Genomic DNA, 71053 nt, shown 5'->3' with positions numbered 1-71053 from the left:
GACCTCTCCTGCCGCCCGCTGCTCCCCTCAGCAGTGTAGTTCGGTCCTTCTGCCTGCTCTGCTCCCCGCTCTGGCTCTGGTGAATTCTCTCACCCTCCCGCGCTTCTGACTGTACCCAGTGCATGTATAAACAAAACAAACAAACAAATAATAAATAAATGAAACATGCCTCTATAAAAAAAAAATTAAATCTTGCCTTTTGTGGCAATAAGACTGGGCCTGGAGAGGATGATGTTAATAATCAAAGTGAGATAAGTCAAAGGGAGAAAGACGAATACCATGTGATTTTACTCATGTGTGGGAGATTAAGAAACAAAGCCACATACAAATGAAACAAAATAAACTCTTAGATTCTGGAAACACAATGGCAGTGACCAGAGGGAAAGCAGCCTGGTGGGTGGAACAAGTCAGGGTGGAGCAGATGGCGGTGGGTGAAAATTCTACTTCAGGTGTGATCACAGTGTCTATGCACAGGTGTTGCGATCTAAAGCCGCACACCTGAAATTAGTACAATAAAAAATAAAGCATGTGGACCACCTGCAAGGGGAGGGTGGCTTTGGTTTTTACCCCGTGTGTAGAAGCTCCTGCTTCTCTCTCCTGACCTGCAGTGACCTTGAGTGTCAGCTTCCCGGCAGCCCGCAGCCCACGAGACTCAATCTGCCTGACTGGATTTTTCTTCACTTTTAAAAAAGATCAACGTTCTCTCTTGAAGCCACTAATAGCCAAGCAAAATAATTTGTCTCCAGCTTTGGCGTTCACACAGTAATTAAAGCAGCTGAGCTATCTGTCTGGATCTGTGTTTGGTCAAGTTTCAGATGATGCTTCATTCTTAATCTTTCATCACACATCAGTTCTTCTGGCCTTTTAATCACTCGTCGCTGTGTTCTAAACGGGTTCCAGGGCAATAAATCAATTAGGAGATGCTCATAAAGTTATAAAGTGCTTAAAAAGATAAAAAGTATGTATCAGAACCCCATGTGACAGCAAGAGGCAGTGCTGGAGAGAGTGACTCTGGAGATGGGGGTGGCCTTGCTCGAGCAGGGCTGGGGAGGAAGAAATTAACATGCTTCATGGCAACTTTACCGAGGGAGTTGGCTCATTTCTCCTTTGATAGGAGTTCTTTCTTAGAAACAACAAAAATTCTATTTCTTGGAGATATTTTATTTTACAGTAGGAAAGACTGTTTTGATCTGAGAAACTTCTGATGGCTGAAGAGAACAAAGAAATGATCACTAAAAGAAAACTGTGCAGTTTCCATCAAAGGAGAGATTCAGGAAAATAAACTAAGAACAATAGTGCTCCTGGATTAAGACCCAAGATCACCAAGAGGACTTCATTTAAGTTCAATTGTGATGATTTTGAGCAGTTGGTAACAGGTGTCTGTAACAATCGTTATAAAAGAACATGGAACCAACCGGTGCCCGGGGCCAGTGGCAAAGCAGCATATTTTATTAGCAATGTGTACCCTGGGCATAGGCGGAGCAGGTGGGCACAGATGCCCTCGGACCTTAGACAACCTGAAGACAAGATTAATAGGTGATGGTCTGACAAGACCCTCTCCTGCTCTGAGAACAAGCTCCTGATAGGCTGTCCTTTGCATGGAGAACCCATGGAACTTTCAGCCTCATCAACTGCAGCGAGTTCTCTCCACAGAGTCCACGCTAAGCTTTGTGAGGTGAGACAAAATGTACCCCATTTATATTATACCTTAAGTTTACAAACATTTACAACTACATGTTCTTATTTTATAGTCATTTCATTTTTCAATAAGTATGTGTTGCATCAACTGGATGCCAGGTGGAATAGGAGCTTGATGTAATCTACACAGGGCAGAAGAGAAACCCCATCATAAGAAGCATCACTTTAGCTATTAAATGGATGCCCTGTAATGTCCTATGAAAGGAAGAAAAGAGTAATGGAATGTATTTTTAATTTTTTGTGTTGAATCATGCTACTACGAACCAAACTAAGATGAGCACAGCGTCAGTAGCATGAAGGTGGGTCTGAGGGGAACAAATTGCAGCACAGGAGACAGCTGTTATTTGCCAGTTCACTGATTTTGCTCAAAGTCTTCACTGTAGAACAGGGGTTGGCAAACTATAGCCCCCGGGCCAAACGCAAACTGTCGCCTGATTTTGTAAATAAAGCATCATTGGAACACAGTCAGATTCACTTGTTTGCGTATTGTCAACAGCTGCTTTTGTGTTCAAATGTCAGAGTTGAGTCACTGTGGCAGAATAGCTTGCAATTCTCGAAAATACCTTCTATCTGACCTTTTACAGCAAGTGTGTGACCCTGATTTAGAAGGAAGAGGACCAGTCTGACAGCCTGAACACATGGAAGAGCAAGGACCAGATCGTGTTTAAAAGGACCCACATGACACCAAGTGAATTCTGACCCATTATCTACAGCAACCAGCCCCAAACATGAGCCCACTTCCCACAGTGACCTGCTCCGGAGGTCACCCTGCTTCCTGCAAGTCAGACTCCCCAGCTACCGGCCAAGGAAACCAACAATGACCCCTGCAGCCATCAGCCCAAATAGCCAAGACTTGATGAACGACTGACATTTTCCCAGTCTTTGTCCCTAACTCCAATTTCCCACTCTAAGGTGCTGAAAACCCAGTATGAAGCCCAAGCAATAGCTTAGGATTTCCTGCTTCTAGGGAGCCCAGGAGCTCCCCCCAGACCCCATGAAGGCACACCTGAAGCCCCTCCTCTTCCCTGATGAAGATTTCTGCCTCCCCCTCTGCCTGTGGATCCTGCCAAAATGCAAGGGACTTTTCTCCAGCGAGTCCTGAATAAATGGTCTTTGCTTTTCTCTTTGACTGAACTCCATTTATTTCCACAGAATTGGGAATCAAAGCATTTGGGTCCCAACCCTAGATCTGCCCTTCACCCTAGATGTGTCACTGAATAACTTACCTCTCCTGTTAAAAAAATAAAACGAAACCATTAAAGGGGCAGGATCTCTGCCTGTAAGTAGCTCACAAGCCACACACACTTGGAGGCGAAGTTATTGCCATACTGGAGCAAGAGTAAAGAGCAACATGTGGAAAGCACACCGGCGGGTCACGTGACAACCGTCATCCATCCAGGGCACAGCGGGAGTGCCAGTGTCTGGGGTGCCACCACCCATGGGAGCTGCCTGAGCCCATCTGACTTCTTGCTGGATGCCGATTCCACCTGCATAAGCGCCAGTGCTGGCCAGTCCAGTGTCTGAGGGCAGGTATTTCTTCTCTTCCCCCTTTTTTTTGTTTTGTTTATGATTTATATTGTTTTTACTGATGTTCTGCGATCAATGCACCCATTGTAAATGTTCCATCTGATGAGCTTTGACAATTGTACACCCCCCAGGAAACCACCACCCACAGCAAGACAAGGGCCTGGCTGGTGGGCCACTTCTCATGGTGAAAAGCCAGCATGGGAGAAGAGCAAATCTATGATGCTACATCTGTGCTTCTTCCTTCTACACCTACCTCTACCGGTGCCGGCCTGTTTCCCCTCTCAGGCGCTCAGATTTCCAGGAGTGTGTCCTCTCTTCAGTACACACCAGCTCCCTGCCCGCTGGGCAGCGTCCCTTCATCTCAGTGCAGGCCAGCAAGACATTCCAGCCCAAGTCTCAGCGCATTGCAAATAGCCCATCTACCACCTGTTGTCATAAGTTTCTTTTATTTCTCATAATCTCCCCATTTGTATGGAGATTCCGAGACCGTAATTCCCACCCTCCTTTGCAATTGTTCTTTCCTATACGTCCCCAGACACACTCTGCACCTGCATTCTTCTCTCTGAGGCAGACTTATTATCATGCAAAGTGATTATTTTCATGAATGTTTCTCCCTTCCCATACGTATGGTTCCCGAGGGCTGCCTTGGTCACGTTCCCAGCCCACATGGCGTGAATGAGAGAAGCGCACCGCTGCGTGGTTCCAGGGCTGAAGAACTAAGTCAAGATGGCAGCCAGGAGAGGTCTGCTGTGCTGTGTGGGTAGCTCCGTGGTGGGGATGGAACTCAGGCCATGATGGTGATAGTGCTGAGACTTAACCCCTAGGCTACCAGGGGGGGGGGGGCTCTGATTCTATGTTGTTTGATGGATATGCCTAGACTGCTGGATGGTTTGCTAGCTCTGTTTTTAAATTCTTGAATATCCTTTCTACTGTTCTCCATAGTGGCTGTGCCATCCACAGAGTGGCAGAGCTCCAGTTTCTCCACCTAACAGCCTTGCCAACATATTTTTTAAAAGATTTATTTTTCATTTATACAATAGCTGGGGTACAGGCCAAAAGCGCAGGAGGGTGAGAGGATTCACCAGAGACAGAGCGGGGAACAGAACAGGCAGACTGATGAAATACAAATACACTGCTGAGGGGTGCAGCGGGCATGACAGGAGAGGGTCTGCTGCGCCATGTGGGAATCTCCCTGGCTGGCCGGGATTCGAACCCGTACTGCAGGGCTGTGGACAGCTTCATAGCGCTGCGCTCAATGCACTGCGCCACCAGGGAGGCCCCCCAACATTTCTTATCTTTGGATAATGGGCATTCTGACCCTGTGATGTAACATCTCACTGTAGTTTTGAGTTGCTTTTCCTTGATGATTACTGACATCAATCATCTCTTCATATACCTATTGGCCATCTGTGTCTTCTTTGGCGAAATGTCTATTCATATTGTGGATTTTTTTAATCCAGTTAATTCAGGGGTTTTTTTGGTTTGTCTATGTTTTGTTTTATTTTGTCACTATTGAGGTATCTGTTTTCCTTATATATTTTGGATATTAACCCCTTATATATATGGGTTGCACATACATAAACTGTCTCTTCGCTCTTAATTGTCAACTTTGCTGGGCAAGGTGACTTTTATTATTACTGTATAATTTTCATGGTGGTGACAATGGTTTACAACACTGTCTATAATTTAGGGGTATAGGTGCACATCTCCTCAGATGTGTGTTACAGGACCACGCCCACCACCTAAACACCCATAATCCTCCACCATCACCTACTGGGTACACTTCCCCACTGGCAACCCCCCTTCTCTAGTAGCTTCAGTTCTATATTCAGGTGTCTAGGGCTCATTTTGATTTAGTTTTCCAGCTCCTTTTGTTTCTCTATATTCCCCATATAAGTGAAATCATCTGGCATTTGTCTTTCTCCTTCTGATTTATGTCACTTAGCATAACCTCACTTCCATTCATGTGTCACAGATGTCAGGATTCCATCTTAGTTTATAGCCCAGCAGTGTTCCTTTGTGTCTATATGCTACATCTTCCTATCCACTCATCTGCCCTTGGGCACTCAGGTTGCTTAATTGACAATTATAAATAGTGCCACAATGAACATCGGAGTGCATAAATCCTTTCTAGTTCATATTTTTGCAGCTTTCAGGTAGATACTTAGAAGTGGGGTTGCTATATCACGATATAGATGCATTTTTTGAGCTTTGAGAAACCCCCATTGTGTTTCCTGCAGGCCTGGGCCAGCCCACAGTCCCACCAACAGTGCCCCAGGGCTCCCTTCCCGCCACACCCTCATCCACACCTGTCACTTGGGTGCTCTTGATATTGTTAGGGGAAAAAGAATGTATGACCATGCTCACAGGAGTGATGTGCTTTTTTTTTTTTTTTTAAGATTTATTTATTTATTTATACAAGCACTGGGTACAGTCAGAAGCACGGGAGGGTGAGAGAATCCACCAGAGCCAGAGCGGGGAGCAGAGCAGGCAGAAGGACCAAAGTACACAGCTGAGGGGAGCAGCGGGTGGCAGGAGAGGTCTGCGCGCCATGTGGGATCCTCCTCCAGTGGCCGGGGAGCAGCCGGGGATCGAACCGGCGCTGCAGAGGCTGCGGGCAGCTTCGCAACCCAGCGCTCAACCACTGCGCCACCGGGGAGGCCCAGGAGTGATGTGCTTTTGATTTGCATTTCCCTGATGATAAGTGGTGATGAGCATTTTTTATGTACCTGCTGGCCATTTGGATGTTTTCTTTAGAAACGTGTCTATTTGGCTCTTCTGCCCATTTTTCGGTTGGGTTATTTGTTTCCTTGTGGAGCTGGATGAGTTCTTTCTGATGTTGGGTATAAGCCCACAAGGGTTTTTTACTTTCATTCAATCCTACTTGTCCAGCTTTCATTTTGTTTCTTGTGCTTTGGAGTCACATCCAAAAAAACATCATTGGCCAAACTGGTGTCAATGCCAAGATGCCCTTGCCTTCCTCTACCATTCATCAAAGGTCAAATGCCACTCAAAGCCTGGCTAAGATTTGACCTCCTTGAAAGCTCCCACTGGGAACTGCCTGCCTTCCCCTGCCCCGTAGCATACATCTGGAAGCAGAGACCTGACCCTCCTCCACTTGCTTCTTGGTGTTGCTCAGCACTGGCCCTAGCAGACACCTTCTTTTTGGAATGGAACAAAGTGGATGTTACACTCGAGCTTGGGAGTAGATGGGGAGATATTGCCAAGATATTGTCCACTTAGGAAGCAGCTGTATGTGCAAAAATACGGCAAAATGCAAAACAGGAAACCCCTAAAACTTAAATTCCAAATCCAGTTGCCTTCATAGGCATGGAATTCTAGCCACCCCTCCAGGAAATGGGCCCCCTCTGACACAATGGAGGAAAAACTTTCCCCTTCTCCAGCGCCCCAGGTTCTGAGTCCCTCCTGAGTGAAAAGGAAATTAATGGGCTCTAGACAGGACCCCCGTCCCAATCATTTCTACAGGATTGATGAGCTAAGACTGAAATGCTTTGAGGAGTAAGCAAAATGAAAAAAGGAAGAAATCTGTTGCCAAGTTATAAAAACCTAAAACTCAGGGTGCACTACCCACAAACAAGTATTTGTGCTCTGGGGTCCAAGTGTGAGGCAGGTGATTTTCTGCCCCCAATCCCACAGTAAACGGCCATGAGGAGGAGAAATACACCCACACTCTCCCTGGGTGTGTGCTTGCTGCAAAGCCATGGCCCATGCTCGTCCATCAAAGGTCTAAACTTTATATCCTTCCATTTCAGAGCCACCAATAATCCCCAGCCAGAAAGGTCAGCATGTGGGTGGGAGGCACTGAGCCAATCTGCGCCTGCCCCCAGTTGCTGTCACACTGCTCTGGCTGCAAGGAGGTCCCGTCTTGCTTCTTCACACAGCAAGAAGGTTGCGTGACACAGTAGCCCAGGGTGGTCGGACAAGGGTGTGGTGACAGTGGGAGGGAATCATGGCCTTTAGAGATGCCCCTGTCCACATATCACCTCCAGGAGCACTTTCCTGACCATGCTGTCCAAAGCATTCCACCTCTCCCGCTACTTTCTAGCTCTGTGCCTCAGTTTCCCTTTACACAAGAAAGACATTATATCATTGTATCTACCTGTTGGGATGGTGGTAAGGAGTAATTCATACAGGTAATTGTTTACAATTGGGGCTTCCCTGGTGGCGCAAGGGGTTAGTCTCAGCACTATCAAGCTATCAGCAGCCGCTGCAGGACAAGTTCGATGCCCGACCAGGGAGCTGACCCACATGGCCTGGCACACCTCTCCTGTCTCCCCGCTGCTCCCCTCAGCAGTGTGTTTCAGTCGGTCTGCCTGCTCTGTTCCCCACTCTGTCTCTGGTGAATCCTCTCACCCCCCGCACCTGTGACCCATGTATCCCCACAGGAATGTGATGTGTTGCGGGCTGGCTCCGTGCCAAGCACTAGGCCACCTCCTGCTCATTCATTCCACAAATACACATTAAGTTCCAGCTCGGGACCAGACACTGTGGCCCCCGCCCATCCACAAAGGGAGCTGTCTTTACTCCTATGCTACAGCCCATTTGCATAACCTCGGTACACCCCAGGGAAAGCAAGATTCAGAGCCCATCTCAGAAAGGAGAGGTTGTAACAGGGTGGTCCCCAGGAAAGGGGGAGGTTCCAGGTTCCCTGCCCCACCCAAGGAAGGGTGGAGCTGAGCAGGAAGAGGAGAAGCTGCAGAGGAGACTGAGGAAGGAAGCAGGATGGAGCCAGGAGACCTGGAGGAGGCGCATGGAGCCTAGAGACACGTAAAGAAACTGCGCTTGTCTTTTGGTCGTGGACTGGGTGACACAGATGTGGGTGAGACCTGTGGGGAGGTGACAATGGCAGCTTTTATCTTGATGTTGATTTTGCTCTTTTCCTTCCGGGCTTGTCCGGTTGTTTGTGACCCTTTTCTGTGGGTCCCCACTGGAAGATGCTTTAGACTTGTAGCAGGCTTTGGGGCCTTGTTCTGGGCCGATCCCATTTGGATGGACTTTTACCCACGAGGGGACGGGTAACTTTGGGTGCTTCATTTAGAAACTGGACTCTTTGCCTTACCTGTATTGTTTCCTAGTTTTATTAAAGTTCCTTCCCATTAAAGTCTCATATGTTTTGTGTTGATGCGGCGGATGGCAGAACCCATGTAGAATAGGCAGGTTTGCGGGGTTTGGGCTGCCCCTCTCCCTGTCCTATAACAAGGTGAGGCGAGGGGGCTGAGGTAGCCCGTCCCTGTGCCCACCACCCATCCCACAAGCACCTGGTGTGCCACCAAGTCCCTTCTCCTCGTGACACCTGATTTCCTCATTGATGTCACCACAGAATTAAATTGTCCCCAGGACAAGGACATCTGGGTTCAGTGTTTTCAGCCTGTAAGTGCAGCTTTGCAAGTTTGTTTGTTCCAGCAGGTGGGAGGCGCTGGGGAGGCTGCTGATAAACATCGTCACACTCAGGACGTGCTGTCCACGACTTACCACTCATTTCCCAATCAGTCATCACATTTTGTTCAAGCTGAATGCCGACCTATTGTGTTTAGCAGCCACATTCCGCAGCAGAAAGCAACTGCTGTGTTTACGGGAAACCAGCTCCAGGGCCGATGGCGACAGCAAGCAGAAGGAGCTCAGACTTGAAGAAATTTCCCTCCTTGTCCTCTAGAAGTTTTCCTTTTGTTTAAAAATTGTCTCCCCCCTCCTCTACGCCTCTACCCTCCTCCCTCCATAGTGCAAAGACAACTGGATTACTTAAAGCAATTCTGTATCTAAGTCAATATCTAAGCTATTATCTTGCCCTGCTCTTCCTAATCCAGACCCACCCCCAGTTACACACACACACACACACACACACACACACACACACACACACAATTATTAGCCAGCAGAACGCTGTGACCTTGGGCCAGCCACGTCCCTCTAAGCCTCCATTTCATCAACTATAAAATGAGGAGGTTGGATGCAATTATCCCAATCTGTTCTAAAATTGCATGATCCTAATTTTCCCATGATTCTCAAATGATGGTGGTAGAGTCGACACCTTAGAAATAATCCACTGCCGTGTCCCGGATGTCAACCATTTTAGCTCTGCTTTCGTCATTTTTGCCTGCATCTTCCTGTCCCATTATTCACTCAACTATGTTGCTTCAGGTTGACGTTTTTACTTGCACACATGCATTTCTTCTGAAAAGGGACCCCTATCACTGCCATCAATAGGAAACCCAGATCTTTCGCCATACATAGGATCAAGTCTAGCCACTAGGAACCCTGCCTGCTGCTTGGTCCTCCCGGTTGGAAGGGCAGCAGAGCCAGTGCTGAAAGGCCTGAAGCTGTGCTTGCGGGGAAGGAGCGGCTCTCCAGGCTGACCCGCGTGCAGGGCCAGGTCTCCCGAGGGGCGTGGGTACCCTTCAGTACAGAGCCCACTCTGCCCCGCATCACAGCCAGAACCTTCCTTGGGGGGAAGATCTTCACTGCTCTTCTTTATGCAGTCTTGCCATCCCTGAGTCTATCCAAAGCTGCCAACTGTCCTTTCTGCATCTTCAGCATCACCTCGCCCGTGGGGATTGCCGGGATCTGGGATGAGAAGGAGGACCCAGAAAGGCACACATGAGCTCAGCTTGCTCAGAACAATTGGAGAAGACAGGTCTGCTCTGGCGCCGCCCCAAGTGCGCAGCTCGGGCCCGGAGCAGCAAGATGTTGTTGCCGGTATACACAGGCCCACCCTGGGGTGTGGGGTGGGGGGTGTGGAGGTGGCTCTCCCTCCCCTCCTTGTGCTCACTGTGTGGAGAGGTTGCGTCTGCACAGAGACTGGGGACCTGGGTGCCAGGACAGCCCCAAAGTGGGAGACCACTGCCTTCTTTATATTTCATAAGACACGGGTGTGGGGGGGGGTGTGGGGGGGGATTAAAATTATTTTTGCTTTGGGTGCAGCCTGCCTTCCAATTCCACCATTTTGCAGCGGCAGGAACTTGGGTACGAGGCGAGCTCCTCTGAGCTTCCCTCTTGTCCTTCCCGGTGCTGTGCGGCCTCACCTTCTTCCCTGGCGGCTGGAAAGCTGCAAGGAGGGACCGCAGGTGCCGGGCCAGCCAGCCAGGCAGGTAAACACTCTCCCCACTCATTCTCTGCCCCTTTAGCCTCTTTCCTCTGCTCTGACACCCTTCCCGAAGATCCAACATCCACCCTTTTATGATGTGTTTGTATGATTGTTTGTTTTGCCTTCCAAATCCTGAGTCTCATCTGCAAAATGAAAAGAGAGCGCTGTGCATGTTCATAATTTAGAATTTTCCCCCCTATGACTTGATTATGGAAAGTGATGTATGAGAGATGAGAGGAACAGGGAGAAGGCGCAGGACCAGGGCGAAGACTAGGCCAGCGCACGCAATCATCAGCCCTTTTTGAGTAATCATTAGCAGCTCTTAAGTCCCCAAAAGGTTTTTGGGAGGAGAGAGTAATGGCATAAATCTAGAAAATGTGGTGCGTTCTGTGGCTAAATTTGAATTAGAGAATTCTTGATTCATTTTGCAGATGAAGTCCTGGAGGGGTGAAGGCAGAGGAAAGCAGAGAAACGCTGCCCCCTGCTGCCAGGACGGCCTACGGCCGCGTAGACTTGAAAAACAAGTTTTCCACCCACGTGAAAACACTCGGGCCCTGAACGCTTGCACAGGATTCTCTTATGAGCAGATATTCGCGTTTCCTGGCATGCACTTTTCCCTCTGCAGCCTCCTTCAAATATGGTAAAATTGCTCTGTCCTCTGTGGACCTCTGTGGACAGAGGTCTGCGTTTTACTTTTCTTCACTGGGCATTTGATTATTGATCCCTTGATTTGACCAGGAAAGACATTGGCACGACATTACTATCAACACAATATAAAAATTACAAATTGAAAAAAAATCTCACCCCTTCTTTCTGCCTACCTGACTGGTGACCCCGACACTTCTATTTGATTTCAATGTAAAAACAAACAAAAGTGAAGGCATAATCTTTTTTCCTTCTTTCTCCTGCCACAGTTAGTGCCTGGGCTCCGTTCTTTATAGTGCTTTTGTCAATTAACACCATATCTTGGAGATCTTTCCATTTTAGGTTACAGTTCCTTCTTTACTAAGCATGTTAAATATGAAAAGAACATATCACCAGTTGGAGAACTGTATAAATTTAATAAAAGTGTTGCAACTGTGAATGACTTAAAATTGTTTAATATAAAAATAACCTCCTTCAGCCCACATTAGCCACACACACACACTGCCCAGGACCCGTTGCAGTGACCCCATGTCTTGTTTGTCCTTCTTTCCCTGCCGTTCAGGGTGATTGAGCCTCTCGCCTGGGGGCAACGGCGTCCCCACGGCAGAGCAAGCTTGGTCTTCACTGAACTTTACAAGCTGGTGCTCAGAATTAAAAGGACTTAATGCCACCTGGGTTTTCTATTTTTAAAAACTCAGGGTGAAGGGAAAAGTCTGGCTTTAGCTGAAATATCTTGTAAAGGGCAAAATGGAAAACACAAACTCCACTGCCTTTTTGTGGTTCAAACACCACAGCCATCAGCCATTACACTGGCACCCCCCGCCAGCTCTTGATGGAAGCCAGGTTTGGATTATTGTATTTGAAAGAGGTTTTGTGTGTGTGTGTGTGTGTGTGTGTATGTGTGTTTTAAAAGAAAAGGGGTCTTCCAGGGCAGATAGCAAGTCAGTGAAACTGTCAAGGTCAAAGAAAAACCCAATTATCCATAGCAAACACTCACCATGCAATTAATTTAGAACAGTCAAGAAAACATTTGCTCCTGTGCAACTGATTTTTTCAGAAAATGTGCCCTCGAATCAGCTTGAGCCATTCTCTGGCATCCAGTTGAGCTGTTGTCTCTGTTGCCAGCATCTTGAGACATGTCTACCACCGACCATCTGCACCCACCTGCCTCCCCTTGGCCCACCCTAGAGACCACCCACAGTTTCAGTGGGAATCCCGTGCTCCCTCACCCCCAAGGACCTCAGCAGTGGACCTGAGGCTTGCTCTGGGCGGTCCAGCACACAGGGCAGGACAGAAGCACCAGGGAGGGAAGGTCCCCAAGAGCTGCCCACAGCCAAGAAGGAGCAGGAGTTGGTAGGTGGAAGCCCAGACACCTGGCCCCTTGAGGGTATGTGGCACCTAGGTCACGACATTCCTTCGTGGAATGAATTTTTTATTTTAAATTTTTTTCTTTTTTTTCATTTTATATCTTTGACATCATTTTTCATTTTTGCACAATGTATGCATTTTCACTTTGGTTATAGTCCCCATACAATTCCCACCCCTCTTGTTTTGATCCTACTCCCTCCCTCCCTACCCCCGTAGTGGTTTATAGTTGCTTGTTGATTTTGATTTTTACTTTATTATAATTAGTCTTTTTCCCAAGATCATCTCTATGACAACCTGGGTCGAGTCAGGAGAAAAAACCACCTTAAATGAAACAGAGGAAGAGTGATTTGAGGAATCTCACCCTGATGAAGCGTGCCTGGGAGATCTAAGGACACATTATCAGACTCCGATGGCTATGCCAAGCACTCAGGCAGGGCGTAGGCCAGAGGCAACCAGACTGCTTTAAGGAAGGTGGGGGTTCAGCCTACAGGATCAGGCTGGAGCCGGTCTGGAGGTGCTACCAACCCAAGGGGTCCCCCTCCTGAGTGCATGGGGATGAGAAAGTCTGTAACTGGTTTGGGTATAGAGCCCCAGAACTAATGACAGTAAGAGTCCTTCAGATCATGTGGGCTGGGTTGTGAAATCTGGCCCCCACTTTGAGGGGGTCACATGAAGGTTTCTACCCCAAGTATATTCCTCCTGCACGTAGACTCCCCTGAGTATCCTCTATGCCAGAGGAGCTGTGCCTGGCACAGAACTGACAGTTCTCCCTCCTCCTGAAATACCTGCCCAGCTCCCCCTCCTGATAAAGCATAACATCACACTCTATTCATTTATCTTTTCAAATTATCTTTATTGAAGTGAAGTGTTTTTCCATCATTTTGAACTTCAAGATATTCAACAAGGGATTATAAAACCTATGTTTTCATGGGAGTATGGGCTGAGCACAAAAGAGGTTCTGATCTCTCGGTTCACAGCTCAATACAGAGCCATGGGCACAATAGGCAAATATTTTTCATTTACTTAAAAATGGCTCATGAGCACTGACTCTGAGCCAGGTAGAGCTATGAGTTCTGGGGTGCAGTAGAGATGGAGAAAACCTGAACCCTTGGTTCTACAGAGCTTTCACTAGAAAAAGCAAAGATTGATATCTACTGAAGTTAGAGGTTTACCTAACCTGTGGCCCATGAATCCCTCTATTAGGTATATGTTCAGAGTAGTAGGAGTATATGTTCTCCCAAATATAGTACAAGAATGTTGGTAACAGCTCTATTCATAATAACCAGAAACTGTAAAAGCTCAAATGTGCCCCAAGAGGAGAGTGGACAAATAAATTGTGGTGTGTTCATGCAATAGAGTACCAAGGAGCAATAAAAGAAAAGTACAGGCTAATAATACAGCAACATGGGTGAATCTCAACATTATATTGAACAAAGAGGCAAGACACAAAAGAGAAATTATTATATAATTCCATTTATATGATGTTAAAGAACAGTCAAAATTAACCAATGGTAAGAAGCATCAGAATAACCAGAATTTCTTGGTGGAGAGGTTATTGACTAGAAAAACACATAAAGGAATCATTCTTGAAAGGGCAGAAGATTCTTCAGCTTGGCCTAATGAATGGTTACACAGAAATATTTAAAATTCCCTGGTATAATTAAAAGTTCATCAAGCTAATACCTAAGATTTGTGTGCAGTTTGACAAATCTTAAAAAACCCAAATTTATCTCATTAAAAAAAAAAAGTTCTATTTGAAAAGCCCAGTTTAAAAAGTAAGTAATTGCAAACAAAAGTCCTCAGAGATCAGAGGTCCAGGTTCAAATCTTATTTCCACCACTCCCTACTTGGTAAAATCTTGAGTTTCCATTTCTCACTTATAAAATGAGAATAATGATTCATCCCTCTCCAGCTGACTAAGAGGATTTAAGGCATAACATATGTAAAAGTGACTACCACTGACCTCTGTGCTCAATAACTCTTTGTTTCTTACCTAGGAATTTCACACTCCATTAGCCTCAACTTCCACACAGCAGGGCTGTGTCAGCTCTGGCTAGTGTGGGATGCTGGCATCCACTCCCCATCCTGAGGACATGGCTAATGGACAATGACACCCTTCCTTGCTGACCTTTGAAATCCATCTCCGTACAGTTCCTGATGCAGCACGGTCCGTGAGCGCTGGTACATGAAATAGAACCTATTTGCTATCCTGACCTGTGTCATATTCATTTTTGCCTTGTCTGTAGCATTTTGTACAAAGACTTGTTGAGCTTGTGAAAAATGAAAAAAAAAAACAAAACACCTGATACTTATTTAGCATTCCATTTATATGCAGTTAAAGAACAGTCAAAATTAACCAATGGTAAGAAGTATCAGAATAACCAGAATTTCTTGGTGGAGAGGTTATTATGTTAGAAAAACACATAAAGGAACCATTCTTGAAAGGGCAGAAGATTCAACATACTCAGACCAGGCATTTTCTGTTGTTGCTGTTTTTATGGTAGCTCTTAAATCCTCACAAAATTCCTGTGTGAGAAGCATAATTCTTGGTGCGTAATCAACAAGAACATGAGATCCAAGTGTATTTAAGTTAAGGAACGCTGGTCCAGATGGCGAGTAGCTGAGCTAAGTTCATATCCAGGTCTTTTTGCCCCAGCACTGAAGATCTGTCTACCTGGGCAGCCATGCTTCATCAGTCATGACCCCCCATGCACGTCTAACATGAGCAAATTAGACAATTATGGTTGAATCATTCAGAAACCAGAATGGGAAAATGGACATGCATTATCCCATTAGGGGTGAGTTAAGAGAATATAGGAAATGATTTCATACCAAGAGGTAAATAAAAATAAGTGAGGTCTGATGGTTAAAAAGGAGCAGAATAGAATCTGCAAGACTAACAATTTATTGGCTGTTATTTCTCCAGGTTTGCCTTCTCCAACTCAAGCACACTAGATAATCTGCTAACGGAGCAGAGAGCATCTTGGCTGACCCCAAGTGAGGTGCAACTATACCCGCTCTGTAGAGCTCCGCTTTCCTGCCAGATTCATGTACCTCATGTGGGGTGCCGGCGTACCCTCCCCAGTCTCAGAGACGCTCTGCTGGGAAGGACCGAGGGACCCATGAGCACAGACCCCATGCATTTCACGGTAGCTGACTTGAATCTGAAAATACACATTGAAAAGTCCTTTCCCCATGGTGGAGAGGCAGAGAAAAATGGTATTAAGGACAGGGAGGAAAGAATGCTAAAATGTCAAAGTCCTTTGAGAGACATACACATATTTCTTTAAATGTCAGTGGTCACTAAAGCCCCAGGAGGGCTGGTGTAAGTTTGAGTGCTGATTATAAGCCTCCTTCCTTCCAAATCCCTAAGGAATGGAGACTGGACCCAAGGAAACAGATGAGAATTTTCTTCAAGGGCCAGACGAGTGACCAGGAGCCCCAGCAGCTGTGTTGGAGAACATGACTCAAGCAAGATCTCCCCCAATGCATTCCTCTCCCCTTGAAGGCCTATGGGCCTGGCCAAAGGAAAACCAAAACTGAAGAGCCAAGCCAAAGGCCACCTGACCAGAGGGGCCCACTTGAATTGCTCTTGTAACCAGAACAGGAGGGACAGCTTGTCACGCTGGGCCCAGGGCCCTGCATTCCATGAAGAGGCCCCGTCATGCTGGTGAAGGTGACTTCTCTTATAGGTGATGGTGAGAACCGGGTGTCAACCTGGCCAGGCACTACACTGAATACGATGCCAGAGGAGAGGGGATGACTTGGTCATGGGGTACTCAGTGTTCAACAGGGCAATCGACTAGACTCTGATTAACATAACTAGCTGGTACCAACAGTGATAAGAAAACCTTACAAGTTGCTCTTTCCAGGTCTTATCTCACTGATCTCTTCAACCACCCTGTGCGATTGCTATTCATGCCAATCCCCTTTACGTGGAATGGGCCTTACAGGGTCAAGACTAGACAGACAGACAGGTGATAGCTATATCAGTGGGTGGGAGGGTGGATGAGTAAAATAATAATATCGATCCATACATGCATGCTGCCATTTTATGTATTTAGAAGACAGGGTTAGAAATTCAACTGAGGGCCTCCCCGGTGGCGCAGCGGTTGAGCACTGGGTTGCGAAGCTGCCCGCACCTCTGCAGCACCGGTTCGATCCCCGGCTGCTCCCCGGCCACCGGAGGAGGGTCCCACATGGCGCGCAGACCTCTCCTGCCGCCCGCTGCTCCCCTCAGCAGTGTACTTTGGTCCTTCTGCCTGCTCTGCTCCCTGCTCTGGCTCTGGTGAATTCTCTCACCCTCCCGCGCTTCTGACTGTACCCAGTCCTTGTCTAAATAAATAAATAAATAATAATAAAAATCTTTAAAAAAAAAAAAGAAATTCAACTGAGTAGCCCAGGTCACTCAGCAGATAAGTAGCAGAATCACATCGATCTGGGTCTGCCTGATCGCTGACACCACACTGATTTTACTCTACTGTATTCCTTGGAGGATTCTGGATAACGAAGACAAAGAAACCAAGACAGACAATAGAAAGAACCCCAAATATGTCACCTCCTACCCAGCTAGAAACTTGCTTGCAGTGACTATTGCAAAGAAAGGTTTCCCCACCATACCCACCCCCTAGACTTCTTTCTAGCCCAAAAGGGACTCACACCTGTGCCCTGGGCTCCCCGCCACAGGGAGCACAGGAAGAGATCGTGTGCCACCTTGTGGGGGGAATGGTGCAAGACAGGCCGGGTCTAGGGTTTAAGTCACCGCGGGAATGGGGGGGGGGCGCCCTTGACACAGAAGACAGGACATGCTCAGTGTGGACACCTGCCAAAGAATAATATAATGTCAATTAGACCTATCATTTGTTGGAAGCTTACAATGCACCAAGTTCTAAACAGTCTTATTGGGAGCCATGCTACTCATGTCGTCTGACAAAAGTCCGGGCTTGGGGCAGATTTCTGAAAAATCAGGAATCTCGTTAGCTGACTCCAAGATTCTCCTCATTTGTTTATGGCTAGTTTCTACCATTGCTAAAAATACGCATTTAAAAGTAAAACTGCAAATACTGATCAATTACTCAATAACCAATTTGATGGCAAATGGCACTGCATAATACAATTATTACATTTTTTATAAAATTAGTCTTTCTCTGCCAAAAGGCAGTCAACATTTGGCCTTACATTAACAAGTGAAAAAACTTCTGGGAACAAAAGGCTGTAAACATCCCTTGGCCAAGTCTTTAATATGGAGATGTGGTCTTTCGAGGCAAGAGCTAATTGGAGAAGGAAATTCCACTACTTTAAAGATAGCAGTTGGGTGGCAGACGTGATCCATGCTCCAAGTGTAAGAAAATTCCTGATGAGCCAGGAGGCGCCATAGCTAACTCCTGCTAAATTCTTCCTGTTTGTTTAGGGCTGATTCCCCTGGAGGTGACAATTGGTATGGTAGCTGTTAGAGTGTGCATTCAGGAATAAGTCAACAGCAATTTTATGACTGGTCGAGCTAAAACAATATAGATAATAATTTCTAAATAAAAGCCTTCTGTTTTTTACTTCAATCAATTAGTTGTATGTTGGTCTAAACTTCATAGGTTAGTTAGAAATAATCTTTGTCTCCCTTCCCCCAGGTAACTTCCTGCCCTTTGTTTCCCTCAGCCCATAGTTAATCAATCGTTCACCATGGCAAACTTAGAAATGTTAGTTGTAGACACATAGGCTTTTTGCCAGTAATACAATAACTGTTAGATTGTTTAAAGTAAATAACTATTTTGAAAACATTTGTTTAACAACTGTGCCTTCTTTAAGACAAAAAATAATAAATGTTACACCTCTGCCGGAAGGCAAACAGACCCTTGGCGGCTCCTGAAAAAGAATATGTGATAATTGTTATCTTCCTACCTTATGCTTGTGTACTCAAATTTGCTTAGTATAAATAAAGGACTGCTGAGACCCTCAGTAGGATGACGTCAGCACCCTGATCAAGTGTCTGAGTCTCCTCATTCCCTCTCCCCCTTCCCTTACCATTTTCTCTACAATTGCGCCGACGCCTTCCCATCCTTCAGGAACCCCTGACACCCAGACTGCTGCGGCTGGCTCGCAACACAGTCTTCCATTGGCACCCCCGTTCCTGTGACCCTCATCCTGACCCAGCCACCTCCTCTTCTGCAGAGCACTTAGCTCTGAATTTTTTACCTGCCCATTCGCTGCCTGTCTGGCACCTGATTCCGCTGGAGTGGAAGCACTGGCAGGCAAGGCTGTGTGTCTTGCTCACCTGCTTTCTCTCCCCTTTCTGGGTCAGCTGCTGGTGCCCAGTGCCATTCCTGCCCAAACCATATTTGCGGAATGAATGGCATCAATCAATCCTCCCAAACCCTATGGTAGGTCTTTTATTCTCTCAATTTCACAAAGAAGAAAATAAAGCAGAGAGATTGAGCAATTTACTAGATAACAGCACAGCTGAAATGCAAATCCATGTGTCTCCAAAGCCCTCGAGCTCCACCCCTGCATCATCATGCTGGAAAATCAAGCTTCTTCACTCACCCTTCTGTCTTGTCTACTGCAGTGTGTCTAGGAAATAAATCTGCCTTTGTCTCAGAGTCCATTTAAATGTTCCTGCCATTCATTAGTCAAAGGGCTAGTGACTATTTCCGTAAATCAAAATGAAGAAAAATGCCCTTTCAGGACTGAATCTACCTAGACTTGTATGAGCACATCCTTCCTGTGCCTTCCCATGCTCGATGCCCATTCAGCATCTATCTTCTCTGATCATTGTGCTTTTACTTTTTTAAGATTTATTTTATTTATGCATATAAAAGCTGGGGTGTAGGCCAGAAGTATGTGTGTTGGGGGAGGGGTGAGAGGATTCACCAGAGACAGAGCAGGATGCAGAACAGCCAGATTTACAGAAATCCACTGCTGAAGGGAGCAGTGGGGAGTCAGGAGAGGTCTGCTGCGCCATGTGGGTAGCTCCCTGGCAGGCCGGGGATTGCTGCAATGGTTGGTGATAGCTTGATAGTGGTGAGACTTAACCCCTTGTCCCACCAGGGAGGCCCTCATTGTGTGTTTACATTTCCAGAACAGATATTTATTTGCTTTACTTCATTTATTTATTTATTCATGTAATCATTCCTACATTTTTGGGGGTGACATTGTATTAAGAAGGTAACATTGGTTGACAACACTGCAAAGGATTTAAGGGAATAAAGCAGGCGTGTGACGACCCCCACCACCAAAGCACCCATCATCCTCCACCATAGTCATGGGGCGCCCCACCCCATTGCTTGCCCTTCCCCCACCCTCCCCTCTATCATTGCTTTCAGAACCAGGCTTAAGGGTCACCTTTCTGCAGAGCGCCACCCTGATTAACCCAGCCGGCTTCAGCCGCCCTTCCACATGCGTGCTCAGTCACTTGCTCTCACCTTGCGCTCGCTTCTGCATGATCCAACCACACTTTTGATTTCAGATGCGTCCTGTGGGCGCCCAGAGATTTGTCTTTACCATCAGCATGCTGACCCTGAGATGCGGGCCATGCCCCCGGGACTTCTAGCCTCCATCCGTCTCCATGGACAGCACAGCACGGCCCCTGGGACAGCTGCCAGTCACAATGTTATAGGACAGGGAGAGGGGCCAACCCAAACCCCGCAAACCTGCCTATTCTAAATGGGTTCTGCCATCCGCCGCATCAACACAAAACACATGAGACTTTAATGGGAAGGAACTTTAATAAAACTAGGAAACAATACAGGTAAGGCAAAGAGTCTAGTTTCTAAATCAAGCACCCAGAGTTACCCGTCCCCTCGTGGGTAAAAGTCCATCCAAATGGGATTGGCCCAGAACAAGGCCCCAAAGCCTGCCACAAGTCTAAAGCATCTTCCAGTGGGGACCCACAGAAAAGGGTCACAAACAACCGGACAAGCCCGGAAGGAAAAGAGCAAAATCAACATCAAGATAAAAGCTGCCATTGTCACCTCCCCACGGGTCTCACCCACATCTGTGTCACCCAGTCCACGACCAAAAGACAAGCGCAGTTTCTTTACGTGTCTCTAGGCTCCATGCGCCTCCTCCAGGTCTCCTGGCTCCATCCTGCTTCCTTCCTCAGTCTCCTCTGCAGCTTCTCCTCTTCCTGCTCAGCTCCACCCTTCCTTGGGTGGGGCAGGGAACCTCCCCCTTTCCTGGGGACCACCCTGTTACAACAAGAAAGGTGAACATAGTGGCTCCGTGGGAGCCAGTTCTCTTCTCCCTTTCTTGTGGAAAGTTCTGAATTCTGAATGTGGGAACAATACAAAACCTTGCCTTTTTTTTTTTTTTTTTTTGGTCTCAGGTTTACTGAATCTAAAAGCAGGTGTTTAATGCCAGGGGGGAGACTGACAATGGCAGCCGTTACCTCGATTTCCACTTTTTGTTCCTCTAGTCACAGACTTCCCTGCCCCTCTGGCCCTGTCTGTGCGGCTCCCCTTCAGAAGGTGCCTTAGACTTGTGGCAAGCTTTGGGGCTTCAGTGGCTCCCCTTCAGGCTGACCCTCTTCAGCCAACCCTAAGGCTGGGTCAGTTTGTATTAAGTGATGGGCTACATCACAGAATATTTCCAACAGCAGTGAGACAAATATATATCCCAGATGGGCATTTACGGACCACATCAGGCGCGCCTGCACATCTGTGAGTCAGCCTTTGCAACCGCCCAGCACGAAGAGACCACGACAAGGGCAAACCCTGTTCCCTTAATCCTGCCCTCTCCTCACAGAGCTGCCCTTCTTCTCTCCCTTGATCCAAACGCCACCTATTCTTAATAATTTATTTCATCTAGGCAGTGGGTTACAAACCATTGTCATTTATACGCTCTGGTCTAGCCCTGCCAACAACCCCGAGTTAGGGTTATCTCCACAGCTCAGAGAATAAACTATATCTCCTAAAAGGCAGAAGTCCTGTTATAGCCTCCTAGCTCCCGTTTCATAACCACACCTTTGCTGCCTTCTTTTAGGGCACACATTTTCTATAAAGTGCCAGAGGGAAAATATTCTCAGCTCTGCAAGTCATATATTCTCTGTCTCAACTCTGGTTTTGCAGCAAAAGCAGCCATAGACAATGGATCCAAAGCATGCTCAATGGGCACAGCTGTGTTCCAATAAAACCTTATTCATAAAAACACACCAGATTAGACCTGTGAGCTGTAGTTAGTCTGGTTCAGTGTTTCTCAAAGAGTGATCCACTAGCATTTGTTAAAAAGTGCAGTATCAGGGCCTGCCAAGGCCTGCCAGTATCTTACCCTTACCAAGTCAGAGAGTGGCCGGGCTAGGCCAGTGCTGTTGAAACAGTCTCTTCAGAGATTCAGATGCCTGCCAGAGTCTGAGAGTTGTTTGAAAACAAAATTCATCTAAACTTGAAGATCAAATTAACTTTGTTCCATGCGTTGTGAATCAGGCAGCAGCCCATCTAGCAAGCAGAAAGGCTCTCCTAGGGATTGTACAAGATGGAAGGTTTTTAGCCAGCAAGAGGGCAGGACATTGAGCAAAAGACAAGGTTGTTTCAGGTAAAACCAGCCTACCTTTGGGGGCAGCGAGGGCGGGGTCTGTCAAGCAGACTATCTGCTATTGCTGACTGGGCCCCCTTAAGACTATACCCCTGCTTGGAGCTGAAACTGCAAGAAGTCAGCTATCAAATCTGGTTGGGTGAAATGACTTTGGCCCAAGTGACTCCATTTTGGCTACATTGCCTCTTTTTTTTTTTTTTTTTTTTTTTACAAACCATTGGTGATCTTCCTGATTGCTTGCACAGGACCCTCTCGCCACAAGAAGTATTAATAACTACGTGTCGCTTCCCCAGGCAGACTCCTCTCCCACCTCCATAGTTTCCTCCTCCTCAAGCACCAGGGGCTTAAATAACCCAATTGTAGTTTTCCATTGACAAGAATGCTTCCTCACTTTCCTGACCTTCACATCCCTCGAGCTGGGACTCAGCTGCCCTCTGCAGTTCTTCGAGGTGACCCATGCTCACAGTCACCCTCCCCAAAGCTCCCCGACTCTTGGGTGCTCCTAGACTAGCAGGGAACACCTGCCAGATATTGACCTGGAACAACCCCCTCCCATCCACCTTCCTATCCCCCTATGTCACCCCCTCCTCTGTGTACTGACCCCAGAGCAAGTGCTAATGCTTCTAAGTCCCCCTCGGAGGGCGGGGGGAAGCAGTCCCCTTTCTCATATTAATGTGTTGTTGTACGCTCTGCCCCAACCACCAAGTCCCAGTCACTGGCTATTTTACACAGTAACAGAGACAGGGGAGAGCTGTGACAGTAGAGTCTGCTTTGGAAAGGCAGGCAATATATTTCCCCTCCTGGCCCACTTGAAGAAACTATTAATGAGGTGCCTTGAACCCACCAAAGAATGTGTTCGATTATTGAAAAGTGGACTTCCAAAATCTCCAATGGGCTTTGGGTGAATAGAAAGTCATTTAGAAAATGATAGTCATCGGTCTTTGCATTATGAAGTATGTGGCCTAGGGCCTGGTTTGGAATGGGGATGCCCTGGGAATATGAGGGACAGGAAATAGGTAACTCCACCAATAAGTAGTTGGGGTCCTAAGAAATCTTCACACTGTAAACTGATATTTAACTTTATCAGGATCAGTTCCCCAAAAAGGGGTTAAGAGCATTGAGTGAGAGTGGGGTTGGAAGTAGGGGTGACTGTAGGAGCCTGATACTCAGCAGGAATCTGATGCCCTAGACAAAAATGGCTACCAGGGATGACTGTTGTAATCACCCACCAGTGCTGCCCTAGTTCCAGCATTTGGAAAGTCTCTTTACCACCACCTGCACATCAGATTGGAAATCAGATGACAGCTTAAGCATGTTCAGGGAGAAAGAATTTGACCCTTGTTGGGCTGTTGGAATTCAGACATACATATGGGATGCAAGCAATGGTAATTTTTTAAAACCTCAACTTTCCCACATCCTCACTATTGTCAAAAATTCTAAAATTCTAAGGAAACAGAGAAGAGAACAAACCAAAGAGGTCATTGATAAAAATGGAAGACTGCTTAAAAGAGCCTTTTTATTGAATTATTTTTATTGAGGTAACATTAATTTACAACACTGTTTATGATTTAGGGGAACAGGTTCACACCTCTTCAGGTATGTGATCTAGCTCCACCGTACAACCAAAGTACCCATAGTCCACTGGGCTCCTCCCCCCTATGCACCTTAATTATTCCACATGAGTGAAATACCTGGTATTTGTCTCTCTCCTTCTGACTTAAAGTCAATTTTTAAAAACATGTAAACATATGTCATCCCTCCTCCCAGCCCAGGTATTCACAATATTCGTCCCTAGGATCATATTGCAGCGAAAAGAAAAGCACCTTTTGTCAGGGGGAAAAGGCTGTCCTAAAGCTAATCCCATACAGGCTTTGTGGACTCCACCCCCACCCCAGGCCAAAGCCAAAGACACTGGGAACTCCACATCCCGTCCCCACTAAAGGGAAGGTGGCTGGGACCTGACGGTGGGGTTCAGCAGCCAGGTTGGTATAAAGCCAGACACATGGGCTTTGGGAGGGGGGCCCCCCATTTTGGCTCTCCGCCAGCTCACAGCGTTGGGCCAGCTCTGAGAGTGACTTTGGGTTTCCAGGTCGGCGGATCGGGTAGGACGCATGAAAGACTTTATTTCCCTATTTTCTCCCTGAGTTGTACATTTCCTTATTTCCTTTTCCCTTGTAAATAAACCTTTTATTAATCTTTTGTGTGTGCCTGGAGTGGAGTATTCATAAGTCCCTTTTAAGCGCAGGGGTGAGGACCCACAGCCAGGAACCGGTTCAATATCGGGGCTGCCCTATAACACTTTAAACAGCCAAGACCACACAGATCAGTGACTCTGATTCTTTTCAAAGTAACTAGAATGTTTTCAAGGCTACAAAATTGGTCAAGTTACACTGTATCCAGTGTATGTGTGTACTGGATGCAAATGTGTATAAATATTGGGTACATTCTTTTCGAGTCAGCTTGCTTATTCTACAAAGCAGTCAACATACATCCTATGAAATCAATTATGAATTACCTATTTAACTTATAATCAATTCTCACTTTATTACATCCGAGAAGATATTTTGGGTTTTGTACACACTGTTCACAAAGCACAAAATTATTTTCTATTCACTGAACCAACTCATTTTTAGCACCAAACACCTTCTCATCTCATTACCTTCTTAAAAGTTTAATCGTTATACCTAAGAAATTTGTGGCGTTTCGCAAAATTTTTGTGGACGGTCATATTTAGCTATTCCCAAAAAGTCCAATATGTTTGACACACCATGTAGACTGGAGAAATGGTACGAGCATTTGCTCATACCATACAGTAAGTATCACACTTTTGGCAAATAAAGTACTGTGTTTTGATGGTTAAAGGAAACTGCCACATCCCCCTCTGTTCATAACTAACAGTTACATCATGTTAGTGGCCATTTCTTTCAGTCACAATCTTTTCAAATTCATAGTCATTTGATGTCATGGGCAAAGCCTGTTTGGTAGATTTCCCAGAAACTGAAGAAGTGAAGCAACAGGCCTAGGTAAACAAATCCTTTGGCAAGGCAGGTGATTTTCAACTCTTGACTTTCAAGAAAAGTGGGGGACCTCCCTGAATACCCGGCTTCCAGATCATCAACTCTAATTTCCCCAGATCTGGACTTGCGTGAAATTGTTGTAGAGCAACCCCGATACAAAACAGGGTGTCTGACTGTGGGTCCTCACCCGCGCTTAAAAGGACTTATCAGTGCTCTACTGCAGGCACACGCGAAAGGTTCATAAAAGGTTTATTGACAAGGGAAGGGGAAATGAGGAAATGTGCAGCTCAGGGAGAAAAGTGGGAGACAAGGTTTTAAATGCATCCTTCGTGATCCGCTGATCAGGAATCCCAAATGGCTCTCTGAGAACTGCCGCCAGCCAGGAGCCCTGAAGCCAGGAGGCGAGGGACAGAGCGAGAGACCCCAAGGCCCAGTGTTTGGTTTTTGTATCCAGCCTGGCTGCCCAACTCCACCCTCAGGTCCCAGCCACCCTCCCTTTGGTGGTGACGGGATTTGTCTTTCCCAAAGTCCTGATAACTTTGATCTGGAGTGGGGGTGGCGTCCACACAGCCTGGATGGGATTAGCTCAGGACATCATTTCTCCCTAACAAAATCACCATAAAACCAGGCCCAGCACCGGGGGCTTCCAAGTTACAAAAAGCAGAGCCGGTCGCAGGACTGAAGCCCTCCCTGCTCGTTCTGACGAGACATCGGCCGCAGCAGCGCGAGTTCAAAACCCAACACCCACTTCACGAGGCGCATTTGCCATCGCCTGAATAATTATAATATTAATATAACAATTATTAGTCGATTGAATAATTATGACAAATCGTAATATTTATTCTGCTTTGATCGCGGACTAACAACCAATTCCAAGTCATCCCAGCGGCGTCAGCCGGGGCCTGGGCAAGTCACTGCAGGCTGGGGGGGCAGTTTTCTGGGGTGCCAAGGGGGCGTCGACCCCGGGCCTAGCTCGGGGCGCTCGCGAAAGGGGGGCCTGAGCCCGGCGCCCGCGGCCACGGAGCGTGGCCTGTTGGGGTCACGGGTGCATCACCCCAACACGCCCTCGCCCGCGGGGCGCCGGGGCGGGAGGCCGGGGGGCGGGTGCAGGGGCCCCGAGGAGGACCGGGGCGCGCGGGGCGCCAGCACCCCGGCTGCGGCCCCGGGCCTGGGCCTGGCGGCGCCCGACAGCGGCCGGGAGCGCCGCCGCGTCGCGCGGGAAGCCCAGCGAGCCGGGGAGCCGGCGCCCCCCGCCCGCGCCCCCCCCCGCGCCCCGCCCCCGCGCCCCCGCCCGCGCCGCCGCCGCCGGCCACGCGAGGGCGCCCGCGGCCGGAATTGGCCCCTCGCGGCCGCCGTCGCCGCCCGGCCGGCCCGCCCCGCGCCTTCCCCCGCGTCCCTTTCACTTCCGGGAGCGCCGGGCCCGCTGGTTCCGCCACAACATCCCGTCGGCCGCCCCGGCGGCGGCTCCGCAGCGCGCCCGCCCGCCCGCCCGCCCGCCATGGCCACCAACCCGCAGCCGCAGCCGCCGCCGCCCGCGCCGCCGCCGCCCCCGCCGCAGCCGCAGCCGCCGCCGCCGCCGCCCGGCCCCGCGGGGGCCCGGGCGCGGGCGGGGCGGGCGGCGCCGGGGCGGGCGCGGGGGACCCGCAGCTCGTGGCCATGATCGTGAACCACCTCAAGAGCCAGGGCCTCTTCGACCAGTTCCGCAGGGACTGCCTGGCCGACGTGGACACCAAGGTGCGGGCGCGGGGCGCGGGGGGGGCGCGGGGCCCGGCCCGGCCCTGTGGACCCGCGCGCCCCGCCGCGGCCCCCCCCGGCGCGGACCCCGCGGGCTGGTGGGGGAGCCCGGGTTGGGGGCGCCCGGGTTGGGGGGCGCGGGCGCCGAGCGGGGGGCCCTGGGCGCTCGCGGCTCCCGCGTCGCGGTCCCTGCGCGGTTGGGGTGTCGCCGCCCCTGGGGCTCGGGGCGCCGAGGGTCACGCCGCTGCCCTTGGGCGCCCCGAGGGGGGGCCCTGCCCGTGGGCCGCGGGGCGCGGCGGGGCGCGGGCGGAGCTGGACCCCGGGAGCCGGGCGCGGGCCGGGCCGGGCCGGGGCCTGCCGGGGATCGGGGTCGCCCGGGCGGTGCCCAGACCCGCGCCCTGAGCAGGCGCAGCCCGAGCCGAGCCGGGGCCCGGGGCCCGAGAAGGTGGGCTGGGGGGACCCCCTGTCCAGTGGGGACGCCCTGGGCTGCAGGCGGGAGAGTGACCTCCCGCGCGCGGGTCTCTGACCAGAAGTGGCTAGGGCTGGACCTGGGGGGACCTCCAGGCCCCAAAAGTCAGCGTGAAAGGGGCCTTTAGCAGGAGGAGGTGCATGCAGCTGCTTTGGCAAAGAATAACGGGGGGCTCGGGAAAGGAGCGGTCAGGGAGAAGGGTGGAAAGCCAGTTTCTGGAATCCTGGCAGCAGGTGAAGCAGGAAGCCTGACTTCTGAATAATTGGGAGTTGATTTATTATTTTTTTTCTTAAGCTTAGATCTGCTGGGGTTCATCAAAGTGAAGTTCTGATGGGGCGGGGGCTTTCTCACAGCATCTTTAACACTTGTGTGACATCTTTAACATCCCCAGGTTCTTCCCTCTCACCCAGTGTTCAGTCTTTGAGGCGAACCACACGCTGTCCTGATCCCTTTTGGGAAGCCTTTGCTTCCCTTACAATCCAGGGCAAACTTTTGCCCCAAGTGGACCAGCAGCAGATGGGCCTTTTCCCAGCGCTGGGGTTTTTACATCACGAAGTCCGTTTGCTTGGGGTCTTTGTCTCTGTAGGAACTTTGTAGTTTTCTCTTTTTTTTTTTTTTTTTTTTTTTAAGGGAATGTGGGCAGCCACCTTGCTGAAGATGCCTTTTCTTCTTCTATTTTAACGGTTAAGATTAGACGTGGCCAAGTAAATGTTACCCAAATAAAGTTGGTTACTTGTGTCCCACTTAGAGAGATTCCACTTGGCTGTTCCCAGAAACCTTCAAATCATTGTGTGCAAATTAAAAATTTAAATAGGCTGAAGGGGAAGTGGGGGCAGCTGCAATATACTGAACTTGACTTTTTCTTCATCCTGTCGCCACTAAATGCTGCATGTAGGTAATTTGCCTGCCAGATCCTCACAAAGAGGTGTCCTTCCCTTTCTTTGGGGGGGGGGTAACAACAATATAGTTGCTTTGACAATTGAATGAAACCTAGGACCTTGCCCCAAGAAGAAATGCTCTTCCACACAATACGGTGCTGAATTCCAAAGTGGTTGACGATAGTGAGTTTCCCATGGCTCAACCTGGCCCGTGGTTTCAGGGAGCCCGGCCAGCACAGAATACAGTCCCCTGTCTTAACATTAGCGATGAGAGAATAGAACTGAAGGGACCCCTCCTTCCTCCCTGAAGAAGGGGGGCATGCCTGGGTGTGGTTGACCTTCCTTCCTCAAGCGTCTTCGCCCTCCTCTCTGTGCCTGGCGTTTCAGGTGCCTCGTTCTTTCCTCATGACTGTCCTTCTGCTTTTCTTCCTCCTCTTCGCTGGCCGATATGTGATGTTTTTCTTATTGAGTAGCATTGTATGCACTTTATCTTGTTTGTAAACTTTGAAAGTCTTGAAAACATACAAAAGCTAAAATTTTCTTTCCTATGAAGCTGACGTTCCTGCAGTGTGGGGAATGGGCCAGAATAGAAATAAGATGCCCTGTTCTTGCAGAGGAGCGTCATCCTAATGGAATTCTTGGGCCTCCTCTGCTAAGAACACCTCTTAGTGCAGCCCCCTTACAGTGCTCCTGATAATCAGACCCCGCCGGCTGACCTGCTTTATGTCAAATCCGACCACGTTATCGAGGGCTGTAGCAGTAGCTGGATTGCTAGTCACGTGCATACTTAAGAAGCAAGAAGTCCGATGCCAGCCACTGCTCGCCGAGAGCAAAGATGCCATGCCACCCAGCGAGTACGTAGAAGTCAGGTGACAAGCACCAAAGTCAGTGGTCATTCCAGAAGTCCAGCGAGCCCCCAGCTGTCCTGGACTCATGGGTGACCCTACACTAGCCAAGACAGAGCAAGGGATACAGCCCATGCACTCGAAGAATTGCACCCGTGGGCAGCCCCAAGGTGCAGCTAATCCCGAGGCTCCTCCCCTGCTCCATTCTGCCCCCTTTGTTAGCAACTGGACAGTGTGAGGAGGGAGGTCAGAGGGACCCACCATTCTGTCCCTGGCAGAATCCCCCACCAGGTAAGCGCCACCCTCTCCCCGAGTGGTGAAGGCCAATCTGGTGACACTTCTCAGTAATGGGTTCTGGTCCCGTGATTATTGTCTGTCGGGGCAGTCGGGGGGGGGGGTTCAAAAGGAATGTCAGACGCTGAAGTATGTAACTTTATTCAACACAAAATGTTTGTTATGTCCCTGGTTTTAAGTGCCAGCGATGAGCACAATTCGCTGCTGTTGCGGAACTTGCATCCCAGCAGAGGAAACCAGGCAGTGCGATGGCGGCTGTGGGGCAGCAAAGCAGGGCAAGGCTGGCGAGGAAAGCAGGCTTTGTGTCAGTTTGTCAGTCACTTATAAGTTCCATAACTTGGGGAGCACAGCTTCCCCCCCCCCCCCCGCCTGTGCACACGCTCCACCTGCCCTCCGCCACAGCTCCAGGGCCGACGTCAGACCCTTCCTTCCCCATGCCCCTCCCCGCGCCCCGTGCTGGCCCCCAGTGCACTCCTCGCAGTGACAGTTGCTTGTCTTGAGTAAGTGTTCAGGGAGCTGTCGTCCCTGTGGACCAACTGAGGGGTCCTGCGTCAGTCGCGATTCCCAGTAGACACCCCGGGTGTGCAGAGCCTCTGAGGGAGAGGCGACGGTGGGGGTGCCCTCCCTCCCTTTGAGGGTCTGCCTGGCTGGGGAGCCAGGGTAAGAGTTTGGCTCTTACTCAGCTGAGTAGCCATTGGCGGGGTGAGTGTAAGAGGAGCGTGACCCGACTTGAGATGGACCGAGCAGGCGTCGTTGGTCACTGCTGCCACTTTCCCTTTGGTCGAGGTCCCAGGTGGGTAATGCGCTGTGTGGTCACCTTTAATTTTAGAAGATTACCCCAGCTGCTATCTGGAAGGTAGACTTTGGGGGGCCAAGGGAAGGAGCCGGGAGGCCAGTGATTATCAGTGGGACAGGAGGGGAGGCTGCCTTGCGCCCGGTGGTCGCAGCGAAGGCGGTGGGGAGGAGCCAGCTTCTCTTCCTGCAGAGAAAGGGAGCCTCGGGGATGGCTCCCAGGCGTTCCGGAAGCCCTGGGGAAGGAAGGGGCGTGTGTTTTCCAGAAGAGGAGTCCGTGGCCTGCTGTCTCCAGGCTTCGTGCTGGGGTGGATAAATAGTCCCTTTCCCCAGATACAGAGTAAAGCAGGATTCTCCAGCGACAGCAGGCCTGGAAGGCGGAGCGGCGGGTCCTGGGCTTCAGCGGCGGCCTGTCGCTCTTTCCGTCCCTGTCCCGCACAGCTGAGTGCTCCTTGCCCCCAAAGCCAGAGCCCTCCCGCCTGCCAGGCCGTGTCTCAGCCTCCTCTCCCACATTCTCTTCTCCAAGCTGGACTTGCCCAGTGCCCTGACCCCGCTGTGTTCCCAGCCGCCTGCCCTTCACCTGTGCTCTCAGTGGTGCCCGCAGGCCGGGCACCCGCTGTCCAGCTGCGGAGAGGCCCCGCGGGTCCGGGCAGCGGCCACCTCCCAAGGAGGTCTGGCTTCGTCTCTGCCGCTGCAATTCTGTGCCCAGGCACGGAGCTTTTGTTTCTGCCTTACCTTACAGTCACTTGCCAGCAAATCAAAGGCACCTGTCTGTCTCCTCGCCCTGGCATCTGCAGACCTCCCAGCTGTGTTTGCATGTCTAAGGGGAGATGAGCCGGGTAATGATACAGGCGCCTGGGCCTTCAGGACCTTAAGACAACCAGGTTTTAACAGTTGTGTGTTTTCTTTTCTTTCTAGCCCGCCTATCAGAATCTCAGACAGCGTGTTGACAACTTTGTTGCAAACCACTTAGCAACGCACACATGGAGTCCCCACCTCAATAAGAACCAGCTAAGAAACAATATTAGACAGCAAGTGCTCAAGTAAGTCTCTCCCAGACACAAGGGACACGCCTCAGAAGTTGGTTAGCTGTTAATGAATGTGCCCCATCCCTGGCTGCTTCATGATGGGATACCCCGTAATTTTTAATTTTAATTTTAGATTCGGTGCTGAGTGTTTCCACCGTGCGTTCTACTTCTGCTCCCTCCTGTAGACCCTCAGAAGTACTTGGGCGAAGGGGATGGCAGTGAGGCTTAAAAAAAAATGTTTAGATGTAATATTAACAGACAGTAAGTGTCCGGATGGCTTGCAGGGTAACATAGTTTTCTTTCTGTCTTCCGGCACAGCGCTCTCTTTTTCTGTTGCCATGACCTTAGCTCTGCTTTTGAAGGATGATGCAGCCAAAAGAGGGAAAAAGTGCATTTGAACAGGTCAGGGCCATTTTGGGGAGGAACATAAGATAGAGAATAAGAAGAGCTGAATTTTAGCTTTAAAAAATTCTATTTATTCCCCCCAAAAGCAGATTTACAATATTATCTTCTTCTTGGTTATAAATATTTGGCGGGACTCAGCCCTTTTCTCCTGGCTTTACTCCCTCAGAAGGGTGACTAAGTTATTTAAAGAGCTCCCAGTCTTCCTGCCTTGACAAATATTTATGTTTAAGCTGCTCTTGTAGAATGAAACGTGGCATGTAAACAGTTTTGCACATCTGCTTTATGCCCGCCACTTGCGTTGCCTCCTGGCCCCAGGGGGCCTCTAAGGCCCAGCTTGCTGCCCATGGACAGCCCTGACCCACGCAGAGCCCCCAAATAAATTTCCAACTCTCACTTGAAGACCCATTTAGCCATTGGTAACACGGGAATCCAGGACCTGGGGCTCAGACCTGTCTCCTTGTGCATAAGAGAAGAGGGACATTTAACAAGAGCTTGGTTTAAGTTTTTAAAGCATGTGTGAGAAATTGGGAGAGAGACCCGGTCAGAAGATGCCGCGGGGGCTGTGGGGTTGTGGGGTGACGCTGGAGGGAGAAGCCTCCCTGAGAAGGAAGAGATGGAGGATCTCAGACCGCGGCAGGCTGACGGTTGCTTATTTCAGGCTTCCTGGAGAAGAGCAACTGAAATAGCAGGGACCTGGGGATCAGTGCACAGGCACCCACACCCTCACCCACAGCGCCCCTGCCTGCACAGTGCCTTTGGCGTAGCTCCCGCCCTTTCACAGATGGTTGAGGTCCTCGATGAGGAGGCTCAGGGTTCAATGATGGTAAGGCTGACAAAAAGGTCCCAGCTCACGAGCGAAATGACTTTATTCAAAGTTATTCCAGGACACGGTTTCCTAATGCCGTCCTCTGGCTTAAAGCTGCAGTTTCCGAGAACCTGTCCGCGTCAGGGAGGACTGCAGTGGGGTCTCACACCCTTTCTTCGTAAGTTGAGAGGTTATGGCGATTGCATTGCGTCCTCAGCATGCAAAACCTGTAAAGTAGGAAAGTCGTCCTTCTGTTCCCTTAAGGAAGCCAAGCTCACGCGTGCCCATGTAAAGCCTGGCACTCAGATTTCTCCTCCCAGCCGAAGGCGTGGTTCCCATGAGCCGTGCTCTGCCAGGGGTTGCGCTCAGCAGTGCGGGGTTCTGGAGCCTGCCAGTGGTGTGCCTGTGGGGTGAGGGCTTCCCCCTGGAGACATTTCAGGACAAGGGAAACAGTCTTGGGTAATTTAGGCAATTGCTCTTCCTAGAACAGCTGTACAAATTTTTTCTAGCTATTCTTTGTTTTTGTTACTTATTTGCTGTACATTTGTTACTTACATCTTGTTTTGTCCCTTTGGTTTTTATTTTTAAATGAACGGTTCTCTTACTTAACTCCTAGTGAAGTTATGTCACTAATTTTTTTTTTTCTTAAAAACAAAAACCAAACTCTTTCACTGTATTCAAATTAATGGTATAGAGATGGGCCAGCCCCTAGAAATAAAATTGCAAACAAATTTTCATTTATATACTTGAGAAAATTCACAGGTATACTTTGTAGAAGGTTGAACCATCTCTAATTGCCATTTTTGCAGGATGAACATAGTCTAATACCAGCCATTTCAGGTGGCTCAGCTTATTCAGGTAATCTGCCCCAAAAAATCTTACTTTATTCCTTCATTTGGGCCACAGAATTTAAATGCTAGGTAGCTCTAAGCAATGATCTGAGCTGTGCAGAATTTTTTTTTTTTAAATGTTTATTTATGCATACTAGAGTTGGGGTGTAGGCCAGAGGTGCCAGGGGAGCAGGGGGAGGAGAGGACTCACCAGAGACAGAGTTGGGAGCAGAACAGGCAGATCTACTAAAATACACTGCTGAGGGTAACAATGGGCGAGGCGGAAGAGGTCTGCTGTGCCATGGCCTTAGCAACCTGGCTGGGGATCGAACTCGTGCTGCAGTGGCTGCCAATAGCTTCGCAGTGCTGACACTTAGCCCCTTGTGCCACCAGGGAGGCCCCAAGCCTAACAGAATTTTAAAGGACACAAGGAATTCTCTTTAACTGGGAAAATGTCAGCTGTCCTGTTGCCTTTGCCCTTGAACCCAAGGCTGTAGTTTCTCAGCCTCTGGTGAGGTCCTGGCTTTGGCTATTCCTCATGAGAGTGGGTCCACTCAGGGTAGGGTGGTCATCAGCACTGGCCTTCATTTTTATTTAAGATCAGAGCTTCCTCAGTATCAGTGGAGTAAAGCAAATGAGGGGCCAAAATACAGGCAAACAGACTAAGCCAATATTTTTTTTGGTGGGTGAGGGGTGTATTTTTTTGTTATGCCTTTGTACATGTGTCTTAAAACACTGAAGATTGCTTGTCCTTGTTTCTTTCCCACCTGCTACCTTTTAAAGATGCCCCTAAGATGTAAGAATGTTGGCAGGATTTGTGGGTTTTATTTAAAATCTTAGAACTTTGAAAAGCAGGTTACCTACTTTGTGTGGTGTTGGCTCATTTTTCTCCATGGCCCACATAAGTAGCAGCATAGTATCACAAGCTGCTGGTACCTCAGGAAATGAAAACCAAATTCATCGTCCACTCCAGACAGAGCTGTACTCAAAAATAGCCTGGGAACAGTACGGAGAGACACCTCAGCCATTGTTCAGAGAGCGCCTGAGGCCTCAAAGCTGGGAATGGCCCACGCCCATCAGCACTGCCCAGGGAACTTGCGCTCCTCCCTGGCTCTTTTAGGAAGAAGCAGGTTTAAGTGGGTTTCTTAAGATAAATATTTTGCTCAGACACCTTAGTGATTTTCTGCACATTTCAAACTTAGTTCCCTCCTTGTTCCTCTGCCTCTTATACACGTTATTTCTTCAGATGCTCTCATCCTCTTCTCTGTGGAAATCAGGACGCAGCTCAGAGTTCTTCTTTGTGGAACATTCTCACTTTGTCTCGGCTTGTGTAGGCATTCCTGTCCCACTCTCCTCCTGCAGTGCCTGGTGTGTATTCACACCTGTCATCCATGTCTTGATCATTTGTGTCTATTTCACTCACCCGGCAGGGGCCAGGTCTGATTTGTAGCTGCCCAGAGGCCAGCACTCTGCCCATTGTGTAGAAGAGACTCGGAACATAATTATTGAATGAATAAATCATCCAGGTTTTATAGCAGGAATATAAAAAGAGAAAGTGTGATGTCTTATTTTTGATGTCCGAAAGTTTTTTCTGTTTTTGCAAGCCCGATGCAGTTCCCTTGAGTGTATTCTTTCTACCCAGAACTCAGTGGAGTGACCATTTCTACCTGAATGATGCAGGTGGGGGGGTGTGGGGAGGGGAGCATCACCTGTAGGCCTGGGCCCAAGACCGCACACTGTGCGTCCTGTCTGAGGGTGGCTTGTTTTGATTTTGGAGTTTCATTTTTGAGTGTTTCCACTGCTGACCCGGGTGCCAGGTCACATAGCAATTTGTGGTCGGTAGGTATGTCTAGCTGCCGCTGCCGCTACACTTGGACTAACTTCCGTGTGTGTGCTTTCTATATCCAGTGGAGTGGATTGGGGGCAACTTAAGGTTGAACGTGTGTGTAACAGATACCATTTTCCTTAAAAGTAAGTCATGGAAATGATAGAAATTGTTTTTACCTTTCTGCAAATCATCCTGTGTTTCAGATCAGGAATGTTGGAGTCTGGTATTGACCGAATTATTTCTCAGGTTGTGGATCCAAAGATCAACCACACATTCAGACCTCAGGTGGAGAAAGCTGTGCATGAGTTTTTGGCCACATTAAATCACAAAGAGGAAGGGAGTGGCAGCGCCGTGCCCGATGAGGAGAAAGCGGACTCTTCGGGCTTGACACAAGGTGCATTGCTTTCCCTTGGCCAATTCCCTGGCTTCTGTTCCTGGACTGAGCAGCACGCTCGAGAATACTTGGGTCTTTGACACATTCAACTGCCTATCCTTGTGTGTATTTTAAATATCACGCAGTTTCCTCAACTGGCATTACATTAGTGTAAAATGTAGGCATTTTAGTAGTGTACTGGGATGTTGGTGTGTTTTTCAGTAGAGGGACTAACTGAAATAGAGAAGCGGGGTGGGGGAGGTTAGACAGTTTTCAGATTTGTTTGGTGCCTTTCCATTCAGAGACGTAGACATTCGGTTTAGAGAACCAGAATTTAGGATGTGCTGGGTACTACCCCTGGTACCTCGAGTCTGTACCCGAGCACATGTGAATGGGATCACGTCAAGACAGCAGGCAAGTAAAGGGATTCAGCAGAGGGACAGATCTTCTGCCTAAATGTATTCTGACACTTGTCTTTTCTCAAAGGCGCCCCTGCTCCTGGGCCAAGTGTTAATGCAGCCAACGATGCTATGTCCATCTTGGAGACGATAACTTCGCTGAACCAAGAGGCAAGTGCTGCCAGAGCTTCGACAGAAACACCAAATGCCAAGAGCATTGAGAGAGGATCCAAAAAGCTCTCGTCTCAGCCAAGCACTGACACCAGTACTGAGAAAGAGAGAACTTCAGAAGATATGACTGATAAAGAAAAATCTGTGCCCGACTCTGGGGGGGAGGCCCAGGAAACAGCCCCTAAGTCTGAAGAGCTTAGTGACCTCCCTTGTCCAGTTGAAGAAATTAAAAATCACGCAAGAGAGAATAATAATTCAGCTCCACTCAATAAAGAGGTTCAACCAGAAAGCAGTGACCAAAAAAATAAATCAGCAGACAAGGGTGAAAAGAAACCAGACAGCAATGATAAAGGAGAGAGAAAGAAAGAAAAGAAGGAAAAGACAGAGAAGAAATTTGATCACTCAAAAAGAAATGAAGATACACAAAAAGGGAAAGATGAAAAGCAAGCAAAGGAAAAAGAAGTAGAGTGTGCAAAGCCTCCTTCAGAAAAGAATAGTAATAAAGCCAAAAACAGTGAAGGGACAAAAGAAGGTAGGTAAAGGCTTGTGAAATCTACTCATTCAATCACTCCTTGGGAGTCCGGTGTCAAATTTCCTTTCAAGTTTTAGTAAATTTATTTGAAACTTACATTCAAAAGTCTGAAAACTCATATCCCCTTTGCTAAAGAATGAGCAATAAACATTTGTAAATTTCTCTTCTATGTTGATGTATTAGTTCACAAAAGTAAATGAAAAGCTGGAAACCTTATGATTTAATGCTTATAATTTATTTGCATGTATTACTGGAAGTAACTTAATTAGTAATTGTGTACCCTAACCTAAATACTAGATTGTTGATATTTCAGTGCTTCACATTTGCTTTTGTTTATGTCATTTGCATCATAAATTAGTAGTTTCTTTTATAGGATACTAGTTTGTGCTTTCTGGAAACAGCCCTGCCTTAATTGATAACAGTAACTAATCATGAGAAGACTTCATTTCTTTTCTTTTTTTTTAAACATTTATTTTATTTATTTATGCATACAAGAGCTAGGCCAGGGGTTGGGGGGGGTGAGAGGATTCACCAGAGACAGTGAAGAACAGAATACGCAGATCCACTGAAATATACTGCTGAGGGGAGCAGCAGGGAGACAGGAGAGGTCTGTTCTGCCATGTGGGTAGCTCCCTGGCTGGGGATTGAACTCATGCTGCAGTGGCTGCCATAGCTTCATCGTGCCGAGACTTAACCCCTTGCGCCACCAGGGAGGCCCAGAAAAAAACTTCATTTCTGAGGTCGACATTCTTTGACATGTATTTTTAAAGTAGATATTTTAAGCAATTTAGGAATTGAGATCTGAGAGTGTTCATAACAAGGCGATCCTGTATTTTCGTCCTAGATTGCTCTCTGATGGGGTCTGATGTGGACGGGCTTACAGACATCACGGTGAGCTCTGTCCATACCAGTGACCTTTCATCTTTTGAAGAAGACACCGAGGAGGAAGTAGTAATGTCTGATAGCATGGAAGAAGGAGAGATTACATCAGATGGTAAAGCATTTTACTTAGTAATGCCTCTGTGAAGCTTCCCGTCGAGCATTATTTGTATATTCAGATGGCTATATCGTGAGAGACAGTGTGGTGTAGTGGCAAGAGCATGGGACTTTGTAGTTGGAAGATTGGTTTCTGAGTCCCAGCTCCGAGGTTGTCTGAGCAAGCTTGGTAAGTCACAAAATCTCAACAAGACTTGGTTCTCCATCTCTTAATCCATCCATTAGGATGAGATAAGATTTAGAATAGATAATGTATATGAAGATGCTATGTATGGGATTGTGGGTATGTGGGTGGCCTTTCGGGGGGCACAGTCCAGAAGAAAGCCCTCACTTCTGACACTAGTTGCAAGCTTGTAGTCCCTGAGACCACCATTGGGCTTGGTGATTCACTCACAGGATTCACAGAGCTCACTGAAAACTGCTGGCTGCATGGCTGCAGGTGGTGGCAGGTAAGGAAGACAGATTGACCTTGGCCGAGAAATTTGCACCCGAAGCAGAGTCCAGAAAGTTAGAGTACTGAGCTTCCGTCTGTTCTTTCTCTGGAGTTGTGGAGAGCATTAATTTCCCGGCATTGGTATCTGACATTACTCACTGATTTGCCGACCATGGCATGTGCCTGGAGCCCGACTCTCCGAGTTTCCTTTGGCTTCAGAGCCATAGCTGTCCTGTCCACGTGTCTGGCTCATTCTCCAGTCAAGCTGATATCCGTGATCCGAAGTTGTCACCCCAGATCACACTGATAGATTGACCCAGGACCCCCAGGTGATGTCAGGCATGGCATTCCAGAGGCTTAGAGGTCACCTCTTTGGAGCCACTGGCGAAGACCAGGCCTCTTTCACTCTACAGTTCGTTCTTCACCTGACCCTCCTAAGCACAGGCCGTGCATCACTGTGCCAAGTGGGTCTGGGCCCCACCTAGTATAGTCCTCACAGGTCCAGGTGGAGAAGCATCCCCAAGGGACACTGTCCCGGCCAGGGTCACATAGCTGGGCACTGTTAGATTTCATGTATGACCTTTTTAAAAATCAGAAATACTGGAAATGATTTTCAGTGACCTTGAGGCAGCTTCTTCTAAATTTGCTGCTGACTTTTGGACAAAACACCTAGAGAGAACACAGAGGAGGAAAAGCAGAAACCACAGATGTGTTTTTTAGTCTCTCTCGATTTTCATTCTTAATATCCATGAAAAAATTAAATGATGAACTCAAAAAAATCACCTGTAGCGCTCCCTGCTTTTCCCATCTGACTGAGAGGCCTGTTCTGTGAGCCCATGGATCCTGCTGTCCCATGCACACTCCCCTCTCCAGCCTGCCTAGATGATGTTTTGAGTCTTTTTAAGGTTTTTCCTGGACAACTAGATTTTTTCAGTAGGGGATCCAAAAAGTAAAAATAGTCTGTTTTGAGAGTACTAAGCAGTATGAGATATAAACCTCGCTCATGAGTTTTGTTTTTTTTTTTTTCCTTTTGTTACTTTTTGCTGTATCCTGGGGCATCAAATCTGCTTTCCTAGAGGGTTTTGGTATATGTTTACCAGTTAGCCTCTGGTAAATGCAAGTCCTGCAGCTGGTCACTGAAATCTCAGCTTCATGTGGGTGCAGCTTAACCGTGGCAAACACTCATACCTGTCCACTGCCATATAGTGAGAATCAACTATTTGACAAGAGAACATAAGTAATTATAAGACTGACTTCTTTCTTCATGTGTATGAACCTGATTGTTAGGAAATAAGTTAAGATACAAATTAGGTAGCCTTTAAGAATGTCAGTTTGAATTCGCACATACTGACATGTCCTCTGCTGGACCTATGACTGCACTGAAACTATATTGGTGTGCTTTATTGCTTGAAGTTGATCAAACAACGTAGGTTTCATTGCTAAATCGCAGAAGTACCCCTCTCTCTGTTGACTTTCTTCCAGATGAAGAAAAAAGCAAACAGAACAAAACAAAAACTCAAACCAGTGATTCTAATGAAGGAAAAGCAAAAAATGTACGGCACGCTTATGTCCACAAACCCTATCTCTACTCCAAGTATTACAGTGATTCTGACGATGAGCTTACGGTGGAACAGCGGCGACAGTCTATTGTAAGTCAGACTTTTCTGGTTTTGTTTTCATCTGTTAAATCAGGTTGGCAAACTAGACTAGTCTGTGTACAAGGTACTGGTGAGTGTATGAAAGTAGGTTGTGCTGTCAGGAATCTTGTCATTTAACAGCAGAATAGTCATAACCAATGTGACAGAAGTGACATGTCATTGTAAGTAACAGTAGCTTGATAGCCCAAACGTTTCATGTTATGGAGATGTGTGACTGAAACCTACAAATGTGTGATTTGCAGCCATTAATTTAATAACAAAATGTTAACATGTTTCCTGGATTTGAAAATGCTTCTAATTTTAAAAACATGTCATTAAATTATTAACAGCTTTTTAGGGGGAAAAATGCTACCTCACTGAATGCGTATATCAGCTTTAAGATGGCTTGCAATTTCAGAAACACTAAAATTAAAAGAAGCTCTTACAGGGCCTCCCCGGTGGCGCTGCGGGTTGAGCACCACGCTGTGAAACTGTCCGCAGCCTCTGCAGGGCTGGTTCAATTCCTGGCCGGCCAGGGAGCTACCCACATGGCGCGGCAGACCTCTCCTGTCTTGCCCGCTGCTCCCCTCAGCAGTGTCTTCGGTCTGTTTGCCTGTTCTGCTCCCCGCTTTGTCTCTGGTGAATTTTTTCACCCTCCCGCACATCTGGCCTGTACCCCAGTTCTTGTATAAACAGATAAATCTTAAATAAGGAGGAAAAAAAAAAAAAAAGCTCTACATCTTCAAAATAGGAAACATTAATCCACAGAGAAATAACTTGAAGGATGCACACCGGAATGTTAATGGTGGCCTATCAAGTAAAAGTTACTTGACCAGAATTACGCCTGTGCTTAGGACTTGGCGCACTTTGTGTTCTAGCCCAGGACTAGATTCTCCCTGGCTTTAAAATAGGACAGCAAAAAAAATCCCACATCCTAAACCTGCAAGTCTCATTGTTGTAGCTCTAGCCTGTCACTTGAATCTGCATTTCAACTTTGCCCTGTAAGAGTAATGGAGAAATCTGGAGGCCTGCATAGATACACTTGATGCTTATGTGTATTTTCATAACTGTCCTTTTCATTGAAGTAGCCAGCTTATTAAAACACCATTCACAAAACAATTCCTCTCTCATTCTTCAAATCAGTGGCGTTCTTCAGATCTGTCTCTTTTATTCTTCTGGTAGCTTCCAAATTATGGAGTGTAATTGCACTTTTGCAGAGTCCAGTAATTTGTAAGACCCTCTGAGGGGCACACATTTTTTTTCAGTCTTTTTCTTTTACCTGATAATGTATCAGGATAAGCATGCCTATTTTATGGTTTTAGGCTAAAGAAAAAGAGGAGAGGCTTATAAGAAGGCAAATTAATAGAGAGAAACTGGAAGAAAAACGAAAACAGAAAGCAGAAAAGACGAAGTCTTCAAAAGCTAAGACCCAAGGTATGGGATATTATTGGGATGTTAACTTTGTAATGTGTTGAACTAGCTCGTTTTATGCTCTTTCATTTTCTAGGTTGTCATATTACTGCTTATGAGATATGCTTATAAAATGATCTGAAGTGTATCTTAATAAAGCTATACATTTTTCTAATTATCTATTTTCAAGAGTGGAAGATTTACGTTTTAATAAACCTGGTGTGTTTAGCCATTCTTTCTTTATTATATTGCTGTATCTATGTGAAACAGCTCAAGTCTGCCAGCTCACACAGCGCATGGGTCAGCAGTTTATTTTCCAATGATTGTGAAATTAATTATCACTGGAAAAATGGACTGTTAACATGTGAGTAATCAAGCCTTGCAGGTGATGCTAATGGAATTAATGAATACTTTGTTAACTACAGTGTCAAACATTTGTCTGGAACGTTTCATTGATCAAAATTGCCTTTCTTCTGAACTCTGCTATTCTTGCCTAGTATACAAAACAAGCAAATATGATCTTTTAAAATAAAAATGATAAGACTTCTCCATCTAAAATGTTATTTTTATTCCAGCAGAGCCTAAAGATATTAATGCCATTTTGCATTCTCATAGAGATTAGAAAATGTTAATGAAAAATTGATAAAGGTTACACTGTTCATAAAATTCTCTTCTAAAATACAGTTTATTGATTGCTTCTTTCACAGGCAAAAGTAGTATGGACTTAGAGGAATCATCAGCAAAGAGTCTGGAACCCAAAGCCCCCAGAATTAAAGAAGTCCTTAAAGAACGGAAAGTCCTAGAGAAAAAAGTAGCCCTAAGCAAAAAAAGAAAAAAAGATTCCAGGTACGTGTTTTATCTGGCCACATTCCCATTGTAGCATTCTCCTGGCATGCTTCTAGAAGAGAGGCAGTGAAAATGACAAGTAGAGAGCCAGACCTTGGATGTGTGTTATTACATGTTTATAAAAGATCTTATTTTGCTTTTAGCATCATGGTGCATAGTGTCAGAATGTCTGTAATATTGCCAAAGAGCGTATCTTAATCCTTTGGGTGCTTCCAAACCTATTTGAGAGGAGATTGATATTTTAGACTTCCCCAGAAAAGTCAACCTACATAAGCACACAGTTGTCCTGGAGTTGCAGAGTTTCTGGAAGTCTGCAGTAAGTGTCTGTGTTCTGGACATTTGGTAACCTCATAGGTACGATGGTTAAATCCTTTCTCCAGTATTTCTAGGTGGTCCTCTTCCCCATTGTTCCAAATGCTTTTTCACCGCTGCAGTATTGTGGTTAGTGCTGTCAGAATTAGAAAGCGAGAGAGACTCTAACAGTGACTATGAAGTTGTGTGAGCCTTGGGCTACAGTTTGCTCTTCCTTTGGGATGCGGTTAAGTAAATCTATCATGGACGCCAAGGTCCCGAATCAGTAATTTACAGACCTCACTGAGAAGAGTCGGCTTTCAGTTTTCTTATACCACGTGCCTATTAATTTTGAATAAATCACGCTACTCTCTTTACTCAAAAGATGGAAAACTTTCAAAATATAATTATGGCCCATAAGATACCCACCCTCAAGCAACAAATTGGAAGTTTTTGTTTGACATCTACTTTCCTTTAGCTCCGAAGTAACTCATGTCACCTTTGGGATTGGTTCTTCTCTGTTGACAAAGGCTTTAAATTAGTATGTAACAAGTCTTCTTCATTTGTGGATCAAGTGTTTATCATAAAGGAAAGCTGAATTTTTTCTTTTTAAGCTTCCTGGGAAATTCTTTCATTTGTTTCAAGCAAAGTTCATATCTGACTTTTTTCCCCCACTTAGGAGTGTTGAAGAAAATTCTAAAAAGAAACAGCAATCTGAAGAAGATTCCAAAGAAACCCTCAGAGCAAATGAGGTGTGTCTTAATTAATAAAACTCCCTTTAACATTTTTTGTTAGCTATAGGCCATTTTATGTTTTGAGTAAATTTTCCAAGTAGAACAATCCCTCACGTTCAGTATTCTTGGAACCCTTATCCTATGAAGGCCTGAATTCCTCATTTTGAGAAATTGTTTCCTATGATCTTTTATCTCATAATAGCTGCTTTTCCACCCCCTCGCCTCCATATTTGCAATAACAAAGTTGCTGTAATAATAATGAAAAGACAAAGGGGAAAAACTAAAATCCCTCCACAGTAGCAAACCCTCTTTCACCTTCTTGCATTCCTCCTGCACAGATGATCATGATTTTGTGGTGTGGCTATAATCTCACAGAATCTCTTTAATGTTCCTTCTTACTCCTGTTACCTTGTAAGCTTCCTAATCGTAAATTTAATGATCCATTGAATAAATGGAAATATCATATTTAAAGCATTTTTTGTAGTTGAATACTTTGATTATTGCCAAGATTTAATTATTTCAAATAGTAAAAACATGTGCAAAGAGTATGTTTCTTCTACTTTTTGAATTATTTTCTTGGGTTAAACTGTTGCTTTTTCTGAGTTTCAGTCCTTAATCATGCCTGACTTGCCATTCTGTGTCTGAACTACCTTGATACTTTCCAGGGGGAAAGTAACAACTTAGTGGTTACTTGTAGCCACTAAATAGTTCTGTATCCACAAATTAAAAGTATATTTAAAAGTATATCCTGATGTTTTAATGGCATATTTTTTAGATATTTAACTTCATATTATGATAAATTTCTATGGAAAATTTTTCATAGAAAATATAATTATATTCTACATTATTTGGCTCAAACTTACAGTAAAATTAGGTTAATAAAATCTCTGTTCTTCCTTTGAGGAATTTAATTTTGAGGTATTTTTAAGATCACGCCAAACTCTCACCCCTATACTAGTATAAGTACATTAATCATGTGTAAAATTATATGAAGTTGCAGTAGCACAAGATCCAGAGGCACATGGTCTTTCTAAGGATCGCAGCCTATTGTTTGAATAATAGTAATTACAACTAGTAGTCAGCGAGTCTTTTAAAGTTTGGCTAGTCGGCATCCACTCCCTATGGCGAGGGAAGAAGACTTAGGATGCTTTAGCCCGCCAGTGGTTTCCCTTGGAAACACAAGCTCGTATACCTCACATATGATGTGGCTACTGTTACTTTGAGTTACTGTGTGCATTTTAATCTTCTAAGTAGAATGCCCTCCAAGTAGCCTAAATTCATGTGGTTTCTATAAATAATTCTGGTTTCCAAATTAAAATACAGAAAAACCTTCAGTTCGGTGTAAAATTTTTAACTTGTCTTTATCATCAGGTATGGCGCTTTTGAACTAAAAAGACTATCGGACTGTCATCCATTCAGGACGTGTTTGTTGATGACCTGGGGTTAGTGGGCATTAGTAATTTGCCTCCTAAGTACAGGGGCAAATCTCGGGAGAAATTGCTGGTCTCCGTTGGCAGTCCTGTGCTGTGGTGGAGAGAGCAGTAGACTTAGAATGAGATCATCTAAACTCATTGCGGGATGTCAGCTTATGGAACATGCTGAGATCCCGTTCCCTGGTGCAGAGACTGACATGAGTGATCCCTACCTCAGGCCTCTAGCAAAGACTAAGTGAGTGTGATGTGTGCGCATTCAGCATCTAAAGGCACCCAAATGTTAAATTTGAATATAATACTGATTTTACTCTTTCTCATATTTTCTTGCAGCATTGTGAAAAGGAAAAGGTGTCTTCTTCAAAGGATTTGAAGCACGTTCATGCAAAAAGTGAAGCAGGTAAACCTGCTCGGAGGCTTTCAGAGTCTTTGCATTCAGCTGAGGAAAACAAAAACGAGTCCAAAATGGAAAGAGAACACAAGAGAAGGACATCTACCCCTGTGGTGGTGGAAGGGTCACAGGAAGAGACGGACACGAGGGACGGGAAGAGGCAGGCGGAACGCTCTGACGTGGGCACAGAAGAAACCCAGAAACAGAAGGGAGCCTTGAAAACAGAAAAGCACCTGAAGAAGGATGACTCGGAAACTCCTCATTCAAAATGCTTGCCTAAGAAAGAGGCGAAATCCTCCAAGGAGAAGCCGGAAAGAGAGAGGGCTTTGTCAGAAGACAAACCGCCTACAAAACACAAATATAAAGGTGACAGCGTACATAAAGCAGGCGATGAGGCCGAGCCTCAGTCTTCTGAGAAAGCACTGAAAGGGGAGGAGAGCGTTCAAAAGCCACGTCAGCCAACAACGCCGTCTTCAGATGACAAACCTGAGCGAAAAAGTAAACACCGGAATGAAAGGAAGTTATCCATTTTAGGCAAAGATGGAAAGCCAGTTTCCGAATATATCATCAAAACAGATGAGAATGTTCGCAAAGAAAACAACAAAAAAGAGAGACACGTGTCGGCCGATAGAGCTAAGGTGGAGCACAAGTCCAGACGATCCAGTGATTCTAGAATTCAGAGGGACTCCCTGAGCTCCAGGCAACACGGTGTCACATCACAGAGAAGAAGTGAGAGTTATTCAGAGGATCGGTGTGATGCAGACTCCACTAATCTAGAGGGTAATTTAAAACCAGAAGAGGCTGTTCACAAGGACAAGAGGAGGACAAAGAGCTTGGTAGAAGAGAAACTTACGTTAAAGTCAAAATCAAAAAGTCAAGGCAAACAGTTAAAAGTAGCTGAAATAGAGTTACAAGAAAGTGTCCCAAAACAGACAAGCACTTCAAAGCCAGACAAAGACAAGAACACAGAAGAAAGTGACCCAGATAGACAGAGAAAGTCTAAAGCTGAGGACAGGCCTTCTGAGGAGACCGGCCTTGAACCCGTGGTGGAGAGCGCCGTCGCCGGGGCCCACAGTGCCCAGAAGGAGTCTAGTCACCGGGCCAAGGCCCCGGCAGCAAAGGACAAGTATAAGGGTGATAAAGACTCCGGCTCCTCCAGACTGGAGAGAAAGTTATCAGACGGACACAAAAGCAGAAGCTTCAAGCACAGCAGCAAAGATGTAAAGAAGAAGGAAGAGACTAGATCAGATGACAAGGATGGTAGAGAAGTTGACAGTAATCATGAAAAGGCCAGAGGGGCGAGTTCCGGCACAGACAAGAAGTTAAGTCGAAGGTTGTGGGAAAATCGAAGAGGGAGCGTGTCACAAGAGATGACCAAAGGAGAAGAAAAACTCGCAGCCGGTGCTTTGGGCACCCCCAGTAGTCCCTCCCTCCCAAGACCAAGAAAAAGCGGCGATACCACTCTGGTCCCAGAACAGGAGCCCATGGACATGGACCCGGAACCGGCCGTTGAGCGTGTCTGTGAGGCACCGAAACCCCAGGAGGGCAGCAATGCTAGCTCTCAGTCAGGCGCCGACGCGGAAAACGTTACCAAGCAAAGATCTTCTGCCACAATTGTGAAGGATGAATTGAGAACTTCCACGGTTGATTCAAAAACAGCAGCTCCCCCCTGTAAATCAGGACGTGGCACAGGCGCTGTTAGTAACTCTGAAAAACACACCGACCATAAAAGCACCCTTGTCAAGAAGGGGCATGTCCAAAGTGCTGTGTCCAGGCTGAACCCTGGGGAGAAGGAGCCCACCGAACAAGGAGCTCGGGAAGGGAATGTGGACCCTGACGCTGGTCCTCGCGTGTTGTCTCGTGCCCCGTCAGAAAGCGAGAGGGCGCACAAGGATGTGACGAACACGAGAAGGCCCCCTGCAGAGCCAGCCCCGGCCCCATCCCCAAGTGCAGTGACTGTCACACCGCAGAAGCAGTTTCATGACAAAGATGGAATGGCTTTATTCGACAAAAGGCCTGCTTCAGAAGGGGGCGCAGCCAGCACCTCACCTAAGCACGACTCTGACATCCCTAACCGGAGTGTGACAGAAGCCCTTTGGACAAGTGACAGTAGAGAGGGTAGTGCGGTTTCCACCGCAGACATGCCAGCAAGAGTAAGCATGGATGACAGAGGGCACACGCCAGGTCACCAGGCCACCTCACTGCCCAGTAAACAGAGAAAATCAAACACACCTCTTGACAGTGAGTTAGCAGACAGGATCATAGACTGTAAGAATGTTGACAAAGGAGGTGACTTGATGGACACAGCCAAGGCAGACAGGGACGTGAGTACTGGGCCCAGTTCAAAGCAGGCAATTCAAGCTGCAGTCATGAGTGGCCGGAAGGACAGTATTGCTGTTGATCACGTGCTGGGCGTGAGTACACAAGACGCCGAAGCTGTCGAACAGGAGCACTGTGAAGGCCCGGGTGGGACAGAGAACACAGCGGTGGGGGCCGAAGGAAGGAATGAGAACAGCGAGGTCGACACCAGTGCCGGATGCAAGGCTGCCTCATCTCTTTCACCCCAGAGGACGGGAAAGGCTGAGAGTATGGCAGCCGGGCCTGGTCGAGCAGAAAGGACACCTGTCGCCACCAGCTCTGAAGGGCAGGTCAAAGGCGTGACCTTCAGCACGGTCAAGGCGGGGCCTGCCACCACCACATCTTCAGAGACAGGAGAGGGGCAGGTGGCCGTGCCGTGCACCAGCATTGAGGCAGACGAGGGCGTGACAGCAGCTGCGGGCTCCAGAAACACCCCCCTCCACGCTGGGGCAGGAGCCAGTGGCCGCACCGTGTTCGCTGCAGCGGAAGAAGGCGGAGGTGTCACAGAGGGACTTGCTGAGAGTGAGACTTACCTCACGAGCACCAAGGGAGGCGAGAGTGGCGAGTGCGCCCTGGCCGAGTCTGGACAGAGCAGCACGGCCCCCGAGCCGGCCTGCGCCACGCGGGCAGAAGGCACCGTCAACAGCGCCGTGCCGGACGAGAAGGACGACGCGGTCACCAGTGCAGGCTCCGAGGAGAAGCGCGGCGGAGCTTCCAGCGGAGAGTCGGAGCTGGCGGGCGGCGCTGGTGCTTTCATTAGTGAGGGCGAAAGTGACGGCGCCGTAACCAGCGCAGGGACGGAAATAAGAGAGGGGTCTCCACGCAGTGAGGAGGCCGACGGCTTCCGGGGCAGTGCAGTGAGGATGGGCCCCAAGAAGGAGACGGAGGGGACTGTGACATGTACGGGAGCGGGGGACAGAGGCGATAGCTTCGTGATGTGCTCGGGGACGGGCGCGGGGCCCCCCGAGGAGCACAGGGTCTCGGGGGCGGCCGCTGGCCTGCTGGACAAGGGCGCGCCCCTGGGCACCAGCGCCGCCCCGGGGGGAGACGGCCTGGGGAGCGACGGCGCGGAGGGGGAGAGCGCAGTCACCAGCACGGGGATCACGGAGGAGGACGGCGAGGGCCCCGCCAGCTGCTCGGGCTCGGAGGAGAGCGGCGCGGGCTTCGCCCTGAGCTCCGAGTCGGAGGAGACCGCGGAGAGCGCGATGGACAGCACGGCCGCCGCGCAGGTGCCCGACGCGTCGCTGGTGGCGGCCGGGCCCTGCGATGACGAGGGCGTCGTCACCAGCACGGGCGCCAAGGAGGACGACGACGAAGGGGAGGGCGTGGTGACCAGCACCGGCAGGGGCAACGAGGTCGGGCCCGCCGCCGCCTGCGCGGGCGTGGAGGAGGATGGCGAGGGCGGGCCCACGTGCCAGAGTGCAGGAGAGCAGGACGCGCCCGTGGGGCCGGCTGCGGGGCGAGTGGGGGCCGGGGCCGCCCTCACGGACGCGAGCGAAAGCAGCGTGGACAGCATGAGCGGTGCAGGGCGGGGCGCCAAGGACCCAGACATCTGCTCCAGCGCCAAAGGGCTGGTGGAGAGCAGCGTGACGAGCGCCGCGCCGGGGACGGGGCCGCCCGCGCGGGGCCCAGGAGGCTGTGAGGGGCCCATGACGAGTGTGGCGGCCTCTGAGCAGCGCGACAGCCAGCTTGCCAGAAAGGAGAGAGCTGAGGGTGCCCCTCTTTCTGCCGACCTGGTCGGGGGCAGTTATGAGGTGCTCGTGTCTGGTGCAGCCCCGGCAGGTGACGCTCATCACACATCCACGAGCGCAAAGGAAGACGAGGGTGTCATCACCTCCGTGGAAAACGAAGAATGCGACGGCCTCCTGGCCGCCAGCGCCAGCGACCACGTCCCCAGCCAGGCCAGCGTGGCGGGGGGCAGAAGTCAAGGCAGCGGCGTGATGATTTCCACCAGCAGAGCAGGCGACGGCGCTGCTCCGTTAGGCAAGATGACAGACGCGGAGGAGGGTCGCCCCAGCGCCCTGAGAACGGACGGCGGCGTGGACGGCACCAGGGTGAACATGGAAGAATTCGAGGCCCCGATGCCCAGCGCGGCGTCGGGGACGCGAGCCAGCCGGCCACCGCGCGGGCCGAAGACAAGGACGAGTGCGCCATGATCTCCACCAGCCTCGGCGAGGAGTGCGAAGTGCCTATTTCCAGCGCCACCTCCACCAAGTTCACCCAGAGCCAGCCCGCCGGTGCCCCCGCTGAAGAGGGAGCTCAGGGGCCCAGCCTGGTGAGCACCGGCAACTCCGAGGTGCCGATGCCCAGCGCCCCCGCAGAGGCCGAGCGTCCCCTCGCCTCGACCAGCAAGGAGGAGAAGGACGAGTGTGCGCTCATCTCCACCAGCATCGCGGAGGGCTGCGAGGCCTCCGTCCGCGGGGCCCTCGCCGAGGAGAAGGACGGCAGCGCCGTCATCTCAACCAGCTCGGGGGAAGACTGCGAGGGCCCGGTGTCCAGCGCCCGCCCTCAGGCGGCCACGCGTCCCGCCGTCACCCCTGCGGAGGAGCTGAGCGACTCGGCCATGATCTCCACAAGCACCTCTGAAGGCTGCGAGGCTGCTGTGCTGGGAGCCGTCCCGCTGGACCAGGAGCAGCCCGGCACGGCAAGGGTGGAGGACTCGAGCGATGCCGCCCTCATCTCCACCAGCACAGTTGAATGTGTGCCGATCACCACCGGCCTGGACACACGCGGCGAGAGCCGGCTGACCGCCAGCAAGCCAGAAGGAAAGGCCTTGTCAGCTGCCACGCGGAGCAAGCGTGACGTCCCGACGCCCAGCCTCATCACTGAGGACGGCTGTCAGCAGTCTGGCCCACTGGCAGGGCAGACAGTGGGCTTCGTGGGGACCATGCACACCGAGGAAGGGCAGGCCAGGGTCTCCGTGGCTGAGCTCTCTGAGGCGGGAGGCCAGCCAAGTGAGAGGCGGGACACAGTGGCTCGAAGCAAGAGTGCCTTGTGCCTCATCCGTGCAGAAGAGAAGCCCGTGTCCTCGTATGCAGTTCAGAGAGAAAACACGAACCTGGAGGCAGAGACGGCGGGGGACGGTTCCCCCACAGGTTTGCGGAGGAGTGCCAGCTCGCCCGTGGGCCCCCGAGGGCCCGAGCAAATGGCCGGCGATGAAGGCTCCTCCGTCAGCGCTGGCTGTGTGACAGCAGTGAGTCCCGGTGCTAAAAAAGGTGTCGACTCGCCGTGTTTAGGAGACGCTGCGTGGCAGTCCTCGCCTTCTCCCAACCCGCAGGGTTCTGAGGGCGACTTGAAAACCACCCCCTCTGAATGTGTTAACCACCAAAAATCTGAAATTGCTCCTCCCCACGCCATGGTCCCTCCAGCTGCCTGCGATGTAGCTCTGTCAGCCCCTAACTCTGGGCAGGACTTGGCTGTAAAGAGCGGCCACAGTTGCAAGCAGCCAGTTCCCGTGTGCTCGGAGACAGCAGGAGCTGGCACGGCGCCCTCGTGCCAGAAGGAAGAAGGCCTCAGGATCACCGTTTCTTCCAAAGAATGTGTGTGTGGCATAGGTGAGACTAACCGCAACTGTTAGCATTTTCCACAGTTGACTAGCACATGTGAGAAGCCTGCCAGCAGGTGGTTTGGGCTCCAGCAGGACCCAGGGTGGCGGGAACCGCGGTTGGAGGGTCATTTCCTTAGAAGAAGCTTGTGTTAGTGGTTTAAAACCTTTGGCCCATCGTTATGTGCAGAGAGAAAAGAGGTAGGAACCTGAGGGGCAGGAAGTTGCGAAGTCACCTGCGTGTGAGCTGCCAGTCACTGAGCTCCTCTGGGCTCTTGGTGATCAGAATGAGTGTTGCTTTACAGCCCCATGACAAGTGGGGTTTGGGCCCCCTCATTTTACAAGTGAGGAAATAGGTTCAGGTAACTAGCATGGTCCTTGGGTGCCTTTTACAAGAAAATGACCGCCAAGCCTCAGTCTCTCTTGCATGAAGTGGGGCAAATAGAGCAAGCAGACACCACAGCACCCTCCACTTTCTTGGAGATGTGCAGCTTATGACAGGTCAGTGCAGTGCATTTTTAAATACCATTTGTGGTTTAGAATTTGAAAGAGAAGAGAAACATGTTCTCTGCTGGCAGATTCCAAAGATCATGTTAGAGTCGGGCCCTGTCAGAGGTGTGTGCTTCCACCATCTTTCATTCTGCCGGCCACCTCAGATGCTTGACACCAGGCCCACTGTGCCAGCCATGGGGGTGCAAAGATGTAGTCAGGGTGAAAAGAACTGTGAATATAGTGGTGGTGTCAGCAGGCTGTGACGCTGTCCACGGCAGGAAGCGACCGTCGGCTGTGGTGTGACTGAGCTGGCTGGGCAGCGAGTGAGCTGTGACACTGCAGTGACTTGCCTACACACCCTTCAGCACCACCTGCTGTGAGAACGCCAGGGGTCGGGGCTGACCTTCTGCCCTGGCTGTGAAGCGTAGTGTCCTGCACGTTTCCCCAGGAACAGACCTTGGTGTCAGCCATTCGTCAGTCCTGCTGTTGTAGGGACTTGGCAAACACCGAGAACGTTCCAGGGTAGAGGAAAGTTACGTGAGACAGTTCCCTTCGAGTTTGGGGGTAGATTGAATGCTGCGGCAGATTTTGTGACTCATCATTGCTAGTCTGTTACTACTCCCTCCCCCTGTTTTTCCTCTGAAGGTGCAAAAATCGAAGGGCTTTTACTGAGGAAAAGCCTGCAGCCTCTTGGAGAAAGGAGGGATTTTCCTGGGAGGGGTGTGTGTGGGCAGCTGAGAGGGAGATGAAGCCACAGGTGGCAGATGACAGAAGAGGAAGGAGGAAGGGCCAAGATGGATAGAAATGAGTGTCCGCTGGAGAAAATACCCTTTTCTTTTTGGCTATTTCAGGTTTTTTATGTTCAATTTTGCTGTGTCAAGGCGGAGCAAGTAGAGTGAGGCGGTTCATAGTTTGCCTTCTTCATTGAGACTGTTCAGCGGCTCAGGGTTCCTTCTTACAGGGACAGTGCTGATGCAGATCACTATAGGAAAATACTTAGCAATAACGTGTGTCCACAATACTATTTTACATTCTTCTGGGCAGCCACCTTAACACAAGAAACTGTTTCATACATACCTCCTCAAAAAGTGAGAAAATGGCTCCTGCCTTCCATCTGGGATTTTTCTTTCTTTCTTTTTTTTTTAAAGATTATTTATTTATACAAGCACTGGGTACAGTCAGAAGCGCGGGAGGGTGAGAGAATTCACCAGAGCCAGAGCGGGGAGCAGAGCAGGCAGAAGGACCGAAGGACACTGCTGAGGGGAGCAGCGGGCGGCAGGAGAGGTCTGTGCGCCATGCGGGACCCTCCTCTGGTGGCCGGGGAGCAGCCAGGGATCGAACCGGTGCTGCAGAGGCTGTGGGCAGCTTTGCAACCCAGCGCTCAACTGCTGCGCCACCGGGGAAGCCCTGGGATTTTTCGTACCTACTTTTTATCTTTTCCTACTAGTGGCAAATATAAGGCCACAGAGGAAGGGGACGTGGCATGCCGGGTGACAGCTTTGTGTTCCCATTTGGTGGCTTCCATTTCTTTAGGCAGTGAGGAGTCTGCGCTGAATGTTTCGGAAGGATTGGAACCCAAAGCCGGCTTGAAAACTGAGGTATGGATGATGATTCGTCTACACTGACGTGTGCATGTGGGAGAGCCACGTCACCACACGTCCTGGAGGCGCTTCCTTGTCACCCCCCCTGCTCCCCTATCCCCATGGGGAGAAAGCTAAGGATCTCAGTAATCCAGTTCTGTTTATTCAAACCACAAACTCAGCGGTCACCCTCCGTTCCTCCCTGTCACCCCACACTTAATCCATTGCCAAGTCTTGGAGTTTCCACATCCAAATATAACTTGACTCCATCCACTGCTGTGTCTGTGTCCACCACCAGGGTCTTCACCGCTGCTTCTGCAGTCACCCCACTGACTCACTCGCTCACTCAGTCCAGAGAACTGCTGCTAAAAACTAGACGTAGGTCATGTCACTATCTTGTACGCAAGTGAGTCTCCGCGTCCCGGTTCCAGCCTGAGGTCGTGGCACATAGCGGCCCGTGGGAGCAGAGCTGTGAACAGGAGCCCAAGCCGGGCAGAGGAGGCACGGCCTGCCCATCGGGAGTCGGGTGGCAGACGACAGGGCTTACAAAGATGACATGAGGGCAGAGTTTTATAACTGAGTAGAAATTTGCTAGGGGAAAAAGAAAAGCCTCCTGGGCAGAAATAACCATGTTTTCATTTTTAAGTTTTGCACAGACTTCAGAGCAGACTTCTGTGTTATAACATGCGGGGAGTTGATATGCCTCAACTTGGGGTTAGTCATGCCTTCTTGATAACTTCTTTTCATGGCACTTTGAATTTCCCAGACGTCTGTGTCGTCAGGAAAAGAGAAAAGTCCTGAAACCCTCACCCCACCAGAAAACCCGGGAGGGAGCACGCCATGCGGAGAAGGTGAGCGCCTACTGTGTTCTCTTACTCCCTTCCATGTGCATTGGCCTCTCGCTTGAAACTCAGTAGCCAGCTCACAGTAAAACACAGGCCCTATGCATTTGCCTCCCGCCTTTTAAAAATGAGTTAAGTTTCTTACTGTTTTTTTTTTCCTTTGCATACAAGAACTGGGGTACAGGCCAGAGGTGTGGGGGGTGCGAGGATTCACCAGAGCAGAGTGGGGAGCAGAACAGGCAGCTCCGCCAAAATAGACTGCTGAGGGGAACAGCGGGGAGTCAGGAGAGGTCTGCTGCGCCCTGTGGGTAGCTCCCCAGTCAGGATCGAACTCGTGCTGCAGTGGCTGCGGACAGCTTCACAGGTTGCATCTTAACCCTTGCGCCACCATGGAGGCCCACATTTCTTACTCTGTTTCAACATATACTATTTCTCTAGAGGTATAAATTCTATTTAAGATAATTGTATAAATCTGATGTCTCCAAATTATTGTGTCAAAACTTGCTGTGGAGTCAGCTATTGTGTAAATAGTAGCTGATTTATATTTTTGCAAATTTAAGTCTAGCTTAATAGAAAATGGCTGGTTTCTCTCATCGATGTCTGTATTCAGATTGTTGCTATTCGTTGTCTTGGTTGAAATTTATCGCACTTACGCAGTTGGGGTTTAAATAGTCTCTACAGATAACTGTGGAAAACTCCACTGTGCACTCCTGATTTCATGAGGTAAATGGCATCTTAGTGTTCGTGTGGCAGTAGGGTGGGCCCTGCATGGGAGGTCCTGGGGGTCCTTTGGCCACACTTTGAGAACCACAGGATTAAGGAAGTGGACATGAGAATTGCGGCAGTGGAGAAACGTTTTCTCACATTAACTAGGAAAAAGCAATAGGAGCTTTAGAGTGGATGACCAGATATTTTGGAGAGGCATGCGTGTCTGTGGGGACAGCCGTGCCAGCTCGGGCCTTGGGGAAGGCCGGTAGTTAAGCTGACCCAGTCTCTCTCCTTTACTTGGAGAAAGTTCGATACACGCACGCACGGTTCAGTTTCCCATTCTCTCGTGGTTTAACAGAAATGTCCTAGTAAGTGTAGCGCTTTCTTGGACCCACGTTGTGGGGCCTTCTCCTTTGGTGTGCGCAGACGGACCTCATTTGTTTTGGGACTGCAAGTGACCTTTACCATACTTTCCCATTTGTTAGACCTCGTAAAGAGCTCCAGTGTCTGTAGTTTGCACTATTACAAGTAAAGCTTGGATGAATTCCCATATGCAGGTAACTGTTTCCCAAGTATTTCCATAAAAATGGGCTGGGTGGTCAACACGTCTGTTTTGAATCCTGATAAGTACTTGTCATTCCCCCTATTTTGTGGGCTTTTTTTTTTTTTTAAGGATTTATTTATTTATGCATACAAAACCTGGGGTATAGGCCAGAGGTGCGGGGGTGAGAGGATTCACCAGAGACAGAGTGGGGAACAGAACAGGCAGACTGATCGAAATACACTGCTGAGTGGGCGAGTCAGGAGAGGTCTGCTGCACCATGTGGGTAGCTCCCTGGCTGCCTAGGGGATCGAACTCGTGCTGCAGAGGCTGCAGATAGCTTCATAATGCTACGTTTAACCCCTGGAGCCACCAGGGAGGCCCTCCCCCTGTTTTGAAGCCAGTTACTGAAGGGTGATCAGTGTGCATTAGTAGATGAGGCAGAGAGGCAGTGGAGAGGTCATTTGGACGCAGGAGCAGAATGCGTAGACCCTCACCCCAGACTCTGGGCACTTGGGACAGGACTTTCCCAGGCAAAACCATTGGGAAGGGCGTCCCCCACGTATGTAAGCTAGAGCCTTGAAGCAGACAGGCCTGGAAGCGCCAAGGCCCGGGAGCTATCCGTGCTGACTTGTGAAAACACTAATGATGACTAATCTGCCCAAAACTCGGACAGATGCATTTATTAAAATCTGTACATATGACTTATCACACAAGTAATTAGCACCCCATTTGTTAATTGTCAAGAAGGTAGCATTTTTGGATTCTGAGGTCCTCATTTCCCACAGTTATGTTTTAGGTCTCTGTGTTTAGGTACAGTTCACTAAGACATCTACTTACGTAAAAGGAAGTTGTTTAAAAGAAAAATGTGTGTTCTGTCACTGCTGAGTAGAAACAGTAGACCTTGTACTTCAGGTTTCCAAGGAATATAAATAGACTTTGCTGTTAGAGGGAGAGTCTGACTTTTCATTTGGTGGCTTTGCTTTCAAACGAGCCAGTGGCACAGAGCGTCTCCTGGCTGCATGCACTGTTTTGCTGCTGAGCTAAGGTCGCCAGCAGAGTTGCGTAGGGACTTAGGGAGGCACTGCCGATACTGCGAAACTGTGGGCGTTAAATAATTAAAAAATAGTGGTCAGAATGTTATAATTCACCAAAGCTGCTAGGCCACTTAGCAACATAGTCCTACCTAATTACCCTGAGATTTCTGCTTCTCTGTGGTTCAGTATTGAGTTTCCTTGTTGCTCGTTTTTTGTCTCTGAACAGCTGACCTACAGAGAGAGCCTCCGTCGGTGCCTGAGCCCCTGGATGTAAGTCACTGATGTGGTTCGGGCTTTGTTGGTACTGTGGCCAGGGCTGTTTTTGGGGGTGTTTGAGATGAATGGGGAGGCACCCCTAAGGGAGAGGGGCTGCCCACATTTCTTTAGGAGTCAGGAGGCGTTTGTGTGTGCCTCTCAAGTTCAACATAAGTTCGTTCATCTGGCTCCACTGATGTCATGAAATTCAGCAGTTTTCCTCAGAAAAATAGTCACTCCGAATTCAGCAGCGCGATCTCCTAGTGGCCCTTTAGGCCAGTGTCCTGAGACAGAACTAAGGAAGCATGAGGGAAGGCCCAGATCGTGCAGAATAATGCTAATGAAATTCAAAGAACTAGGCATCTTTGATTTATAATTACGATTATGGGTCCATGGTGGGATCGTGATGTCTTAAATTACCCTGATGCTGTAGACAAAACAGGTTTTTATTAAGAAGTTAACAAAGTTCACATTGTTTTTAGGAAGTTTCCCTGAAGATACTAAGCTATAATTGCCACGAATGCATATTTATCCCATATGTGGTTCTCATAATTCCTTTTGTGCTGGAGAGAATTTTTTTTTTCCTTCTGTAGGAGTAAAGGATCTAATGTCCTGCCAGGAGTAAAGATTTTATAAAATGCTCACAAATCATGGGCCCTCTTCTTTCCAGGGCTCCTAGAGGACCCCAACGATTCCTGCCTGCTCTCAGATACCCCAGCATTAGAGTTTCTTTCACCCCCTTGCAGTGTCCCTGCCTGTAGCTAGAAGCTCGTACACTCCTGCTGAGGTAGACAGTGGGGAAATGCCCCTCGTGGCTTGGTACCCTCAAAAGGTCAAGGCTGCTCAGTGTGACTGGGACCTGCGGACCCCAAGGTATGGGGCCTCCCTTGCCCCCACCCCAGCCCAGCCCTCCTTTGCTGCACCTGAGCTGCGGAGCCACACACTGGAGTGTCGTCGATATCTCGAGACTCTCCCCCAGTCTAAAAAGCAAGGGACAGTGGTCAAGATTTGCCAAAGGGAAATCTCCCTCCAGAGTGACGGAATCCTCTAGCATTTTTGCACACAAGAGAATTTTGGGAAAGTCTCTGGATGGGAAAGGAACTCACAATTCAGAAAATTTTCGACCTTATTTTTTGCTCTTGCCATCACCATTGTAAAGACAAGGAGGGCAGGCAGAGTGGCCCGATAACTTAAAAAAACCGAAGCGAATTCACAAGGAAGGTGCTCTGTGGTCTTGAGCTTCTGGGTGAAATGAAGAGGCACACGTACCCCAGTTCCAACATTGCCACAAACGGCTAGAGTACCTCAGTCACCTTCCTTTTTTGTCCATCTTTAAGATTTTTGTGAGATTTTCCATAAACACCCTCTTCTTTTGTATGTGTAGGTTGAAATTTCGGGCTCAAAAAGAGATGCAGAAACCGATAGCAAAACTTCTAACAAAGAAGGTGAGTTAATGACTTCATAGTGGTAATTTCAATATGAATTATAAATTGCCATTTGTTGGTTACTTTCTGCATGCCAGGCCCTGTGCTAAATACTTCACAAAGTTTCTCATTTAATCCACACACTCTAGTAAGGAGAATGTTAATAGTACTTCTTGTTGTGGGAGCAGGCGTGGAGGGTTGTGGGGAGCCTGGCCTTCAGTAGCTTCTGGAACTTCATCAGCGCCTCCCAGTGGAGTTAGTGCAATGGGAACACGGAGCCTGCGGTCCTCCTCAGGGTTTGCTCCCAAGGAGGACTTCTGTGCTGACTGCAGGTGACACATCCGGGACTTCACATTAATGTGCCCCCGCCCCATTCCACATGACCTGTGGAGGCTGCCAACGCCTGTGGAGGCTGCCAACACCTGTGATTCTCCCAGAGTGGGGAAAGCAGTCTGAACCCCTGTGCACTTGCTTTCCTAGTGTGTTGTATTTCACAGCCACACAGCAAGGATTAGAAACCCCCGTGTTACCTATCTCCTAATGTTGGCATGCCTTAAAATTTGGAACATTTGCTTCATGCTTTAGAAAAAACTGTTTCAGAAAGCGTAAACTACATTCTAGCTCCCCCTCACCCCCCAAGGGGCCACTGTGCTGCGCTTGCTGTTAATCCTTTCCTGGCAACAGGGAGTGCCGTGTTCCAGAACTGTCTCTGTCATGCTGGTGCCTTTAGCATCACACTCTGAGATTTTGTCAGACGCCTGTAACTCTAGTTACTTTATTTCATTTGTTCTTTATTTCCATAGTATGTGAATCCACCCAGGTTATTATATTTCATAATTTCATGTCGTCTTGGACGTTCCGGTTTTTCACAGCTACGACGCGTGATGTAGTGCCTGTTCTCTAGACGTATCTGGTGCCCCGACACTCGGTGTGCCATTGCCGATGTGATAGGACTCTTCAGCTTGACTGAGTGTGCCAGGTTGACCCCAAGTGGCGTGGCAGTTGTCACCCCACCCTCTCCTGCATTTGGCGGCGTCAGTCAGGGGACTTGCTAATCCGGTGGCTTCCCAGGCACCCCCTGGTCTCCGTGGACGTTCCTCCTACAGCGCAGCTCCCTGCGTGGGCCGGTGGCTCAGAGGCTGCGTGTGAAGCCCAGCGGCCCTGCTTGGCCCCGGGCCTCGCCTTTCCAGAGGGGACTCCTGAGGCTCCCCTGGCCGGGCTGGTGGAGGACCCGCCACTGCTGTGGTCATGTCCCACCCTCCTTCCCTGCCCCGCCGCACACGCCCTGGAATTGTACTGGGGGAAGGAAGTCTGTAAGGGTGTAAGGGTTGATTTTTCTTTTTTGTATTTATTACTCAGAGATTTCCAATGGTAGAAAGGACAACGCAGAAGCCGTGAGGGACCACCGTGTTGAAGCAAATCCGAAAGAGGTGGGTTTTCTTAGGAAGCTCGACTGTTTCCTGATTTGTACATTGTACTTTCTGCCAGTGCACAAAGAAAAGCAGAACTTATTTGCATGTATTGAAAGTTCACTGACCCTATTGAGGTTCACGTCACTTCTGTCCCTGTGCTTGTCGTGTAGGTAGCGGGACAGGGCCGGCAGCGTTCTGCCATGTCCGTGCGCTCCAACGAAGAGACCCTCTCCTCAGCCCTCAGTGGGCCACAAAACCCCCCTGTTAACTCAGGACACACCATCGCCGACCGTGCTGGACTCAAAGATGGAGAAAGGAGCAATGATTTTTTTTTAAGTATTTTAGAATCACTGTAATAGAGTATAGTGACAGACAAATTTGATTATTTTGTATGAATTTATCAAAAACTGAATCTGATCCAAGTCTAGATGCCAAAAGCAGTATTCTAGATTCTAAAAAAATCATATAAAAATGTATCCAAACACGAGAAGCTACTGTACTTTGCCCCCTTGCAGTAGATTTGTATCCAAATTCTGTTGCCTTTAATCTAACCGTTCTTGATTCCAGGTTGAGGAGGAAGAGAGGCGCATGCCCAGAAGGAAGAGAAAGAAGCCTTGCCCCTCCTCAGAAGACGAGCCGGGTACTCCCAGTGTTCATGTGCCTGTTTCCGACGTCTTTGAAAATCATGTGATTTTTGTATCCCAGAAATAGTTCCACCTACTTAGGAACTACTTGAGGAGGGTGGTGATTGTTTATTTCACACCTCTTGAGGCCATTTTATTTCCAGACTGACGTGACACTTCCAGGGTATTTTCTGGGCTTGATCTAGAAGCCAGATTGCTCCGTGTGGAAGCCCGGCCTCTGTCACTTGCTCCGGGCTCAGCCAGGTGCTGCAGGGCTCCTTAAACACACCCCCCGGCGAGGGATGCACTTTGGTACAGGTGTGGACAGTAGTGCTGTGAGCGCTTACGTGCTTTTCTGCCTGTGCCAGCACCCCCCGGGAGAGCCTGCTGCAGTGACGGGAACATTCTACGTTGGCTCCGTCTACTCCAGTCGCTGCCAGCTACGTATGGCATTGAGCTCCCGATGTGGGTCAGTGGGAAGGAGAGTCCATTTTTAGTTGTAGTCAGCTCTAGCTTCAGCTTCCACAGCCACATGTGGCTTATGGCTGCCGTGCAGGATGGTGCAGAGGCTTTGGTTCTTTCAAGCCTGACACAAAGTACAAACTCAGTAAACTCAGAGGTGAAGTGTGGGAAAGAAGGGTTAAATGCTCCCCTTTGGTCAGGAGCATGTAATCTTTTGTAATGACTGGGTTCTTACTCTGTCCAGGTGCCATCCCTGGTACCTGTACATTCACAGTGACATGCGAGTTAGGTAGTATCAACTTCTTATAAACAAAGCAAGATCCTGATAGACCATGACTTTATTTCCACTGTAGATCTGAATCCCCGCCCCTGGTCTAATCATTAAGTCAGGCCTCTTAGGCGGCTCCTTGGCCCGGAGTATAGTGCCCCTGGTTGCTCTGTGCATCTGGAGCCCCCATCAGCCCTACTGCTTTGCTGGTCTCTGCTGAGCATCTGTGGAATTTTGTAATTTCTCCACTTTGGCTTTGTCGGGGCCAAGGCCATGTCCACTGCTCAGTGACATGACATTGCCAGCACCTTCAGAAATAACTTGACATCCTATAGCACAGGTCCAAGAAAGAATCTTGAACCGTCCTCAAATAGAACTGTGTATTTCATTTTGCTTTTATTCCTTTGTGATTCTGTCCAAACTGATTTACAGATGATAATCCAGATATCTTGGATTCCAAAACAGAAACAGCGCAGAGGCAAGGTTCTGAAACTGAGCTGCAAGATGCAAAGGTATGTTTTCTGCCTGTTAATTTAAGAACTGAGGTAACCTAATTACATCGCTGTGGAAACGTAACTCCCCCCCCCCCCCAGTAATAACCACTTTATTAGAACAAAAGGTATTTTTTGGACTCCCTTAGAAATGTGAGTGTTGCACTTTGTCATCATAAGCTGCAAGACTGTGTTTTCAGAATGAAGATACAATCATTGCTAAAGTTTTTGTCCAGGTGTATTACTGATTTCTTAAGGTGGCTAGGTAGGTGCTCTTCCCAAAGCTTATTACAGATAATCTTGCTGCAAAACAATGGAATGCAGCGTAACTTTCAAATGTTACTATTTGGCCTTTTCTCTACCCTGCCACCTCCCTTCTCTAAAATACGGGTAGAGTTCAGGGATGGACCTGACTCATTGCCTTTTGTCCTGTGCTTGTAAGTTCCTCTTCTGACCCAGGAAAGTGGCTCACACATTTGTATTTCTGTCCTTGCCCTCTTGGCCCCGAGGTCTCCATGTCCTAGGAAATGCCTCTTCTCTAGAGTCCTCCATTTCGAGGTATTAACTTCTCATTGTCTGTTCCAGGCCAGCCCCATCGCCTCAGCTTCTCTTTCTTCCAAAAGTATCTGAGACAGCTTCTGAAAGCACATGCAGCTGACTTGCAGCTCACTGAAACCAGTTCAGAGTCCCTTTTGTTTCTAATAGTTGATAAACTAAATAAAGAGTAGTAGAAGAATGTTAACAGCCTAAGAGGGGAAGTCACACATTCTTGTGAATTTCAATTCATCACAGTCAAGGAATGAAACTGGCTTTTAATCCCATCACTGCCCATGCCCAGTTCAGAGCAAGAGTCCTGAGGTAGCGCCTAATGTGAAGAGAAGCAGATTAAAGAGTCTTTTTTTCCCCCCTTCAATTTCATGTAGGTTTTTTTAATGTTAAATTTAAGTAAAATCTAACTTAACCATTTTCATGTACAGATGTTTTCAGTATCATAAACTCTAACTGATTTTATATTCAGCTTGTGTATGCTTATTTACATTACTCTTACAAACATTTTGGTATTTCATATTCAAAACTTTTTGCAGCTAAGGGTGAATGACTTAGCACGCTAAGAGACCACAGCCAGATACCCAGAAATCCTCAGCATCTTCCACTTTATTCCTTTCCTCTGTTCCCTCCTTCCACCACCCAACTACAACAAAAAATCTGTTGTAAGTTCCTATCAATTTTTTTCTAGGGAGTTTCTCTGAAAAAGACAAAGTTCCAGGATGAGGGAGGAAGAGAGTGATTTCCATTTTGCAGGGAAAAAAAAATAATGTCCTTATTGTGGCTTTATCATCCAGCCTCCTCTCAGGCTTTTCTGCCTTCAGAGTGGGTGTGTTTATATAGATAGTCCCAATAGCAGCAGAAATTGTTACTTTTTAAAAAAATTCCAACAAACTATTCTAAAGAGCCATAGGGGATTATTTGGGGGTTAAAAAGGGAGACTTTGGGGAGGGGGATGGTGGCAGGATTAATTCTGAAAAGGAAGCTTTTTGTCTTGTTCAACTTCTCTACAGGAAGAGAACCCTGGAGAGTTGGAAGAATTATCGAAATCAAGTTCTAAGACAAACAGCACAGCCTCCAGAGCCATGGAAGAAAGAGGTGAGCAGCGTGCCTCCTTGGGCCAGCCTCGGAGAGGGACAGAGACCCTCCGGACACCAGAGTTGCCCTGACCCTGTGGGCGTTGCTCACTCACCGTCCCTTCATCAAACAGTGGGCTCCTGCTGAATGCTGCGGGTTGTTTCTGCCTCAGTCCCTTTCTGCTCAGTGTCCTGATGGCCACCTAGCCAGACCCTGGCTTGAGAGTCTTGGTGCCCTAGGCCTGAGGACAGAGGGTGTGTCGGTGTGGCTGGGACCGTGTGCTCCCGTGGGAGGCTGACCCCGGTCCTCAGTAGTGGACTGAGCGGTGCCCTTTCTGCAGATGAATATAGCAGCAGTGATGCGACCGGCGAAAAGACAGAGCCCAATGAAGATGACACCGTAAAATCCCAGGAGGTGAGGAATGCTTGTGGGATTTATTGGGTCAGATTTATTTAAGCACCAAAAACAAAATGTGTTAAATGCTCTTACCTGAAGTTTTTCTCAAGTACTTTGGAAGGACTTCTTTTTCTGGCTCAGCACGGCACCATTTCTCATGCTGTGTTTTATCAGTGTCTTTTTGATTAATCATGGTTCCATCCAAACATTTGTACGAGACCTCCTTATGTCATGGCTAGGTGGGGTGAGCCCAGAGCTGTTCCTTGGGGTCATGTCAGGTTCTCTCCTGGCAGCTTAGTGCAGCCACGCCTGGTGATACTTCCAGCCAGCAAAGGAGAGAGGCTGACCACGGCTTCTGAACAAGAAGAATGGGTTTAGAAGGCCTGTGGCGAGTGCCGAGTGGGACCCAGCCTCCCAAGGCCGGGTCGGCGGCAGGAGTAGGCTGGCCTTCAGCCCTGCCCACGCCGTGCCCTTGAGGTTTGCAAAGAGCCCACAGGGGCACAGACTCACAGGGTCCCCCAGCCATGGGAAGCGACTGGCCACCAGCAGGTCTTGCAGATAACTGCTTCCAAGGTGGCTGGTCTTGAAATCATCCAACTTCTCAGTGGTTCTTTTTGTTTTCTCATAGTTGCGTACGACAAATTGAGTGGCCTTTCTTTAATCAGGCATAAATAACATTTGGTCACCAGGGACTGGGACTAAATCCAAATGTAAGTGGACACACATAGTTACTATAAAAGTAAAAGTAAGCACTTACTTCCAGCTCATCGTTACCTGACTTCCCCGCACACCCTGTGCTGCCCACGCCAGTTGTCCCTGTTTGTCAGGCGAGGGAACTGCCACTGGGTGGAAGGCACTCAGGGCACGTGTTTTTTTAAGTGATGAAACTGGGGTTTGAGGCCTCTTGGGGGGAGCTCTAAATCTCATTTTGAGCACTGATCTATTTGTATAATAGTGGGTACAATTATTTTTTATGGCTGTTTGTCCCCCTCACCCCCCTTAGGAAGATCAGCCAGTGGTCGTTAAAAGGAAAAGAGGGAGACCTCGGAAACACCCCGTGGAGGCAGCCTCGAGAGCAAGTATGTGCTTGCCGGGTTTTCAGTTGACACATGAGAAATTTTCAAAATGATTTTCTCAGCGAGCTTTCTTTTTGCATCTTGCAGAAGAAGAGAGCAGAGCGGACGCCGGCCCCGTCACCGTAAGTGATCGCCGCGGGCGGGCCCTGCGGGCGCTCACCCTTGGCCTGGAAGGGCCCTCCGCGAGACCTCGCCTTTTGAACGACTTCTTGTTCTTTAAGTTATTTGAAAAACTTTTTAAGAGACTCTGTTAAATAAGTATCGAATAACCATTCCAGTAATACTTGGTTACTAATGTCTTCATATAAACTTACGTATATTCAACGCTCTGCAGTCTGAATCTGTCCTCCCTTAGGAGTGTACTTACCTAAGTCCACTGGTCCAGGGACGGACCTCATTGCAGTCATCCTTGACCTTAGCTATTGCACGTGATTTTTCTATCGTAAATTTTGTGGAAAGCTCCAATGTGTGTCACCATCTTAACTACTTTTCATGAAGTTCCTTTTGTAACAAAGTGTATATTGATTTCAATGCCGGAAAAGCCTCAGTGAAACTTCAACTTTTAAACTTTTTTTTTTTACTCTAAAGTGTATGCACATCAAAATCAGCCTCAGGATTTCATTGCATGAAATTAGTATCAGGAGGACGAACGCATCAGTCGGCGGTCACATGTGTCCCCTGGCCTGATCAAAGCAGATGGGCGTCAAGCCTCGGTGCTGCCATTTACTCCCAGAGAACAGTTTCCAATGCGTTTCCCTAACCACGGAGAGAAATCCTGAACATCAGCTCCCCTGTGATGGTGACAAACTGCTGATTTCACTTCTGTGTTTATTTGTTTCAATTTAGGTCGAACAGTCTCCACCTGGCAGCAAACTGAAAGGCATGCCAGCAGGTAGGCTGCCCCTCGTTGTTTGGGTGACCTAAGCGGGAGGGAGCTGGCTAGGGGGAAGGGTTCTAGCCTCTCATTGTTTCTGGATGAGGGCTGCCCCTCTTGGGCAGGCAGCTGTCTCTGTAGCTACAGAGACCAAGCATGGCGGCCCATGCTGTGCTGTGAGCTGAGCTGGTTCTGGAATTCTGGCCTTCAGACAGAGGGTAAAGGCAGTGCACAGCCAGCTGGGGTAGGCTCTTCCTTGCCCAGACTGTAACTCACTGGGTATGTTTAAGGGAGAAACAGGTCAGTCTGGGGCCTGGGCACTCTTACTAGGAGGCAGGACTTCAGCTCAAAAACCTATGCTCAGGAGCTACAGCCTGTGCAGCTCACAGAGCCAGGATGAGCGAGATAAAAAAATTGTTTCAACTATTTTTGTCCTCATTCCAAGGGGTAAAATATTTACTTCGAAATGTTGATAATGATTAGCTCTGGGTTAGTGGGGTGATGGGAACATTCCACGTTATTTGTTACTGTTGCCTGTATTTTCCAGAATTTTTTCAACCGTGAATTTCATGGTTGAAAATTGCTAACATGAATTCAAGGAGAGCCAATTGGTGGGTTCGAAGAGTTGGCACAGGCAGAAGAGATGATGTGACAGCTCTCTTAGATAAAGGGCAGGGAAGGATGGCTTCTGATTAGCCAAGGTCACGCGAACATGCCATTTTAAAGTTTGTCTGCACTTAACTATGTGTTTCTGTGATCATACTTAAGTTTTCTTGTCTCTTGGAAACTTAAAGTTTATTTTTAAAAACGGGTTTGCTTGTGTTTGGTTTTTCACTAGGTTTTATTCACAACGTGATACTTTAAATCCATACAATGCCCATAACTCGAATGCCCTTGAAAGACTAATTTAGGCCATGTGATTTGGCTGTGACTTGGCCGGGCTTTTCTGAAACTGGGTGACGACCAATTTAAGACAGGATTCTTTTTTGTTGCCCTTTTTCTTGGTTTAAGTCTCCACCCACCTTAGTGTATTGAGCGCACGGAAAAGGCAGGTCCTACAATCTCATCAGTAAGTAACCTGTGGGCTGTTGAGTGTCTGGCAGGTGTCTCTGAAGTCTCAGGGACTTGTAACATTCATGGGAAGCAGATACATAACAGGGTCGGGGTAGTGGGGGCTTGCAGGGCCTCGGGGCTTGAGGGGTGTACTTTTTTACTTGCCATGCTACATTTGGGGTCAGAGAATCCCAGCTCCCCCATGCACACACACAATTGCTAGTTATATGACTGTTCAGATTACTTAAATCAAGGTAGAACAGCCTCATTTTTCCTGTCTGTGAAGCGGATTGTATTTGTAGAGCCACCTTGGTGTTTCAGGAAGTCTGTTGTCCTGAGCTGCAGTTCCTGGTGCTTCTTGGGGACTCCTAGCATGTACCCCCTTACTTTCCTACCTGGGTTCAGACCATTTTTGCTGAAAGGACGCATGAAGGTGGTCTAATCCAAATCCTTGTGTCACAGAGAAACTGAGGCTGTAGGAGTTGAAGCACTTGGCCCAGATCCCATAGTTTGTTGATGACAGACCCTCGAGTGTGCTGACCCTTGTTGTGATACGCTCTCTGTGGGGGGTGCGGATCTACTGGGCTGGTGTAAAATAACGATAAATGTGCAATGATGCGCTCGTTAGCGCCTGTGCCTTCACAGACACACCAGTCTGTGGAAACTTCATTTTACTGTAAAAAAGTGTTAATACGGAGATTTCCTTCTTCTTAAAGATGAGTCCAATAAAGAAACAGCTAACCCACAAGAAAGAAGTCTCAGCAATGTAAGTGCTCCTTTTCTATCCATCTGTGTGCTTTAGAAATCCCCTCAGGAGGCTCCACTGACTGCCTCTTCAGCTTTGCTTTCTGCCCTTGCAGGATGACGGCGAAGAGAAAACAGTGGCGAGCGGGCGTCGGAGAGGGAGAAAGCCCAAGCGCTCGCTCACTTCCTCGGATGATGCCGGTGGGTGCCCAGCAGATCCTTAACCACGGAATCCAGTCAGCTTAAAATCACCTTTTTAAGAGTTTTTCTTTGGATGAGGAAAAATCGAGCGGGATGCAGCCAGTGTTAATATTGCATGAATACGTGCGAGATGACTCTAATCCCGTGTCAGAAGTGCTACATCCCAGATGCTTTTCTGAGTACATGAGAATTTCTCCCAGATGCTGGCTGTGAACGGCCTAAGTAAACTATCCAAATGTGTTTGAGATTAAGTTAAACAGTTGTGAATCGCCAGGGCCGAGACAAAAAGGAAATGGAAAACCACTTCTCCGCCTCCGAGTACCTCGTGTCCTGCGTTCCCGGCGCGTGACCCTGCCCTGGGGAAGGGTGCTTGGGACGGCGCGATCCAGGTGTTCCCTTCTGTTCCAACAGAATCCTCAGAGCCAGAGAGGAAACGCCAGAAATCCATTTCTGACGCCGCTGAGGACAAGAAAGACCCGGAGTCTGAGGAGGAGGAGGAGGAAGAGGAGGAGGAGGAGCCCTTGGGCGCCACCACGAGGTCCACCACCAGGTGGGAGGCCCAGAGGTAACCGTGAGCACCTCTAGGCACACACGCCCCGGGCCCGGGCCGCCCCTCCTTGGCCCTCCTGCCCGCTGGCATCTCCTTTCCGCCTCCTCAGGGAGTGCGCCGCCCTCTAAGCATCGGGAATTCCCATCTGAAGCCAGTGTTGAGGGTCAGTTTAGAATCTTTGCCAGATCCTTGGTGCCTGTTTGGGGACCCTTCTCAGAGAGGCGCGAGCACGCGGGCCCGCCGTCATCGCAGGCTCGGCCAGGCGGGAGGGGGCAGGACTGTGTGATGGGCTGCACGCGTGAGATGCCCTGTGCCCCGTGTGTGACTTACAGACTGGTGAGCTCATGTTTCCCAAAGTGTGTTCCCCCAGGTCCCAGGGTAGCCAGAGCCTCTGGGGGGGAAAGCACCATGGTCAGTGAGTTTTGGGCAGGTCGGTGAATCCTCTCCCCTTTCACAAGTCACATTAACATCGCCTCAGCCTGAGGAAAGAAACCTGTTTAACTTGTCTAAGCACACGGCATTGGCTGCTCCCCTTCCGTGCACCTGGTTCTGCCTCTGACCTGCAGTGTCCTTCCCTCAGCGGGTTGAGGCTGCTGTACCACTTTACAGAAAATACTCGCCTGGAAGGAGTGTGTTCCATTTTTAATGTGATTACAAGCTGTTCATCTTGGTATCATATTCTGTAATTTCATTATCTCAGATTAATCAAGACATTCAGGAACGTTTGTTTCACCTGTCGTCATAATACACAGTAACAGGGTCTCGGATTTACCTACAGGGTTAAAATCACCTATTTGATTCCTACAGTCATGCCTGCTGTTAACCATTTGTCTTGGTTTATTTCTCTAAGATTCAGATTTTAGAGCCAAAGGCTTTATTTTAAGAGTTTCATGAGGAAAGGCAGTGGTCTCATGCTTAGGTTTCTTTCTCTTTTTTTTTTTTTTAAGAATTATTTATTTAAAAGTTTTTTTTTAAAGATTTGTTTATTTATTCATACAAAAACTGGGGTACAGGCCAGAGCTGTGGGGAGGGGATTGAGAGGATTCACCAGAGACAGAGTGGGGAACAGAACAGGCAGATCGACCGAAGTACACTGCTGAAGGGAGCAGCGGGTGAGGCAGGAGGTCTGCTGCGCCATGTGGGTTGCTCCCTGGCCAGCCCGGGAATTGAACTCCTGCTGCAGAGGCTGCGGACAGCTTCATTGGTTGTGTCTTAACCCCTTGCACCACCAGGGAGGCCCCTTGGGGATCTGATGAGAATGTTCAGATAAACAGAAGTCTAGATAGACCCATGATTCCTGTGATTGAGAAGGTGGGGGTGCCAGGGACTGCACCCTACCCAGTTCAGAGCATCCACGGCACCACTGCCTCCCTCATTAACAGCCATTTGGTAGGAAGGATCCGCCTCAGGGAAAGTTCCAGGGACCTTCTAGCCATTGTTGAGTGTCTCAAAGTAGCTGTCAGATTTGCCTCTTAAAATTCATTCTTCAGAAATACACCTTACCTGGCTGTGGTTCTGTGATCATCTGAACACAGAAGGGTATCATATTCTATAATTTCATTATCTCAGATTAATCAAGACATTCAGAAACGTTTGTTTCACCTGTCGTAATACAACAGTAACAGGGTCTCGGATTTACCTACAGGGTTAAAAGGTGTCTTCCCAATGTGCTTTAGCAGCTTTTGTTTTACAAATGGACTCTTTACAGTCTTTAGTGTTGGTTGGTTGGTTCCAGGCCTCTGGAGTCTTCATAATTTCAGACCCAGGAGGTGGCAGAGCTCCAGGTGGGCGGGTGCTCTGCCCGTCTGTGCCTCACTCGGCAACCCAGCAGCTCTGTCCAGGCTACTCTGCTTCTACACGCCCCCAAGCAGGGGCCACTTCGTGGTCAGTGAGGCTGTCCTGTGGCCCTCCTGTCCCTCCAGTTCCATGCTCAGAGCTTTTCTGCTACTTTCTACCAAACATCTGCAGGCAGCTTCCAGGTCTTCTCACCTCTAGCCCTCCCGTCATTCCTGTTCCTCTCCATCTCTAAGCCATGGCTGTCCACATCAGTGCAGGCCTCTCGAGAGGCTCTTGCTCGTGTCTCCACACTGCCCTGGCTGCCCCGCCTTGCCGAGCCCCCTCTGTTGCAGTGCACACCGCCCAGCAAGTCCTTTTTCTCAGAGTTCCTGCGGGGAGTCGGTTCCCCCTCGTCGCCTGGCTGCGGGTGACCCTCTGAGGCAGCAGCAGGCCTCTCTCCTCTCAGCTTCAGAAATCTTCCATTTTTGAGCAACTTCCAAGTGGCTTGAAGCCGCGCCTCCCAGCTCTCACCACTGCCTGACTTTTGTTCGCTGCAGGTCCAAGGCCCAGCTCTCCCCTCCGACCAAGCGCAAGCGAGACGCCAGTCCCCCGGGGGCACGTACCAGAGGCCAGCAGCGGGTGGAGGAGGCCCCGGCCAAGAAGGCAAAGCGGTAACGAGCCGGTGCCCGGGCTGGTCCGGGTGGCGGAGCCGACAGGGGCCGCGCTCCGGGCCGGCTCTTTGCTGTCGCAGGGAGCAGATCTGCATGTGCTGAGTTCCTAGGTGCAAGCTTTCTCATTAAGTGTTAACAGCTTTATAAACTGTTGTTCATAGAAGATACTATGTACATTTACTTCAGATAAAGGAAAATAAGTTTACTTTGTATCTGAACTCAAAACAAAGTAGTTGTATATTTTAACATGCAAAATTGGGATTTCCCGATGTGACACATGACTAATGCAAACCCCTGAGCCGGGGACACCAGGCCTGCCCTCGGCGATCTGTGTACAGTCTATACACATGTAAAAATAGGTTGTATTTTACTCTATGTATGATGCTAATCAATGGACACTTTATTTATTTTACAGAGAAAACTTATCTGTGAACTTTACTATATATCTGTTTATTTTATTTTTTTTTTAATAAAAGGGTTTTAAATGCTATGCAGTCATTAGTAGAAACATATTAGGACCCTGCCTGCCCTGTGACTATCTGATATGAACTGGCAGAAAATACAGAACCTTCTCGCATGTATCCAAGTAAAGTAGTTTAGCTCAAGGAAGGATCTCACTGATTTCTGTTCACAGTTGTTACTCTGTTTTTTAAGAATGTGACTTGTTTTTAGATTATACTTGCAGCTGTGACTTCCCCCCCAGCGCCCCAGCGCTAGCAGGTCTGGTTCTGGTAAGGGACAGCAGCCCCCCGCAGAGACCCCTCACCACCTGTCCCGCCTGTCCCCCGTGCTCTCCCCCCGGCCGCCCCAGAGTCTTCCCACCTGTCAGTTTCCGTATGAAGACAAGTGAAGTAAGGATTAGGTCACTCAAGTGAAGTAAGGATTAGGTCACTCTTCTTGATCAAGCGTCAGGATTTTGTGTTGTTTTATACACAATTATTTCAGGATAGAAACTGGCTTTACTGCCGGATTCTTTTTTAACATATTTTAACTCCCACACGAGCAAACCGTTCAACTTAAGTTTTTCATACGATTAAATTTTTCTTGAGATCAAATTTGTCTCTAGCAATGAATGATGTGATGAGTTGCCAAATAATTGAGATTATTTTAAAGCGTTTTCTTCATATTCTTGTTTTATAATTAAAATTTACATTCAGTGTGTGTGAATTTTCTTTTTGGAATTCTTAATGTAAGGTGGATATTTGTCATTTTACATGGTTTCTTACTGAGATTTTATATATAAATTATAAAATGTTTCCCAAAACTTGAGTGGTAAGAATTTTTTTTTTCCATATTTAAAAATTTCTCCCTGTGAAAACCGTTTCTTGGCTTTCGATATCTTGTTCCACTTTCACATTCAAACACGAGCCAGGTGTGGCCTCTGCCTCGCCAGGACTGGGTATCGGGTCTGGAAGGGGCGGTGGAGACCCGACAGGTCCTCGCTTTCATTTGAATGAAAGTTTAACCAGGCCCAGAAATCTGAAGTGACTCGTCTCCTTCAGGACAGAGCCCGGGAAGCTTGGCAGCTGCAAGCCGGTGCCTGGCAGGCCTTGCGCTCTGGGCTTAGACGGGCTCCCTGGAAGGCCACGCCTGGAAATGTCTCCCAAGGCGCGGCCAGCGGGG

General features: G+C 48.5%; 1 protein-coding gene across 1 annotated transcript; it reads left to right on the top strand.

Annotated features, from left to right (window-relative positions):
• Positions 1–26377: 26377 nt before the first annotated feature.
• Positions 26378–70725, top strand: BOD1L1 (biorientation of chromosomes in cell division 1 like 1). The gene is given in 28 exon segments (XM_054688461.1): positions 26378–26465; positions 26468–26613; positions 30810–30934; positions 34991–35181; positions 35647–36261; positions 37106–37255; positions 39173–39339; positions 40650–40761; positions 41445–41583; positions 42554–42626; positions 44372–48881; positions 48884–50341; positions 52357–52421; positions 53170–53254; positions 55758–55801; positions 57171–57231; positions 58570–58640; positions 59190–59262; positions 60408–60487; positions 62026–62110; positions 62430–62503; positions 63489–63564; positions 63649–63683; positions 64408–64453; positions 66205–66254; positions 66349–66433; positions 66845–66983; positions 69317–70725. Coding segments are annotated over 28 exon segments (8961 nt in total). The 3' UTR covers positions 69435–70725.
• The last annotated feature ends 328 nt before the right edge of the window (positions 70726–71053 follow it).

Source organism: Talpa occidentalis, unplaced genomic scaffold (assembly GCF_014898055.3).
Source record: "Talpa occidentalis isolate TD23 unplaced genomic scaffold, MPIMG_talOcc4v2.1 talOcc4.6, whole genome shotgun sequence".
NCBI classification, from domain to species: Eukaryota; Metazoa; Chordata; class Mammalia; order Eulipotyphla; family Talpidae; genus Talpa; species Talpa occidentalis.
The sequence above is the reverse complement of the archived record's forward strand: the minus strand, read 5'-3'. Positions and strand labels throughout refer to the sequence as shown.